This window comes from Mus musculus, chromosome 5 (assembly GCF_000001635.26).
Source record: "Mus musculus strain C57BL/6J chromosome 5, GRCm38.p6 C57BL/6J".
In the NCBI taxonomy this organism is placed as follows: Eukaryota; Metazoa; Chordata; class Mammalia; order Rodentia; family Muridae; genus Mus; species Mus musculus.
Window position 1 is genome coordinate 13,032,483 of NC_000071.6, and position 72,089 is coordinate 13,104,571.

The 72,089-nt window shown below is 37.7% G+C and overlaps 2 pseudogenes; one reads left to right on the forward strand and one right to left on the reverse strand.

Moving 5' to 3' along the window:
- Positions 9,760–10,970, reverse strand: Gm10481 (predicted gene 10481; annotated as a pseudogene).
- On the forward strand, positions 34,537–49,451 carry Gm6641 (annotated as a pseudogene).
- Positions 49,452–72,089: the final 22,638 nt, after the last annotated feature.

Consider the following 72,089-nt stretch of genomic DNA (forward strand, 5'->3'; position numbering starts at 1 on the left):
CAGAGCTGTGTCAAGCCTGTGGAATGAGAGCCTTCACATTGGTGAGTCTGTTATATTCTTTTTCACAAAAGTAATCGTACATTCAGGATTTTCAGTTTAAGAAGATAGAGACAAAGTAGAAGATATACTGTCTAGAGAACTAATGTGAGTGAAAAGCAACTCATCAGCCCAACAAAACACAGCAGTAAATTATATACAATGCACGGTCTATCAACTTTCAATACTCACTAACCAAATAAGTTTTTAACCATTAGTGCATATATGTTAGATATTTATTTGAGGTGAAAGAAAATAATTTTCCCAAATTTTCCCCAACATTCCCTTCTCCTGAATTCCCAAATAACCTACATCTTATGGAAAATCACCAAGAATCTACAAGAAAGTATTTCTTTACAAAGAAATTATGTCTTTACAAAGAATTGTTTCTCTATGTGCTCAGCTGTGCTGCATGAAAACAACTGTTGTTATAAATATGTGAAACTGAGAAGTGCTGTGCTTATAGATTCTATATATATATATATATATATATATATATATATATATATATATATATATATATGTAGTTGATGTAAGGAAGCTGTTCATGCCTGTAGTAGGGTACCCTGGGAACACATCTTCTTAGGTAAGATGCGGGGCCTCTCACAGAACATCTGGGGATAGAGGTTGCAATTCTATGCCCCCACACTGACACACACTGCTATGCCTTGAGAATCTGTTTGTAGGTTAAGACCCAGAGTCAGAAAAATAAAACTGAATTATCTATCAGGAGCAGGGTCAAATTACTCATTTGTGCTTCACAGAACAGCGATCCAGGTTATACAATGAAACAGATGCAGCAAAAAGAAGGCAAAATTAGACCCTGGTAGCTTGTGTCAGGCTGCATAACACAGACAAGAGCCAATGGAGGTCAAAGATAAGAGGAGAAGGAGCAGCATTGGGCTCAGACTCAGAGGCAGAAAAATTTATAGGCAGATCATCAAAAGACAAGGACTATCTGGATGAGGAGTACCTGGCAGGGTACAGCGGTGAAAGCCGCACAGAGTCTGGTTTACATTAAGACACATGTTTCAGCTTGTGTATTTCCATTCCTGCCAGGCAGCATGATCTGGGCCTAGAATGCAGGCTAACACATGGCAATATTTTTATACTCTCTTGCATCTCTTGGTTCTGAGAAACAGACAACAAAAAAGAAACTACAAATAGAAATCCAGTTCAGAGGCCGAGGACTGTCTTCTGTCTTTCTCTCTTACTTTTTAGTTCACTTTATTATCAGTATAGTTGATCCTCTATAGGCTTTTTAAAAAGATAATATATTGCTCTTTAAAAAGCTAATATATCTCATTTTTACTTATCTCACGTAGGAAAGAAAGTCAGGGTCCACCCTATTGAATATATCACATGTCTTAGATAGGAACCAATAACTATTTAAATAAAAATCTTGCTTGATGGATAATCTGTGTAAAATCTTAAAATGCCATGGCAGATTGTGTTCATGATGCTTTGAAGATACTTCATGAGCATGTGTATTGTGCCATGTACCATTGTAAGGTTCTGAGGTAAGGAAGGTACAAATAGCTACAATCTTCCTAGATCTCATCGCAGTGCATGACTCAAGCCTGAAGACAAATGAGAAAGCACAATTGGCAGGGAAATGGAACAAGTATTGCAGGGATCAAACAGAGCAAACTGATTGTTAACTAATAACTGTGCAAAACTGAATTCCACAAACCTAAAAGAATAGTCCCTAGAAAGCTGTATCTTCTTCCTTCTATATTTTTCTGACTCATTATGTGTTATTTATAAACAACATTGTATTTTACTGCATCCATCATCTGACAAGAATATAACAAATAACTATAAGGAGCCTCAATGATTTATGTACTGAATTGAAATGTTTTGTTTCACTATTATGGAAGCTGGTATTCTAAGGCAAAGCTCTCCAGAGGGCTCTATTCACTCTGAAGGTAACTGGAAATAAAATATGTCCCAATCCTCTCATCCAGTTTCTTATTATTCCTTTCCTGTTGCAGCCAAATTACAATACTCACTCTGTGTACCTCTGACTCCCAAATATAACACGACCAGCTATATTGGACTTGCACTGGTGACTCCTTAACTTACATTGCAAATCCTTCTTTTGTCAACTGTTCTGTTCTTGTTCTGGCACACTGAGGATAGGATTTGTACACATGAAGAACATTGTCTAAATCGTGCTTATCTCGAAAAGGCTGGAGTTTCCAAGGAATTTAGGTGTAGATATTATCAGCTGTACACAAAGCTAGGTGTGTTTCTGTGAGCCATGAGCCACTGGAAACTATTGATAATGAAACCTATAAGGATAAAGAAGTCAGAGTGGCCCTTGCAAGAGAAATAGAAACTGGTAAGGTGTTATCAGAACAATTTCACACATAATTTCCCTAATAACAACAAAGAATGTTCTGGATTCCTGGTTTCCTTTGAGAAAGTCTCATGTTTTAGAGCCATTTGATATGTTGGTCAGTTATACTAGAAATCTAGTGCTTCTCCATGGTTGCTTGCAAAGGAGGTCTGTGGTAAAATAAAATAACTTGGTCATATTTATTCAATCTGTAAGGAGTAAATATATCTCACCACTGCACAGTTTGGTTTGTTCAATACCAGACACTATTTTTGATCTGTTTGGAAAAGTAAAAGCTACAGGTTTTATTTACATTACATGGGTAAACTACAATTCCTATACATAAGTGTTGGTAGATGACCACAAAGTGATTGGCACATGTTAATAAGAAACCCATGTTTCATTGTGATTGATCCATCACACTGAAATATAGGGCATAAGCTTTCCATTACAGCACAGATAGATTGCAGAATACACAGGGTTAAGAGTGAAAGTCAGGGAGCAAAGGATTTCTGGATGACTATTTTGAGATGAATGGCATATTTAAAGAGATGGCATACTCATAGTGCCATTTGTACATTGTTAAATGCTATAGAATTTGTCTTGCAGTTTGGCAAATATTTTGTTGCTTTTACAATGTTCTTAGAGTTGGTTAGTATGGATTCTCTCACTGCTGACTCATTACTTTGAGAGCAAAAATGATAAATTACAAGATAGCAATAGCAATGATGTGATCTGTTGACATTTTAACAGAAAATTACACAAAATAATACCTTTTAATTGCTAGAATCACCTTTTTTTTCTGAGACTAAGAGGCTTGAACAGGGAGAGATGCAGAAAAGGCCAATGAAGCTTGGAATCTTTAGTATGGAAGTCTATACCTTGCCTCCTTCCTATTATAGTGAAAACATGTTTGAATCCTGAACTGTTTCAACAGAAATGTAAAGAAAAACCTCACAATATTATCTAGAAAGATTCCCAAAGAGAGAGGTAGGAAATTAAAGCACATAGAAGTGAATAGAAGCTTACTAACAGTTTGTGATGTCAGGCTTCTGAACACTGAAGTAAGAAAATAAAACGAAGGTCAGATGTTGGAGGCTGGGGCAGATATAAGAGAAGTAAGGATAGAATATAATACAGATCTTTATGGGTTTTCCTTTTTTTAAATCGCCATGAGTATAATAAAACAAACCCTTGGAGATAAGATAGTGTATCAAGAATGTGAAGCCCACCAAAGATAGTCCTGATCTATTAGACTATGCCAAGAATGAAGCAGTATGTAAAGTTTGAAGAATTCATAGGGACTGTGTGGGGCTTTGTGCCTGACCTTGTCTTTATAACCATAAAGAATTCTCTACCCTGGAGTTACTTTGTCCAGAGAAGGAAGGTAAAAACTGTCAGAGAAATCAAAACAAAGAACTGATTGAAAAAATATGGGAAATTAAGTGGCCATAAATCACAAAGTTCAAATAGGCTTCATCTAAAACTTCTGAGGGAGTTAGAGAACAATGTATCTAAGCTACCACCAAAAATGTATCAACACCTTCCATCAAAGCCGGAGTGATGAATGCCCATCCACTCTTAAAATAGTCCGATGTTGCTTGTAAAGGTAAAGGATAATAAAAAACATGGTCATGTTGAGAATTAGCCAGGCCTTTAAAAGCTGATTATTTTCTGTTGTGGAAAATGTGAACTTTCACACTTAGTTATTGTTTCTGCAGATTATTTTCCACCTATAGGTTGGCTTTCTAATATTGTTTTATATCTAAATGCAATTTTTCTTTGCTTCCCTAAACACAGCTGAACACTTATTAGACACACACTAATGGGTTACCAAGGAGAAGATTGCAATTTTCCTGAAATAACTCAGGCAGCAGTTGTTGGTTGTCAATTTGGGCTGGTCCATAAAAAGTGACTATTGTTATAATCTACAGTGGGGCTTTGGGTTCTGAGCACCATGCTGAGACACTGTAAAACCTGCTTGGCAAATCAGATTTCCCGAAACAAAGCATGAATCTGTGCTGCCTGAGAAGTTTTGACTTGCCAGGTGTCTTTTTTTTTTTTTTTTCATACAAAATTTTTTGAGCATGGATTTCCCCTTCTTCAACTTCTGCCAGAACTTTCTCACTTTTCTACCAATGCCTCTCAGTCAAAACACAGGACAAACAAGCACAAGGTGATGGTGTCCCTTCCCTTCCCTTCCCTTCCCTCCCCTCCCCTCCCCTCCCCTCCCCTCCCCTCCCCTCCCCTCCCCTCCCCTCCCCTCCCCTCCCCTTCCTTTCCCTCCCCTCCCCTCCCCTCCCCTCCCCTTCCCTTCCCTTCCCTCCGATTCCCTTTTTTCCCTTCCTTTTTCCTTTCTTTTTCTTTCTTTCTTTTTTTATTTTTTTCTTTTAAGTTACGGAAATTCTCTAAACTCTCACAAATTAATACTTGGCTGTGCGCTTGTTTGAGTTTTTGATAATGAGTTCCAGACTGCACATGAAGACCTAGCTAATAACTGTACAGAAGTTGGCAATTCTGTTTAGACTATGAGGAGATACAGGTCAGACCTTCTCATCTTTTCTGGCATTGCTGATGAGCTTCAAATGTGACCCCTTTCAAGGGAAGACAAGCAGCTCAGTTGCAGAGTGCTTCTTTGGTAAGCTGAGGTGCAGAGTAGAGGCTCCATAATTACAGGAGAGAAAGAGGGAGAAGGTAAAGACCGAGAAGGTAAACGTGGAGATGCTTCTGTATGTGAGTAGGGCATTTGAGAAGTGTACATGCTTTCAATATTTAGAGAACTAAAATACAGACTCCCTCATAACAAAAGGCAAATTATACAATGGTGTATACAATTTCAGTTATTCACAAACAGACCAATAGCCATGGCCTAATTAAGAATCTGATTACATGAAATAAAAGTACTGATTTTAAAGTTTGAGTAAAACTACTGCTTTAAACACGTGTTAGTGGCTTTGATCTTGAACACTGATTATTTTGGATGCCTGTCTTTTCACCAAATTAATGTCTTTGAACAGAGTTGAAAAGAAATTATTGCTGAATTGGTAATTAGCAGAACTAAATAGCTAGTTATACTAACTCACTGCAACATATAGTTTTCAAAATTCTTTAACCAATAATTTATCAACAATTTAGATGTTATATTAATTTTTCTCCAAGGCCATGTGTAGGCTGCAAAATATATGACTACGTATATTGTGCAAGAAAGTTTTCTTGCCCATGTCTACTAACTATAAATGTATAGGTTGAAAAAAGTATAAAAATGGTTGGGACACTAGCCTATATTTGGCTACATTTTAAAAATGTCAATATTTTAAAACATTTCCTAATTTGTAGCCTTATCAGTTTTATGACTATAGGATATTTTGTCCATTTTTTATAGATTTTCTGAACATAGCTAATATGTTTCATTTTCCTATAGCTCACTTTAAACATATATTGATTTTTCATGCCTATTTTTCAGAATATGTCAAATGTATCTTGGAAAACAAGAGTAAATTTATTGATTTTCCTAATTTGCTTAAAAAAAAAACTAACTTATTTGCCATTTCTTTCCATACAGAGTTAAATCCATGACACATGCTTTTTGTCCAAATCCGGACTTCTTTCTTCACTTACTCTATGGTCCTCCGTCTTCCCCTGAAGTTTGGAACTGATTATGATACTGCATAGTTATAGAGCATTGAGCAACATAGCACTGAGGGTGTACATAGCTGGCAGAGTGTCATGCTGCCAAAAGTGGCCTATAAATCTTTAACTATTATCTCTATTTATTTTCTTACAAAATGTCAAATAATCTGCTTAAAAAGGTCTTGTTAACATAAAGCTGTATGTTTGGCTCAAAATGGACAAAAGAAAATTTCCGAATGTGTGCATCTTTCTCTCTCTCCAGTAAAAGATCAGGTTAGCTAGACTGTCCCTGTGTTCAAGGTCTTGAGCAACTTTCTTGCTTTGATCCACCATGTTCAATTTGTACATTTCACTGAATTGTCCCAGAGGATTCTTGATACCTGTCCAACATAGCCATATTGCGGTATCTAAGGTGGAAAGGAAGGAGGACATACACTTGCTCTTGGAAAGCACTGAGTCTATTGCTGTGCTCTGCAAAAGCTAAACTCCGGCCATTCTTAGCAGCACACGGTATCAGATCTTCGACCAAACTGAGCTCAGAGTGTTCCTGCTAAGAAAAAATATGTACATTCAGGCTCAACTAGCAGTCTTGCCACAGAAACTAATTAGATAGAGGTTGATAATTTCATATTTATTATTTATTTTTATGTATTATTTGTGTGTTTCTCTGTGAATGTGCGTGTGAGCACTGTAGTATGTATGTGGAGGTTAGAAGACAACTTGCAGGAATGGTTTCTCTCCTTCCACCTTATAGTTTCTAAAAACAACTCAGGTTCAGACTTGGTAAAAGGTACCTTTACCCGCAAAGACATCTTACCATCCTAGATGGACCCACTTATAATGACCAAGACTAGCAAAATCTACATAAAGTAAAATATGAATATTTCATGATTTAGTGATACATGGAAAAGAACGTTCATCTGTTTCTATTGTGGTCTTAACCCCCTGTGAACTTTATGTCTTCTGTGTTATTAGCATCATTTACTATGTTCTCTTGAAATACTTAAGTCCTTCAGGAAATTCTCATTTATTTAGATATTCCCGCTTCTCTGTAACTCAATATCTCTCATATCATATTCTAATCACAGCACTATGACACTACACTCATTAATTAAATGTCTGGATCCTTTATTAGGCTATTCCTAGAGGACTAACACATGTGACATGTTTTTGTAACCTCAGACTCAAGCATATTTCTGACACACAGTGCATTCAATCACAACTTGTCTGGGAGAGAAAGTAAATGAATAGACTGCATGAGGTCATTTTCTGTGAGGTAAAACGTAGAACACTTATGCATTTGTTGGATGCATGCAAATGAGAACTCAGAAGCAGGGTGTAACACATAAATTTAAGTTGTCTAGATATGTAACAAGTTTGAATTATTATCCTAATCTCATGTACTCCCCCAAATAAGTTGATTAAAAAATATGGTGTTTCCTCTTTTCTCCTCAGCTCAGGTCAGAAAGTGAGAAAGATATGAGCCCAGAAACATAATTTTTATTTAATCTGTATAAAGAATGATTCCCTAATTTCATGGTATGTCCTCAAAGTTAGGGTGCATACTATAAACTTCATGGCAGGCAGATCCATTCTTACTCCACAGTCTGTTCACTATAGACTCATTGATGAAGTCCTGGGACTGATAGCCTTCTAACCTGACTGACATAATACAGTAGTAGCCCAGAGCTCCATCACCGTGTAAGTTAACGGTAATTTAAAATACATTGGTCGTCCATCTATAATCATATGTCTGTCTGTCTATCTATCTATCTATCTATCTATCTATCTATCTATCTATCTATCTATCTATCTATCTATCTATCTGCAATAACACAACTAAGCTTTCTTTCCTCCTTGAAATTTAATTCACACCATACATTGTCAAGTTCAGGGCCAAAGATTATACACCACATCCCTCACAGGGATTACCTTACATCTCTAAAGCTTTATTCACATTGGTTTGCACATTCCCTTTTCAGTCCCCTCTTAGACCTAGGCCACCATTATTTTATTTATTGTGGGTAAATTTAAGTATTTTGAATAAGAGGAATCCTATGATCTTGTCTTTCTCTGGATGGCTTATGTCACTTAGGATATGTTTGAGGTTCAATGACATCATTGTACAAGGCAACATTTCCTTTTCTAAGGGTGAATACTCTGTTGCATTTACAAATAGTTTTGTGTTGTTGTTGCTCTTGTTTTTGTTGTTGTTTGTTTATTTGTTTTCTTCTAAAAAGTGGGCATGTAGCCTGCTTCCTCTATATTCTAGATCATGTGAATTAAGTTCTAAGTCTCATATGAGTTCAGAATTTTAATATCACATAATTTGGATAAATACCCTGAAGTAAGGTCCATGAGTCATATTAAACTTCGATTTTTAAGTCTGGGAGGACTCTGTATGCTGCTTAGCTTGAGAGCTTCATAGTTGCACATCTGCACATGAAGGGTGCAGGCATTCTATTACTCTAAACCATTGCCAATAATGTGTAGTATTTTGCAAGTCACTATTATAATTATAAAAGTAATCTTTACATGCACGGTTTGATAGCTCACTGTGGTTTGGATTTGTAGTTCTTTGATCATTAGTGCTGGTAAACTTTTCTAAATACCTTCTGGCTATTTGTATGATTTCACTTATTAGTTCCACAAGATTTTCCCTGTTCATTGTTTGGGTTTGTTTTTATTCATTTATTTCTGGACTCCTTAAGATTTTTTTTATCTATGCAATCATATCTATCAACAGAGAAAATTATACTTCTTTCCCAATCTGGATATTTTAAAATTAACATTGTCAAACTCTTTTGTTCTGAGCCTCCATATTTTATCAGACATGGTATGTGTGTTTATCTTTTCCACAATCTTGAGTTTAGACTGTCAGTTTTTCACCCTTATCCCAGACAGGAGCTGTGGAGTTTTTGTTTTGTTTTGTGTTGTTGTTGTTGTTGCTATTGAGAAAACATTCTTCTAGTCTTCATTTGTTATTACCATGTAAATATTATTAAATATCTCAAATAATTTTTGTACAAAGATTAAGGTTATCCTGTTTTTTTTTAAACTGTTTTATTTTGTAAACTCCTTATATCAAATTCATTGATCTTTCTCTCCCCTTTTCTTTATATTTTTGTGGTGGTATAAACAGGGTCTCATTTAATATCTTGATATGTTTTTTTTTTTTAAGTTTCATCTTACTTGAGTTCTCTAAGGGTTCCTGTACATGGATGTTCATTGTGTTAGCAGATTTTAGGAATCTGAGACAATGTTCCTCCAGGTGAGCTTTTCTGTCCTTCAGTTCATGCCCTGCTTTGATGGGACTACATGCATGGCATAGCTTTCACCTCACAGCTCAACTCATTCCCATATGCATATAAGTATTCATAAGCTTGTGTATGGGAAATCTTTGCAATTTACCCACTTATTATATAATTTTAATTTCATTATTATTTTAAATTAAAATATTTTCTGTGTTTTCAATGTTACAGATTTTCAAGGTTTCTGAATCTTTCACTTTCTCTGTAGTCTGTGGTTGAAACATGTCTACTGAATTATTGTTTTAGTTGTATATTTTTTCATTCGACAGTTTCAGCTTGGTAAATTCTATTTCTTTCCTCTTTCTTTCTTTCTTTCTTTCTTTCTTTCTTTCTTTCTTTCTTTCTTTCTTTCTTTCTTTCTTTCTTCCTTCCTTCCTTCCTTCCTTCCTTCCTTTCTTTCTTTCTTTCTTTCTTTTGTTTGCTTCTTGTTGTTTGTAGAAATTTTTTTTTGTGGGTGCAGCGAACTTTATTGATGGTATTCAAGAGAGTAGGGAGGGCTCCCTAGGCCCCTCCTGTTATTATGGGGGTCTGGGATGGAAATTGTGAGGGAGATGCTCAGTGTTGGGGGCCGAGTTGGGATAGGGCCTCTCTCTTGCTCAGTGTCCTTGCTGGGGTGGGTGGTCCAGGGTTTCTTACTCCTTGGAGGCCATGTAGGCCATGAGGTCCACCACCCTGTTGCTGTAGCCGTATTCATTGTCATACCAGGAAATGAGCTTGACAAAGTTGTCATTGAGAGCAATGCCAGCCCCGGCATCGAAGGTGGAAGAGTGGGAGTTGCTGTTGAAGTCGCAGGAGACAACCTGGTCCTCAGTGTAGCCCAAGATGCCCTTCAGTGGGCCCTCAGATGCCTGCTTCACCACCTTCTTGATGTCATCATACTTGGCAGGTTTCTCCAGGCGGCACGTCAGATCCACGACGGACACATTGGGAGTAGGAACACGGAAGGCCATGCCAGTGAGCTTCCCGTTCAGCTCTGGGATGACCTTGCCCACAGCATTGGCAGCACTAGTGGATGCAGGGATGATGTTCTGGGCAGCCCCACGACCATCACGCCACAGCTTTCCAGAGGGGCCATCCACAGTCTTCTGGGTGGCAGTGATGGCATGGACTGTGGTCATGAGCCCTTCCACAATGCCAAAGTTGTCATGGATGACCTTGGCCAGGGGGGCTAAGCAGTTGGTGGTGCAGGATGCATTGCTGACAATCTTGAGTGAGTTGTCATATTTCTCGTGGTTCACACCCATCACAAACATGGGGGCATCGGCAGAAGGGGCGGAGATGATGACCCTTTTGGCTCCACCCTTCAAGTGGGCCCCAGCCTTCTCCATGGTGGTGAAGACACCAGTAGACTCCACGACATACTCAGCACCGGCCTCACCCCATTTGATGTTAGTGGGGTCTCGCTCCTGGAAGATCGTGATGGGCTTCCCGTTGATGACAAGCTTCCCATTCTCGGCCTTGACTGTGCCATTGAATTTGCCGTGGGTGGAGTCATACTGGAACATGTAGACCATGTAGTTGAGGTCAATGAAGGGGTCGTTGATGGCAACAATCTCCACTTTGCCACTGCAGATGGCAGCCCTGGTGACCAGGCGCCCAATACGGCCAAATCCGTTCACACCGACCTTCACCATTTTGTCTACGGGACGAGGCTGGCACTGCACAAGAAGATGCGGCTGTCTCTGGAACAGGGAGGAGCAGAGAGCCTGTAGAAATTTTTTATGTTCAAATTTTTTTCTCTAACACTCATTGGCTGATTTTCTTAGGGCTATCTCAACTTTTATTTCGGATAATTCATATATCTGTTTTCTTTGTTTCTGTTTATTCATTTTTTTAAACAGGATTTAATTAAGCCCAGCTGACTCTGATCATGCTTTGTAGCTAATGATGTAGAGCTCTTGGTCTTCCTGTCCACACCTTATGTATGTAGACATTTCAAGATTTTGTTTTGTTTGGTTTGGTTTGGTTATTGCTTGAGTTTTGTTTGCTTGAGTTGGCTTCTGCTTGTTGTGGATTTGGTTTATTGCATATATTAGGTTAATTGGGCTCCCAAACTACACAGGAACTTCCACATCTGCACGTGAGATGCTGATGTTCCCTTCCACCAGTTGGTTCTAATTGGTACATAAGTTGCCAGTAGCCAATGGCTGAGAAAGGAGATAGAGGAGGGACTTTGAAGTTCCCAGGCAAGGAACTTGAGGGAGGAGAGGTCTTGGCTTGAGAAGTATAGGACAGAAAGGCAGAGAGACAGAAATACTGCAAGATGTAAGTGTTGGGGGTCATGGCCCATGAAGGCTGCAATCCTTGGTCCCATGGATCACCTGGGTCCATCGGGGCCAGGATGGAAAATAGGTTCTATAAATAATTCAAGAAAATTGGAGGGGAGAGTGTGTAGCCTCAGGGAGATTTGAAAGTGCCTAGCCATTGCATTGTTTATGGCATATTAAAATAGAAGGCCCTCTCTTCTCTCCTCTCCCCTCTCTCCTCTCCCCTCCCCTTGCCCACCTCCCTTTCCCATCTCTTCCCTCCCCCTCCCCTCACCCCATTCTCTCTCACCCTTTCTCCCTCCTCCTCCCTCCCCTCTCCCATCCTCCTCCTCTTTCCCCTCCCTTCTCCTCTCTCCTCTCTCCCCTCTCCCCCCACGCTGTTACATTCCTGAATCCAAAACATTTGTATGGGTAGCAAGGAGCGAGTGCACACCTGCAGTAGAATTTAGAGCAGATTAACTTATTACCACTTCATGTGGCTGTACCTTGATGCATTAATTGAATTGGATTTTTTGGTCTATTTCTTTGACTCTCTGATCAAACCTATATATAAGAAGAACTATTCTCTAGTCTGCACAAATTACCCTTGTATGGGGAGAATCTCCACCAATCAGTGTTCAGTTAAATCAGATTATATAATGAACTTAAACATTTTCTGGTAGTCCATATCACAATTTTTTGTCCCGCCTCACCTTTTAATATCCCAAGTAAATAGAATATGTATTCTGATACTGCTGTAAAATACGCAAGACAAATGCCAGTTTCAAAACTCACTGAAAGTAACAATTTTATAACCTTTGGGGATAAATCTTTTCTTCTCTAGAGAGCTCATATAGAGATAGTCTTCAGCCCTATGAGTCTACCATTCTGAAATGAGTGGGGCTGAAGAAAACTTTGGAGAATACAGATGTACTGAGCCTTGTCAGAATTACAGGGAAGACAGAAGCCAGATCTTTGAATAACTCCTAGACATTTTAAACCTCAGATGTATGACCAATGCTTTTGCTCCATAGGGAGAATCTGTGAGTTGTGTGCTTTGATGCATTGCAAAGTGAAAAGTGGAATCTATGGGAAATACTTTACCATGATTCTTGTTTCCTTCAGCCCTTAGTGGTTTTAGGTTGTACTGGAGACTGTCAATATTCTTGCAGAGGTGAGGTGAGGTGATAGGACTTTTAGTTCCATAGGCAGTTTATAGATTGGTCAAATTGTTTCATGGACAGTTAATATTTACAGGGTGTACTGGCTAGTTTTGTGTCAACTTGACACAACTGGAGTTAGCACTGAGAAAGGAGCTTCAGATGAGGAAATGCCTCCATGAGAGCCAACTGTAAGGCATTTTCTCAATTAGTGATTAAGGGGGAAAGGCCACTTGTGGGTGGGACCATCTCTGGTCTGGCAGTCTTGGGTTTTATAAGAGAGCAGGCTGAGCAAGCCAGGGGAAGCAAGCCAGTAAGGAACATCCCTCCATGGCTTCTGCATCAGCTCCTGCTTTCTGACCTGTTTGAGTTCCAGTCCTGACTTCCTTGGTGATGAACAGCAATGTGGAAGTGTAAGCTGAATAAACCCTTTCTTCCCCAACTTGTTTCTTGGTCATGATGTTTGTGCAGGAATAGAAACCCTGACTAAGACACAGGGATAAAATGAGAGAAGAAACATTTTCCTTGAGTTACATTATACTATGCTACAGATAACTATTGTGATGGAAACAGCATCATTTATTCTGTGAGGATGAATTTAGCTGTGACTTGAACATGACAAATAGGGTAAATACCCAGGACATTGACTGAGGTCATTAAGTTGATTTTTATCAAAAAATGATATTTACAGTATCATCTGTCAATATTCATTTCACTTTTTTTGTCTATACATATTTTTGTTCTACTCTCTTAGAGGATTTTGCCTCACTTCTCACTGAGATCATGCTCTGAGCTTCCCCCATTCCTCTTGTTCTTATAAAAAAAAAAGCAGTAGGAAAGGTTTAGACACTGCAAGTAGAGCATCATGTAGAAAATAGAGTTTATGGCAAGAACAGTGATATACTCTCAGAGTATATAAAGTTTATATACTCTAGAGTATATAAACAATACACTCTATTGTTGGTGACAATAGGCAATAGCTGCAAAAAAAGTCATGCAGGTCTATATTTGAGATAGGCCATGGACTATTATTAAAGTCTAGAAGAGGCAGCTTTCCCAGAGTAAAATCTTGCTGTCCAGGTTATTGCCAGGACCATTTGGATAAACTCTAAACTGTATCTTAACATAGTATGTTTTTGTGCTTTATAAAAATCCTCCTAATAGATAATAATCCTATTTAGTTACAGAATCCTAGTTTAAGAATTAGATGATAATTAGTAATTTGTCAAACACCCCAGAATAACAAAACCCTTCCTAGAGGAAGAGCTCTGACTATGACCACATTGCTAAGATAAGTATAGTCCTTGAGTCGCTGGCTGTCTGTTTACAAGCTGTCTACCAATGTCCTGCAACACTGCTATCATCTAACTAGCTGCACACCAAAATTGGACCCAGTTTCCAACTCTTTATCAGCCCAGAGGAAACCTAATTCAATCTTCTTACTCATTTCCCATAGAGCTTATGCAATTGGATTTTATTTGTTTCTTTCTTTGTGCTTTTTTTTTCAATTATTTTTGACAAATTCTCCCTATATAAACCAAGCAGGCTTCAAACTCACAACCCTTCTGCCTCAGCCTCCAGATGGTACAATTAGAGACTTGTGTCACACATCCTCATCAGGTGTCAACTCCTATTTGAACAATTTGCAAAAAACATGAAACTCAAGAAGAACAAAGACCAAAGTGTGGACACTGCTCCTTCTTAGAATTGGGAACAAAACACCCATGGAAGGAGTTACAGAGACAAAGTTTGGAGCTGAAACGAAAGGATGGACCATTTAGAAACTGCCATATCCGGGAATCCATCCCATAATCAGCCTCCACACGCTGACACCATTGCATACACTAGCAAGATTTTGCTGAAAGGACCCTGATATAGCTGTCTCTTGTGAGACTATGCTGGGGCCTAGCAAACACAGAAGTGGATGCTCACAGTCAGCTATTGGATGGATCACAGGGCCCCCAATGGAGGACCTAGAGAAAGTAACCAAGGAGCTAAAGGGAACTGCAACCCTATAGGTGGAACAACAATATGAACTAACCAGTAACCCCGGAGCTCATGTCTCTAGCTGTATATATATCAGAAGATGGCCTAGTAGGCCATCAGTGGAAAGAGAGGCCCATTGGTTGTGCAAACTTTATCTGCCTCAGTACAGGTGAACGCCAGGGCCAAGAAGTGGGAGTGGGAGGGTGGGGGAACTTTTCAGATAGCATTGGAAATGTAAATGAAATAAATATCTCATAAAAAAAGATAGAAAATTTCTCCCTGAACTACTATAGAGTTACTAATGTTCCAGACCTATGATTTCCCTGTCACACTTAGCTAATAAAGTTATTTTGTTATTCCTTTTCTATCCTCCTCTTCAAGTCTCTCCTCTCTCCTCTCCCTGTTCCTGTCCCTCTCCCTTCCTCCCTCTGTCTGCCCCCCTTGACTAGGTCTCTCTATGTAGTCCTGACTGTCTTGAAGCATATTATGTAGTCCAGTCCAGATTCACAAAGATACCCTTGTCTGTGCCTCCCAACCTCCCAAGTGCTGGGATTACAGGTATGTGCTGTAATGCCTAGAGACCTTTCCGCTTAACTCCATAAATCCTTCTTGCCTTGCAGCATTCTTTGCTTACAAATTTTTCATTCTTATGTATAATTTAACCTTAGATGCCAAAATATATCTAGAACATGCACTTAAAAGTTGCTTTGGATTAAAAAAAATATTTTAACTCTTCCTTTGGGTCCATAAGGTATCTAAAACCTGTGATCTCTTTGTTCATTTTGAATTACTAATTTAATTAAGAGAATAGAGGCAAGACAATGGCCTAGGCCTTTACTCTAAGTTCTCTAGAATTCTTATAACTTTCTATTGGTGAGAAGAAACTCTATGAATAAGTCAACTTATAAAATGGAGTTTATTGAAGTATCACTATCCCAGGGGACAGGGAGGGAGAAAGAGATGGAGGGAGATAGAGAGGAAGGGAGGTGGAGAGGGGGGAGGGAGGGAGGGAGAGAGGGAGAGAGAGAGAGAGAGAGAGAGAGAGAGAGAGAGAGAGAGAGAGAGAGAGAGAGAAAGAGAGAGAGAGAGAGGGAGGGAGAGAGGGAGGGAGAGAGAGAGAGATGCGGGGGAGAGCTGCAAACGTCCTAAACTATTGGAACATCAAAGTTTATCTCTAGTGATACACCTTCAACAAGGCCATACTTCCTATTTTTTTCCAATAATTCAATTAACTGTGGAGCAAAAATTCAAATATACAAAATGATATGGGACATTGTCATTCAAACTACCACAACTTCTATTCCCAAACTGAGTAGAAGGTCAGGGACCATAATTTGTCCCCATCGATAAGAGTAATTATCCACAAATGGCTGATTGCACCCTAGTACTGAAGTACTCCTCTTGTAAGCACAGCTTTGTTCCTTTGAACTAAGACAGTAAATAAGAAGTTATTGGACTACCTTAGATGACCTCGTAGAAATAAAGAAGATAAAATAATGCATGGATATATGTTATCAGACCAGGACTACTTAATTATGAATATATTTTATCCTTTGTTTATTGTTAAATCTCATATAAGTACTCTAATGGCAGAGTGCAGGTGACTTATTTCTTCTTACTGATGTGGCCAAATTGAGCAAATCTCTTCTTTTTTTTTTTAACCATCACACACCTCTTTAATCAACACATTTGGGGGACAGATAGCTGAACCTCATCTATTGGAGCTTCTAGATTACAAGTTTTTACACTAAAACTCTAGGAGCAAATAATAATAACAATAATAATAATAATTCTTTTCCTTATCCTTATATGAAACTCAGTACTTACCCCCAATGCTTAAGATAGATTTCCAGGAAATTGAGTGTAGTCAAGGGAAAAAACAGAGTTCTAGGCATTACTGGACTATAAAGAGCCTGTTTCAAAGAAACAAAACAAGCAAATCAAACAGCATGCTAGATAGTGAATAAGGAAAGCTGAGCAGTAAACTGAGAGAGGGCCTAACTCCCTAAGAAGCCAGGCATTGATGAAAAGCAAGTGCAAAGTAGGAAACACCGTGTAGCACCCATCAGACTTGTTGATTTTACCAAGATTATCGTGATGCAAAATGCCTTTGTATTTGGTGTATTTGGAGAGGGTATAAAAGCAAATGCACCATCTAGAAAAGACAACACTGGCAATATTTTTTCTTTGGAAACATGTTCACAAATATGGACCAAATATTCAAGACTCATTAAATCTTTGGCATATACATAGTTGAGTATCTCAATATTTCTTGTATTTTTGTTTAATAGGAAAAACAAATGCATAGAGAACAAAAGATAAAAAGGGTAGCGAATGAGAGAGAGTAATATTGATTTCATAAATTAGAATTATGGCTATAAGGAAAAATAAGGAAAAGTAAAATTTTTAATTATTTAGTTAGGAAAGTCTTTTCTATAGCCATGACTTTACATTGAGATATTAATTGCCATGATAGCAGTTCCCTTGGGCAAAGTTGAAAGAACCTCACAGGTAAAGAGAAAGCTGTGATGAATGTCTAAAAAGAGTTCAAGAATTTCTTGAATTAGAAAGAAAGTCAGCTGTGCTTGAGTAGAGGGAGTATGATGTGGGTTGGTTCAATGAGACTGTGGTTTAAGCAGGGAGATACTACTTCTGCTATAAGATGATTGGATTAAAGAGGCAAGGTAAGATCAGCAGATATAAATAGAAGACTGTCCCTATTCAGGCAAGAAATGACAGCAGTGTAGACAAACAGAGTGTGCAGGTTTTTAAGAAATTGCTTAAATTAGTGGAATCATTAGGACTTTGTGACAAACTCTCTCTCTCTATACACACACACACACACACACACACACACACACACACACATATGGGGGGATTCTATCTTGAGCAAGTCCTCTTAGACTAGAGAAATGGAGTCTCAAAGAAAGAAGAGGGTTAAAGAGACCCATAGAAAACTAAAATCAAGCATTTAGACACTGACATTGAAGGATAATTTTATGTTCAAAATCAAGGTATAAAATCAAGTAAAGTTCAGTCCATATTCACCACTATGTCATAGTGTATCCTTTCATCTTTTAGTAATCGTCAAAATTTATAATGTTCACGTACTTTCCAAAATATCTCCTTCCTTCCTTCCTTCCTTCTTTCCTTCCTTCTCCTCCTCCTCCTCCTCCTCCTCCTCCTCCTCCTCCTCCTCCTCCTCCTCCTCCTCCTCCTCTTCTTCTTCTTCTTCCTCTTCTTCTTCTTCTTCTTCTTCTTCTTCTTCTTCTTCTTCTTCTTCTTCTTCTTCTTCTTCTTCTTCTTCTCCTTCTTCTTCTTCTTCTTCTCCTCCTCCTCCTCCTCCTCCTTCTTCTTTTTCTTTCTTTCTTTTTTCTTTCTTGCTTTCTTGCTTTCTCTCTGTCTTTTTTCTCTTCCTTTTTATTTCTTTTTTTAATTTTGAACATTTTTTGTGTTTTTTATTAGGTATTTATTTCATTTACATTTCCAATGCTATCCCAAAAGTCCCCCACCAACTCCCCCACCCACCCACTCCCACTTCTTGGCCCTGGAGTTCCCCTGTAGTGAGGCAGATAAAGTTTGCAAGACCAATGGGCCTCTCTTTCCACTGATGGCCTACTAGGCCATCTTCAGATAGAGATGCAGCTAGAGACATGAGCTCTGGGGGGTACTGGGTAGTTCATATTGTTGTTCCACCTATAGGGTTGCAGACACCTTCAGCTCCTTGGTTACTTTCTCTAGCTCCTCCATTGGGGTCCCTGTGATCCATCCAATAGCTGACTGTGAGCATCTACTTCTGTGTTTGCTAGGCCCCAGCATAGTCTCACAAAAGTTATATCAGGGTCCTTTCTCTTTCTCTTTCTTTTTTCTTTTTCTTTCTTTCTCTTTCTTCCTCTACTTTCTTTTTTTATCTTACTCTTCTCTTCTTTTCCTCCTCCTCTTCCACTCCTCTTCTTTCTTCTTCTTGTTTTTTGTTTATGTTTTTTTTTTTTTGTTAATTAGTACATGCCATTGCCAGGAGAGAGCAGTTTTGGACAAGGAGGTGATCCTATTAAGTAGTATTATGAAAATAGATTTGAATTTTATTCATATGGAATAATTAATAATCATTTTAGATTCATGGAATTGCATGTATTGATTTAAGTGTCAAGATATCAATTGTAGCTCATAGTATATTTATTTTTTGAAACTAGATCATTAATAATAACCAAAAGGAATAACAGCTACATTACAAGAGTTTACAGTTATTTCAGAAGTTTTCTTAGAGGTGCTGTTAGGAAGAAAGGCATTGAGTCAATAAATTTGTTTCCAAGCAAGGTAGCTTTTTTTGTTGTAGAAAATGCTTAATTTAGAAACAGCAGAAAACTATAGAACTATACATTTTAAACTAATATAATAAATAATATAAAATTCAATATATTATGGCATTCTTTTCTTATTGTTCTTGCTGTCTTTACAGTCTTACTTTGTGGAACTACAATATGATCCTCCTACCGCATCATTCTGTTGTTTAATACATCAATTCTAGTCCATCCACCACAGACGACCAGTGCAAGGATAACCAAGCAGCAAATTGAATTTATTTATTTATTTTTTTTTTTTAGGTTGTAGCTTCTTTTTTTTTTTCCATTTTTTATTAGGTATTTAGCTCATTTACATTTCCAATGCTATACTAAAAGTCCCCCATACCCACCCACCCCCACTCCCCTACCCATCCACTCCCACTTTTTGGCCCTGGCGTTCCCCTGTACTGGGGCATATAAAGTTTGCGTGTCCAATGGGCCTCTCTTTCCAGTGATGGCCGACTAGGCCATCTTTTGATACATATGCAGCTAGAGTCAAGAACTCCGGGGTACTGGTTAGTTCATAATGTTGTTCCACCTATAGGGTTGTAGATCCCTTTAGCTCCTTGGGTTCTTTCTCTAGCTCCTCCATTGGGAGCCCTGTGATCCATCCATTAGCTGACTGTGAGCATCCACTTCTGTGTTTGCTAGGCCCCGGCAAAGTCTCACAAGAGACAGCTACATCTGGGTCCTTTCGATAAAATCTTGCTAGAGTATGTAATGGTGTCAGCGTTTGGATGCTGATTATGGGGTGGATCCCTGGATATGGCAGTCTCTACATGGCCAATCCTTTCATCTCAGCTCCAAACTTTGTCTCTGTAACTCCTTCCAAGGGTGTTTTGTTCCCAATTCTAAGGAGGGGCATAGTGTCCACACTTCAGTCTTCATTCTTCTTGAGTTTCATGTGTTTAGCAAATTGTATCTTATATCTTGGGAATCCTAGGTTTGGGGCTAATATCCACTTATCAGTGAGTACATATTGTGTGAGTTCCTTTGTGAATGTGGTACCTCACTCAGGATGATGCCCTCCAGGTCCATCCATTTGGCTAGGAATTTCATAAATTCATTCTTTTTAATAGCTGAGTAGTACTCCATTGTGTAGATGTACCACATTTTCTGTATCCATTCCTCTGTTGAGGGGCATCTGGGTTCTTTCCAGCTTCTGGCTATTATAAATAAGGCTGCTATGAAGATAGTGGAGCATGTGTCCTTCTTACCAGTTGGGGCATCTTCTGGATATATGCCCAGGAGAGGTATTGCTGGATCCTCTGGTAGTACTATGCCCAATTTTCTGAGGACCCACCAGACTGATTTCCAGAGTGGTTGTACAAGCCTGCAATCCCACCAACAATGGAGGAGTGTTCCTCTTTCTCCACATCCACGCCAGCATCTGCTGTCACCTGAATTTTTGATCTTAGCATTTCTGACTGGTGTGAGGTGGAATCTCAGGGTTGTTTTGATTTGCATTTCCCTGATGATTAAGGATGTTGAACATTTTTTCAGGTGCTTCTCTGCCATTCGGTATTCCTCAGGTGAGAATTCTTTGTTCAGTTCTGAGCCCCATTTTTTAATGGGGTTATTCGATTTTCTGAAGTCCACCTTCTTGAGTTCTTAATATATGTTGGATATTAGTCCCCTATCTGATTTAGGATAGGTAAAGATCCTTTCCCAATCTGTTGGTGGTCTTTTTGTCTTATTGATGGTGTCTTTTGCCTTGCAGAAACTTTGGAGTTTCATTAGGTCCCATTTGTCAATTCTCGATCTTACAGCACAAGCCATTGCTGTTCTGTTCAGGAATTTTTCCCCTGTGCCCATATCTTCAAGGCTTTTCCCCACTTTCTCCTCTATAAGTTTCAGTGTCTCTGGTTTTATGTGAAGTTCCTTGATCCACTTAGATTTGACCTTAGTACAAGGAGATAAGTATGGATCTATTCGCATTCTTCTACATGATAACAACCAGTTGTGCCAGCACCAATTGTTGAAAATGCTGTCTTTCTTCCACTGGATGGTTTTAGCTCCCTTGTCGAAGATCAAGTGACCATAGGTGTGTGGGTTCATTTCTGGATCTTCAATTCTATTCCATTGGTCTACTTGTCTGTCTCTATACCAGTACCATGCAGTTTTTATCACAATTGCTTTGTAGTAAAGCTTTAGGTCAGGCATGGTGATTCCACCAGAGGTTCTTTTATCCTTGAGAAGACTTTTTGCAATCCTAGGTTTTTTGTTATTCCAGATGAATTTGCAAATAGCTCCTTCTAATTCTTTGAAGAATTGAGTTGGAATTTTGATGGGGATTGCATTGAATCTGTAGATTGCTTTTGGCAAGATAGCCATTTTTACAATGTTCATCCTGCCAATCCATGAGCATGGGAGATCTTTCCATCTTCTGAGATCTTCTTTAATTTCTTTCTTCAGAGATTTGAAATTTTTATCATACAGATCTTTCACCTCCTTAGTTAGAGTAACGCCAAGATATTTTATATTATTTGTGACTATTGAGAAGGGTGTTGTTGCCTAATTTCTTTCTCAGCCTATTTATTCTTTGTATAAAGAAAGGCCATTGACTTGTTTGAGTTAATTTTATATTCAGCTACTTCACCGAAGCTGTTTATCAGGTTTAGGAGTTCTCTGGTAGAATTTTTAGGGTCACTTATATATACTATCATATCATCTGCAAAAAGTGATATTTTGACTTCCTCTTTTCCAATTTGTATCCCCTTGATCTCCTTTTGTTGTCGAATTGCTCTGGCTAATACTTCAAGTACTATGTTGAAAAGGTAGGGAGAAAGTGGGCAGCCTTGTCTAGTCCCTGATTTTAGTGGGATTGCTTCCAGCTTCTCTCCATTTACTTTGATGTTGGCTACTGGTTTGCTATAGATTGCTTTTATCATGTTTAGGTATGGGCCTTGAATTCCTGATCTTTCCAAAACTTTTATCATGAATGGGTGTTGAATCTTGTCAAATGCTTTTTCTGCATCTAATGAGATGATCATGTGGTTTTTTTCTTTGAGTTTGTTTATATAATGGATTACATTGATGGATTTTCGTATATTAAACCATCCCTGCATTCCTGGAATAAAACCTACTTGGTCAGGATGGATGATTGCTTTAATGTGTTCTTGGATTCGGTTAGCAAGAATTTTATTGAGGATTTTTGCATCGATATTCATAAGAGAAATTGGTCTGATGTTCTCTATCTTTGTTGGGTCTTTCTGTGGTTTAGGTATCAGAGTAATAGTGGCTTCATAAAATGAGTTGGGTAGAGTACCTTCTACTTCTATTTTGTGAAATAGTTTGTGCAGAACTGGAATTAGATCTTCTTTGAAGGTCTGATAGAACTCTGCACTAAACCTGTCTGGTCCTGGGCTTTTTTTGGCTGGGAGACTATTAATAACTGCTTCTATTTCTTTAGGTGATATGGGACTGTTTAGATGGTCAACTTGATCCTGACTCAACTTTGGTACCTGGTATCTGTCCAGAAATTTGTCCATTTCGCCCAGGCTTTCCAGTTTTGTTGAGTATAACCTTTTGTAGAAGGATCTGATGGTGTTTTGGATTTCTTCAGGATCTGTTGTTATGTCTCCCTTGTCATTTCTGATTTTGTTAATTAGGATTTTGTCCCTGTGCCCTTTAGTGAGTCTAGCTAAGGGTTTATCTATCTTGTTGATTTTCTCAAAGAACCAACTCCTTGTTTGATTAATTCTTTGAATAGTTCTTCTTGTTTCCACTTGGTTGATTTCACCCCTGAGTTTGATTATTTCCTGCCATCTACTCCTCTTGGGTGAATTTGCTTCCTTTTTTTCTAGAGCTTTTAGATGTGTTGTCAAGCTGCTAGTATGTGCTCTCTCCCGTTTCTTCATGGAGGCACTCAGAGCTATGAGTTTCCCTCTTAGAAATGCTTTCATTGTGTCCCATAGGTTTGGGTACGTTGTGGCTTCATTTTCATTAAACTCTAAAAAGTCTTTAATTTCTTTCTTTATTCCTTCCTTGACCAAGGTATCATTGAGAAGAGTGTTGTTCAGTTTCCACGTGAATGTTGGCTTTCCATTATTTATGTTGTTATTGAAGATCAGTCTTAGGCCATGGTGGTCTGATAGGATACATGGGACAATTTCAATATTTTTGTATCTGTTGAGGCCTGTTTTGTGACCAATTATATGGTCAATTTTGGAGAAGGTCCCATGAGGTGCTGAGAAGAAGGTATATCCTTTTGTTTTAGGATAAAATGTTCTGTAGATATTTGTCAGGTCCATTTGTTTCATAACTTCTGTTAGTTTCACTGTGTCCCTGTTTAGTTTCTGTTTCCACGATCTGTCCATTGATGAAAGTGGTGTGTTGAAGTCTCCCACTATTATTGTGTGAGGTGCAATGTGTGCTTTGAGCTTTACTAAAGTGTCTTTAATGAATGTGGCTGCCCTTGAATTTGGAGCGTAGATATTCAGAATTGAGAGTTCCTCTTGGAGGATTTTACCTTTGATGAGTATGAAGTGTCCCTCCTTGTCTTTTTTGATATCTTTGGGTTGGAAGTCGATTTTATCCGATATTAGAATGGCTACTCCAGCTTGTTTCTTCAGACCATTTGCTTGGAAAATTGTTTTCCAGCCTTTCACTCTGAGGTAGTGTCTGTCTTTTTCCTTGAGATGGGTTTCCTGTAAGCAGCAGAATGTTGGGTCCTGTTGGTGTAGCCAGTCTGTTAGTCTATGTCTTTTTATTGGGGAATTGAGTCCATTGATATTAAGAGATATTAAGGAAAAGTAATTGTTGCTTCCTTTTATTTTTGTTGTTAGAGTTGGCATTCTGTTCTTGTGGCTGTCTTCTTTTTGGTTTGTTGAGGGATTACTTTCTTGCTTGTTCTAGGGCGTGATTTCCGTCCTTGTATTGCTTCTTTTCTGTTATTATCCTTTGAAGTGCTGGATTCGTGGAAAGATATTGTGTGAATTTGGATTTGTTGTGGAATACTTGGGTTTCTCCATCTATGGTAATTGAGAGTTTGGCCGGGTATAGTAGCCTGGGCTGGCATTTGTGTTCTCTTAGTGTCTGTATAACATCTGTCCAGGCTCTTCTGGCTTTCATAGTCTCTGGTGAAAAGTCTGGTGTAATTCTGATAGGCCTTCCTTTATATGTTACTTGACCTTTCTCCCTTACTGCTTTTAATATTCTATCTTTATTTAGTGCATTTTTTGTTCTGATTATTATGTGTCGGGAGGAATTTCTTTTCTGGTCCAGTCTATTTGGAGTTCTGTAGGCTTCTTGTATGATCATGGGCATCTCTTTCTTTATGTTTGGGAAGTTTTCTTCTATTATTTTGTTGAAGATATTAGCTGGCCCTTTAAGTTGAGAATCTTCATTCTCATCAATTCCTATTATCCGTAGGTTTGGTCTTCTCATTGTGTCCTGGATTTCCTGAATGTTTTGAGTTAGGATCCTTTTGCATTTTGTATTCTCTTTGACTGTTGTGTTGATGTTCTCTATGGAATCTTCTGCACCTGAGATTCTCTCTTCCATCTCTTGTATTCTGTTGCTGATGCTCGCATCTATGGTTCCAGATCTCTTTCCTAGGTTTTCTATCTCCAGCGTTGCCTCGCTTTGGGTTTTCTTTACTGTGTCTACTTCCCTTTTTAGTTCTAGTATGGTTTTGTTCATTTCCATTACCTGTTTGGATGTGTTTTCCTGTTTTTCTTTAAGGACTTCTACCTGTTTGGCTGTGTTTTCCTGCTTTTCTTTAAGGGCCTGTAACTCTTTAGCAGTGCTCTCCTGTAATTCTTTAAGTGACTTGTGAAAGTCCTTCTTGATGTCCTCTATCATCATCATGAGAAATGTTTTTAAATCTGGGTCTAGATTTTCGGTTGTGTTGGGGTGCCCAGGACTAGGTGGGGTGGGAGTGCTGCGTTCTGATGATGGTGAGTGGTCTTGATTTCTGTTAGTAGGATTCTTATGTTTGCCTTTCACCATCTGGTAATCTCTGTTATAGTTGTCTCTGTTAAGAGCTTGTTCTTCAGGTGAGTCTGTTAGCCTCTATAAGCAGACCTGGGAATGTAGCACTCTCCTTAGTTTCAGTGGGTAGAGTATTCTCTGCAGGAAAGCTCTCTTCTTGCAGGGAAGGTACCCAGATATCTGGTGTTCGAACCGGACTCCTGGCAGAAGTTGTGTTCCTCTCACTAGAGGTCTTAGGATCCCTTGTGGAATCCTGTGTGGGCCCTTGCGGATGTCAGGCGACTCCGCTGGGGCTCGAGTGGAGCATAAGGGGCTTGTGCCCCAGTTCAGGCCCGGGTAGTCTGCTTCCCTATGTACCGCAGTCTCAGGTTCCGCGTGATTGGATTGGGGCCGGCGCTGTGTTCCACTCACCAGAGGTCTTAGGATCCCGTGGGGAATCCTGTGTGGGCCCTTGCGGGTGTCAGGCAACCCTGCTGGCAAGGTAGCCTGGGGCTCGAGTCACAAATTGAATTTATATGCAACTAAAACAAAAATAATTAGTGAATCTCTGAAGCTTTATGTAAGAAGTATACATTTCCATTTCTGAGGATATCTATATCATTTTATTAGAAATATGACTTGAAGATTACTCACTACATGGAGCAAATTCCTAAGAATCTCAACAACAAATAAATTAACATTTTTGTCTGTGTTCTGTAAAATTCACTTTAGAAATTCACTTTAGTATCCAAGTAAAATTCTTTTCTGGGTAAGGAAAAGATGGTTTAGTATTTGATTGTGTGTGTGTGTGTGTGTGTGTGTGTGTGTGTGTGTGTGTGTGTGTTGTGTGTGTGTGTGAGTCCTAAATTTGTCATAGTTTTTTTTTTTTTCTTATCCATTTTTCCAATTACTGAATTCTAGGTTTAGTTTCTGTTTAGCAGCGACCCAAACAGAAACTCTCAGGCTATTTTATTATCTGACAGCATTTGTTGACCCACATGACAGCTCTTTTTAAAAGTGTTGAATCACTGTGTATTAAACAGCTTAAGATTACATGATGAATAAGCAAAGCAATACATTTTCAAAAACAGAAATAACTTGCAACCTTCTATCATCAGCAGAGTCTGTTGTTCACTATTTGTCTTAAAATAATTCCTTGGAATTATATCTGTGGCATGAATTTTCCTCAATTCTTCTCAAAAGATCCGCTGTAGATTTTTCACTCTGTTAAAAACCTGGAAAGTTTGAGACACTTTTCTCTTTTTCTTTTTCTTTTTTTCTTTTTCTTTTTTCTTCTTTTCTCTTCTTTTCTTTTCTTTTCTTTTCTTTTCTTTCTTTTCTTTCTTTCTTTCTTTCTTTCTTTCTTTCTTTCTTTCTCTCTCTTTCTCTGTCTCTCTCTCTTTCTTTCTTTTCTTTATTTTTTGTTAGTTGTTATATCTATAATTCTTTTGCCTAAGGAGGATCTAGAGACCACCAAGAGCCAACATATTTTCCTACATTGGTATTCTTTTTAATCTTTACTTCATAGTTCATATCAAAGCTATAATTGTTTGCCAGCCTGCAAAGTCTAATGGCTCCCTCTGGTCAAAGCTGTCAACAGCAATCTATCCAACAGTGAAGGCATTGCCTGAAATAGAAAAGTGCTGCATATGGCTGTATTCCTTGGTGAGCTACAAACGAGGGAAGATTAACATTTTCAAACACAAACCATTGCTAACCTCACATAATAAGATGGAGGCACTAACATATCATTAATGGAGTGTAACATATTATTACTGAAGAATACAGCTTCCTGGCTCATTACTGTCCTGTGCTCAGAACTTAGCAAAGCAGGCTCACCATCCAGGAGTTTTTTTTTTTCCCCTTGATTTAGCAATGTGGCAATAAGTCTCTTTCTCAGATGTTAGATCGTGATTTATTAGGTGTCTGAAAGTGAACCCCCTACTCCACAATCTAAAAGGAAAACAGACTTTAAATGATCAATCCAGATTTTCTACTAAGCATAAAAACTGCTAAATTCATTAAGGAGTCCAACAAAGTGGAACACTACAATATATATCTATATTTTTACATCTCTCTATAAACTGTAAAGTGCTGTTTAGGAAATTCTGAGGTGGGTAATATGTTTAACAGTTGTTTTATCACAATGGTGCTATGCAATCTTAATGATACAGTTCAGTATAACCACTCTTAGCATCAAACCAATGATTTAGCCTCATGCTGTGATTCCCATCCCAGCTAATTAGAATTCTTGTCTTCTCAAAACATTTGCACTCTTGGCATTATGATGGTTTTTCCACTTGTAGCTGGGCCATTTTCAGTATTTTTAAGTCCAAATGTACTGCATGCTGTTAGTTTTCCGTGACTGGTGATTTATTCTATCTTCTCAATTGAATGCCAGAATTCTTTTAGTCAGTCACCAGAATTAAACCAAGGAAAGATTTCCAACTACCTCACTTTTAAACCATCCCAAATTAAGCTGAAAGTATGATATTCACCGGGTAACTATTGTATGCACTCTAGAATTTCCTATCTCTCAACCAACCTTACAGTTCTTCATATATGCATCAGAAATACTGAATTATGTGTAGTGCATAATATGTGTCTAACTGTAATTTATCTGAAGGAATGATTATGTGAAAGAAGGCTTGAAGGAACACATTTAGAACTAAGTGTCTTAGGATGAAAAGATAAGCAGTTGATTTTGGTCACACAGGGTACAGTGGAAAATGGAGGATTTTCTTAGCCAGTATCTATGAAAAGAGACATGATAACACAACTATGAAAGTTTCTACAAAAATTGCTTTTCTATTTATGTGTACTAATTTCTTTCTAACAAGAAGTCTCACATATTGTAGGTAAGAAATTTATCCCCTTAGATAAATTTGAATCATCCCATTAACTGCTAATAGAGCAAAAAGAAAAATTAATATGCAACTTTACTTCACGGATATTGAAAGCAACTGTTGACAATACTTCTGAAATCTGCCAATGTTTCATCATACTAACTCATCCTACAGCTGAATGAATAATGGAAGAAGCCATCAGGCTAATCTCAAACTCATGTGAATAGCTCTGTTTAAGTGAAGGCTTGACAACACATTTGGTATTTGGTATATTTTCCTGACACACCACCCTAAGGCTCAGTAAGTATGATTTGTTCATTCCAGCATCTTCAGACCTTTTGAAGAGGCCTGTGCTTGGCAGATGCTACAGGTATCTGACAACCACATTATTAGCATCTACACTCATATGTACTGTCAAGGAACTCTCTGAGTGTTTCTGATTAAATAGAGCCATTAAATGTACAAATGGCTACTGGAATAAACTAAGAAAGTCATTTATAGGAAAAAATAAAAAATAATCCACTCTTGCCAATTACAACAGCTTCCAAGTTTTGAACTATATCTTAATCTGGTGGCATTTTCTATGTGTCTCACCCTTTCTAACTCACTGACACTCGTACACTGCTGTCCTATGATGTCCTATGATGTCAGCAGCACCCACTGCATTTATCAAATGACAAATTATTTTATTTATTTGGAAATGGGTATGTGCATTTATACTACATGCATTTGTCTGATAACCTTTTAGATAATGTCATTTAGTAGCAATAATAACTTCTTTCAGAGAAGTCACAGTTTAACTTGCCATCTCTCTCAGTTTCTTTCCTCAATAGTTTGATAAAATACTCTGGCAAAAACTACTTGAAAGATAAAGGGTATATTTTAGTGCACAGGTCAAAGTATAGTCCATTATGTCAAGAATATCAAGGTGGTAGCAAATTGAAGCAGTCTTATAACATCTATAATAAGAAATAGAAAGCAATGAGCACCCACACATATTGGTACTCAAATCATTTTCATCATTTTGTACAGTTCAGGATCCTAGTGTAGGGAATAACAGCACCAAAAATAGACAGGCCTTTCCCCCTCAATTACACCAGAAAACCCTTCACAGATGTGCCAAGGGACAGTCTCTCAGGGGATTCAAGATGTCTTCAAGTAGACGATTTAAATGAACCACTACACTCTTCGATGTAACAATGCTGGATGATCTGCTTAATTGTCACACTTATATATGATCTATAGTGTGATAAGATAAATACAATGCTTAACTATGCATAAAATTATAGATATGGTATCTTAGGCATCACTATGAGAACTGGATCCCAACCGTATGATGACAGCAATGCACACTGGACTCATGCTGAAGTTTATTACATTAATTTCACATGAGGTCGTCTTACCACTATGCAAATAGGCTAAGTAACAGGTTTAAGTGATGGATCATGGCCTTTACATTTTATATCTTTTCATAAAGAAAGCCTTTTTGTGATCAAACGACAATCATCCAAGAAATAGGCCATTTGAGGAAATTTATATTAAAGCATAAAAGGGAATTTGGCATAAGAGCTTCCAGATGATCAACCAGAGAAATGATAGAAACAGTGTTGAAATCATGGCTGCTAAGATAGTTTCTTAATTCTTTTCTTCATTTGTTAGGCTAATGTTACCTTCATTTTGGGAGGCCCTGATACATGACTTTGTTATGACCTCAGCTGTGAAACTTGTGACTCTGGACATTTTCCAGAAGGAAAAACAGGCATAGATGATAGTTGCAGGAACCTTTCCAGATATCAATTATCAACACTGCTAAAATGTATGTGCCCAGCAAGTACTGTCGGTTAAGATAGGCTGGTTTCCTTTTCCCCACTCCCTGACATCATTGTGTCCAATTGTTTTCACACACCATGAGCCTCACTGTGTAATGCATTTGATTTTGCTGAAAACAAAAACAAAAACAAAAAGAAAGGATGCCAAGCAAAGCATCCAACATACTGTGAACTGAGAGGACACCTTTAAAATCAAACAGTGATAAGAAACCTTAGACACATAGTAGATCTTAATGTGAAAAAAATAAAATGTATGTTTCTGATCAGGACTATATCTCAAGTGGTTTTCAATACTTGTTTGTAGAAACTAGAAGAGGGATCTAACTGAGTTGTTAGGCTAAATTGATGAAGTAATTTTTAAGTCTATTGATGTTTTTGTTCCTATCGTTCTGTATTATAATTTAAAATGATGCTTTGTGACCCCTCCAGCACTGCTATTTTGACTCAAGCATTATTTATTTATTTATTCTACTAGGCTCCTTTATGTTTGCAAATAGTTTTAGGTTTTTTTCCACCTCTTTCAATGAATAAGGCTATTTGAATATATAGCCATCACATTGACTATGTTGGTTACCTTTTGTAGCTGTTTGGACATTATATACTTCTCTAATTTAAGACATAATTTAAAATTGTGTTTAATTTTAGAATTGAGCATGACATAATTTTGACATGTATCTCAAAATTTATATAAACTGATAAATTTATGCTAAAATTCTTCTAATTGCTATATATTTGTTGAAAGTATGACAGTTATTCCTGTTTGCTGACATTTGTGGCAATAGAAAAGAAATCAAGTTCAGAAAATATATAAAATGATGATTATAGATACAAGTTATGAATTGAATATAAACAAAATAAACAGAAAAAAAATAAATGTTTCCCATGAATAGAAATTTGAGAATTATCAAAATATGTACTATATTTGTGATGGCTTATTTGCATTGTAAACTTGACTGGATTTGTAAGCACCTGGGAGACTCAAAACTAGGCATATACCTAAAAATGTTGACTCACTCTGAAGGCCTACAGTTTGCTATGCTCCAGACCCCCTTCCGCTAGAGTTCTGGGGTGAATAGTTAAAGAAAAGAAAGTCGTCAGCAGCATGTCAGCATTTATCTCTATCTGCTACCACACTCGTGATACAGTGGGACTAGCTGTCTGCTGTTTCCACCACCACAGCTTCTCACCAAAACAGACTATGCTCACTTAAAGCATGAGCCAAGGGAAATGATCTTTTCTTTAAGTGTTATTAGTCATAGCAACAAAAGTAGTTAAAGAAATCATTCTATTGGGTTTGTATGTTGGATGTTTGTCTAGGTGTTCTGGAACTTTGTCATGTTACTATATAACAAATCAGTTTGTACCTCACCCTACACCCTGGTCTCTGAAGAATCTCCCCGGTGATCATGGCCTTGGGTATTTGAGGCTGAGAACAGTGAGCAAATTCACAGAGAAATTTCAATGGGTGACAACAGAAAATGATATTGGAACAGTAAGAACCAATCAGCTCTCATAGGATGCTTTGGGAGACATTTACTGCAGTCTTATGTTAGACAAAGAAGGATGCCTTGGCCCCCTTCGGAAATTTGAAAGCTGTCAATGAACACTATTGTATCAGGAGAGTAACTGCAATCAATGAAGCACTTGTAGATGATCCAGGTTCATCAACTAATATTGTTTTGAAGATGGGTGATCAAGACGACACTAAAATCAGATGAAGTAGCAAATAGAGACTATTAGAAATATGAGTAAAATCTATCGAGACATTTGCCAATGATACAGAATAGGTGTCTTAAATTACTGACAGTTAGAAGACTTCAAGACTGATGGAAAAGAAACGATTCTCAGCTATAAAACTGAATGTCCCAATGGTTGGCAACAACATATATCTTCTTAAGATATGACCATAGACTAGGTGTTAAAACTACGAACTAAGTTCTGATCCTCAAACTTTGCAAAGTGATTGTAAATTTCTTAAAAGGATAATAACATATATATATAGTGTAATTACATTTGTTTTTCTGAATATATTATCTTTATAAGTCATCTTAAATTAGTAAAAACCTTTTGAATAAGTGAGATTTTTACAGTGAGGTAGCTGTGGTGAAAAACAAATTTAGAATCTGTCTCCAGAGTTTACCTAGAATAAATTATAAAAATGTAAAAAGCCCTAAAAAAAAAAAGAGTCTAGAGCTTGAGGGCTTAGTAGCAGCTAAGGCTCCTCTGGAGAACTTCAGTTTGATTTCCAGCATCCACAGTGGAAGCTCACACTCGTCTGTGACTCTGGTTCCAGCAGACGTAATGCCCTCTCCTGACTTCCTGTGTCCAGACTTGCATGCAGGCAAAATGCTCAGGCATGTGGTATGATCTAAAAAGGACAAATTTGACAAGTGCTAAGAAAATATACATGGATCTTTGCCTATGAATTCTACATCTAGAGTGGTAGTATTCACAGAAACTGGCTTGATTTAATGAAAAAAAAGATGGCAAATGTTCATACTCCGTGGCTATGTAAAAGCATTTTCACCAACAAGCAATATTGCAAATAATATTTGTAAAAAAAGGTAAAGGGGAGCCTGGAATATAAATTTCTAGTTTTCACAATGAATAAAGAATAATATAGGTAATGCACTAATACTTTCTAAAAAACAATGAGGGTCTACAATATTGAAAAATTACGTAAAATACACAAATATCACACAAAAACCTGAAAATATAAATGTATTTCAAATAGGAAAGTATGTTCTGCTTCGCTCCTAATAATAAACCTGCAGATTAAATGTAGCTTGAGATGCACTTTCTCACATATTACCTTGAATAAAGACCAAAAGTTCAGCAGCAACCCTTGTTGGTGAGGATAGAACATTCATACATTAACAATGGAAATGTTCCATCGCAGAAACAATTTATAGAAAAATGTAGTAGTATCCAGCAACATAAATACTACACCCTGTATTCTGACAATGTCTTTCTTAGACCTTATCTCAAAAGGTCCACTGATTGAATAAAACCTATTTTAAACTTTATATATATATATATATATATATATATATATATATGCATTAATATCTAAGTAGGAAATACAGACAAAACATCTTCAGTGTCCTAGTGAAATTAGTGTAATACATGGTAGAGTATATAAAATACTAGGAAATATTGAAATTGCTAAAAGAAGCACTCTGAAAATTATTGATGCATTTTCTCTAGTTATATATTACTAGATTTATTAGATTTGAGAATGGGCATAGTACTAAAACTTGTTCATATTCATGTATGTGTATATATTATATGCACATTATGCATATTTATGTTATATATGCATGTATCTATGTGTTTACATATTTCTGTGTTTGTGTGTGTGTTGTATGTGCATGAAAGTGGACATGAAGGTAGACATTAAAGATCTGCACTCTGTGCCATGCTCGGTTGCCCAACACATTATGTTTTGAAATAGGGCTTCTCACTTCTCATATATTAATTTGGGAGAATGCCATTATTTTGTTGAATTTATTTTCAAAATTTCTTTTTTGAACTGCTACTTACACCTTCAAAAAAGAAGCCTACTTAATAAAAATATACACATTTATTTTGTCATTTTCATGTACATGAATGCAGGAACACTGCCCCAATCTTCAAAATTAACCCCTGATTTTCTTAGTTGTATCTGACATATATCAATTCTATGTTTTACAAGGGATACTGTTGAAAAGAATACTGATATATTGAATCAAAGCTGAAATAATTATCACTTATTTACTGTTATAGTTTTTTATATTATTTTATAATTTTTATTTTACTCTGATGTGTACATGCTTGGTGTGTGTATTTGTGTGTGTGCAGGTGTGTGTGTGTGTGGGGGGTCTGTGTGCATCTGTGTGTGATATCCATGGAGCAGTGAGAGGGGACCAGAGGACAACTTTAAGAAGTTTGTTTCACCATCCAACACAAGGTCAGGGATCAAATTTAGGTCATTAAGTTCATGTGGCAAGTGGGTTTATGTGAGGCCGGATCTTTTATAGTTTTTAATATTTAAAACTTCTCAAACCGTTTATCACTCAAAGACCTTTGTTTATAAGCTTGGTTATATCCTACCGGTTATGATCTAAAAGAATTAGTGACAAAACTGAAATGCTGTGTACATTTTTCTGTGAAGAATATGAAAACACGTTTTGCCTTTTATGTGAACAGTGAAAAGGTCCTGTTAATTATTATTTGACTGCTTTTATAATAACCATTTTATTTTTAGAAACATAATTATGTTAATGCCACCCTCCCTCTCCTCCAAACCCCCTCTCATGAATCCACTTTACTCTGTCTCAAAATTTATGGACTTTTTTCTTTGATTGTATACACACACACACACACACACACACACACACACACACACACACACACACCCCTAAATATATAAAGTAAAAACTGCTCAGTTGACTTGTTTTAACCGGGCTTTTCATATAATCCCTACCCTGAAAATGAGTTTAGTGACCCAACCAATGACTTCTCTTACCAAACCAACTCAACCTATGACATAGAACTTTCATGCTATAAATGAAGTTTAAATGATGGTGCAGGAATCCATGTGACATGGACCATGAAAGAGAAGATGCTTAGACATTGAGCATGTGCCTGGGCTTCCTCTTCCTAAGCTTTTCCTCTTTGCTGTCTCTCTAGTAGTACTTCACTTTTTATCACTAGCTGGGTGTACACTTACCAGGAGTGATCCTTAATTCACTGCATTTTTCTGAGTGCCTCCATTTAGATTATAATAAGAATTGCAAGAAAATAAAGATACATGTGTGACGGCTGATCCCAAAGAATATTCCCAGCAGCACACATCTAAAAGTAGCTTTAAGTACCAGTTCTTTGATAGATTGACAATATAATTCTTAGTCAAAATGACGGGCAATGCTTTTACCTCCTCTGTCACCTTGGTACACAAGAGTGCTTGGTTCTTTTGTTACAGGCAGCCTTCGTCCTCAGCATCTGCAACCACAGCACGGGCCTTTGGAATTTCATTCTCTGAAGGCCTCTGTGTGTCTGGAAAGCTATTAGGTTTGGGGACTGTGATTAAGGTGAAGGTCATTTAGACTATAACTTTTTATAGAGACTTTGAGAGGCCAGGTTTACTGCTTACTACCCTGTTCTGAAGTGAAGTGTGTATCCTTTATAGGAAAACACATCTTAGGAAAAAAAAAGTGTGATCTTTATAAAAATGATACAAGTTACTTTAATAAAAAGGCTACAAAAAAGGGAAGCCTTAATCTGCCCCCCTTTTCACTCTGACCCCATCTGTTGTAAATGAATAAAAGCACAAATTGGGTTTTATGCTGAAGACTTTAAAGTCAGTAGTGGTTTAAGGCCATAAACAAATGAAAACCAGACCGAGACTCAGGAGTGCTGTGAACCTCTTTGCTCTGAGATGAGCATCCAGAAAGAGACATCAGTGAGGAAAACATTGAGAAATTAGCCTGGGAAGCTAGCAAGCTGGCCTGCTCTCTGGAGCTGTCTGGAGATATCTTCCTGCATCTGGAGCAAGTGCAACTTCTCTGAAACTTCACAAAGATAAACTAATTTCATAATATATTTGTTTTTTTAAAAGATTTTCTACATTTTCTTGTGCCCAAACCCTTTGTTTCTTGAGATAAACTTCTCAGGCTTCTTTTGACTACATTTGCTCCATTTTAAACTATTATTTGCCCCAATATTATTTTAACCTTACATGGAAATACATCAGACACGAAGTCTAACTCTGTGTGCTTGTGTGTATGTGTATGTCTCTCTGTCTAAGTGTGTCTGTGTTTGTGTGTTGGTGAATGTCTTTGTATGCCTTCTGTGTGTATGTGTGTGTGTGTGCATGTTTGTGTGTATGTGTGTGTGTTTATGTGTATGTGTGTGAGTGTGTGTGTGTGTGCATGTTTGTGTATGTGTGTATGTGTCTATGTGTATGTGTGTGTATGTGTGTGTATTGTGTGAGAGTTTGTGTATGGTTGTGTGTTTCTGAGTGTATGTGTGTGTGTGTGTGTGTGTGCATGTGCATGCTTGTCTGTGTTTGTGCAGCTCTATGTGTTTGTGTGCCTTAGCTGTGATGAGATTCCCTTAAGGCACATAGCTTTTTCTCATTAAGAAGGCATTGTGGAATTTTGTGAGGCTCATCTTCAGGGCCCTTCCAAAGAATGTCTAACTGGCAGCGACTTTTCAATGTGTCACTCAGGCTTATTTCTTCCATGTGTACATGAGTGCACAGGTGTGTAAACTATGACAAGGAACAGAGCCCTTGTATATGCCAAGCAAATACTTTATTATTAAGCTGCGTACCTAGTCCAAAAGTTGGTAACTCTAATCAAAATTATTTTTTAAATTTTACTAAGAAGTCAAATTGAACTACCACAGAATGCAGTTTTCTTAACCCTAAGAGGTTTAGCTCATGATCCCACTGGCTTCTTGTGTATAACTGGATGGGGGTGAGTAAACTAAGATTTTTGAAACAAGACAGAGGGTCAAGCACAGGAACATATAAGGCTTATGAAGGCACCGTTCTTTTTTCTTTTTTATTAGATATTTTCTTTATTTATATTTCAAATGACATCCCCTTTCCTAGTTTCCCCTCTGAAAATTCCCTTGCCCTCCCTTCTCCCATTGCTATACAACCCACCCACCACCACTTCCTGGCTCTGCCAGGCCCCTATACTGGGGCATAAAACCTTCCCAGGACCAAGGGCCTCTCCTCCCATTGATGACCAACTAGGCCTTCCTTACCAACATATGTGGCTAGAGCCATGAGTTCCACCATGCATTTTATTTAATCGGTGGTTTAGTACCAGGGATCTCTGGGGGTACTGGTTAGTTCATATGGTTGTTCCTCCTATGGGGCTACAAACCCCTTCAGCAACTTTGGTACTTTCTCTAGCTCCTTCATTGGGAACCCTATGCTCTGTCCCATGGATGGCTGTGAACATCCACTTCTGTATTTGCCAGGCACTGGCAGAGCCTCTCAGGAGACAGTATATCAGGCTCCTGTCAGCAAATCTTATTGTCATCTGCAATAGTGTCTGGGTTTGGTGTTTGTTTATGGTATGAATCCCCAGGTGGGAAAGTCTCTAGATGGTCATTCTGTCAGTCTCTGCTCCAAACTTTGTCTCCTTAACTCCTTCCATGGGTATTTTGTTCCCCCTTCTAAGAAGGATGAAAGTATTCACATTTTGATCTTCCCTCTCCTTGAATTTCATGTGTTTTGCAAATTGCATCTTGTGTATTCTGAGCTTCTGGTCTGATATCTACTTATCATGAGTGGATATCATGTACATATCATGTGTGTTCTTTTGTGACTGGGTTACCTCACTTAGGATGATATCCTCATTTGTCTAAAAATTTCATGTATTCATTGTTTTAATAGCTGTGTAGTACCCCATTCTCTAAATGTACCACATTTTCTGTATCCCTTCCTCTTTTGAGGGACATCTGGGTTCTTTCCAGCTTCTGGCTATTATAAATAAGGCTGCTATGAACATAGTGGAGCATGTGTCCTTATTACAAGTTGGAGCATCTTCTGGTTATATACCCAGGAGTGGTATTGCTGAATCTTTCGGTAGTTTTATGTCCAATTTTCTGAGGAACCGCCAAACTGATTTCCAGAGTACCAGCTTGCAATCCCTCCAGCAATGGAGGAGTGTTCCTCTTTCTCCACATCCTTGCCAGCATCTGCTGACACCTTAATTTTTGATCTTAGCCATTCTGACTGCTGTGAGGTGGAATCTCAGAGATGTTTTGGTTTGCATTTCCCTGATGATTTAGGATGTTGAACATTTTTTTAAAGGTGTTTCTCGGCCATTCAGTATTCTTCAGTTGAGAATTATTTGTTTTGTTCTGTACCCCATTTTTAATGGGGTTATTTTGATTTCTGGAGTGTAACTTTAACTTCTTGAGTTCTTTGCATATATTGGACATTAGCCCCCTATAGAATTTAGGACTGGAAAAGATCTTTTCCCAATCTGTTGGTTGCCATTTTGTCCTATTGACACTGTTCTTTGCATTACAGAAGCTTTGCAATTTTGTGAGGTCCCATTTGTTGATTTTTTTTTTGTTTTATCATCTGCAAATAGTGATATTTTTACCTCTTTCTTTCTAATGTGTATCCCTTTGATCTCCTTTTGCTGTCTAATTATTCTGACTAGCAGTTTAAGTACTATACTGACTAGGTAGGGAGAGAGTGGGCAGCATTGTCTAGTCCCTGATTTTAGTGGCATTGCTTCAAGTTTCTCTCCATTTAGTTTGTTGTTGGCTACTTGATTGCTATATATTGCTTTTATTATGTTTAGGTATGGGCCTTGAATTCCTGATCTTTTCCAAGACTTTTATCATGAATGAGAGCTGGATTTTGTCAAATGCTTTCTCAGCATCTAATGAAATGATCATGTATTTTTTGTCTTTGAGTTTGTTCATATAGTGGGTTACCTTGATGGATTTCTGAATATTAAACCATCCTTGCATCCCTTTGATGAAGCTTACTTGATTATGATGGATAATCATTTTGATGTGTTCTTGTATTCAGTTGTGAGAATTTTATTGAGTATTTTTGCATCGATATTCATAAGGGAAATTGGCCTGAAGTTTTCAAAAGTTGTTGGGTCTTTGTGTGGTTTAGGTATCACAGTAATTATGGCTTCATAGAATGAATTGGACAGAGTACCTTCTGTTACTCTTTTTTTGTGCAATAGTTTGAGGAGTATTGGATTTAGGTTTTCTTTAAAGGGCTGATAGAGCTCTGCACTAAATCCGTCTGGTCCTGGGCTTTCTTTTTTTGGTAGGGAGACTATTAATGACTGTTTCTACTTCTTTAGGGAAAATGGGACTGTTTAGATAATTAATCTGATCCTTATTTAACTTTGGTACCTGGATATCTGTCTAGAAAATTGTTCGTTTCATCCAGGTTTTCCAGTTTTGTTGAGTATAGCCTTTTGTGGTTGGATCTGATGATTTTTTGATTTCCTCAGGTTCTTTTGTTATGTCTCCCTTTTCATTTCTGTTGTTGTTATTTGGAATACTGTACCTGTGCCCTCTAGTGAGTCTGGCTAGGGGTTTATATATTTTGTTAATTTTCTCAAAGAATCAGCTCCTGGTTTGGTTGATTCTTTGTATAGTTCTTTTTGTTTCCACTTGGTTGATTTCGGCCCTAAGTTTGATTATTTTCTGACATCTACTCATCTTGGATGAATTTGCTTCCTTTTATTCTAGATTTTTTAGGTGTGCTGTCAGGCTGCTAGTGTAAGCTCTCTCCGGTTTCTTTATGGATGGACTCAAAGATATGAGTTTTCCTCTTAGGATTGCTTTCATTGTGTCCCTTAAGTTTGGGTATGTTGTGTCTTCATTTTCATTAAACTCTAAAATGTTTTTAATTTCTTTCTTTATTTCTTCCTTGACCAAGTTATCATTGAGTAGTGTTGTTCAGCTTCCACGTATGTGGGTTTTCTATTATTTATATTGTTTTTGAAGATCAGTCTTAGTCCATGGTGATCTGATAAGATGCATTTCAATATTTTTTATCTGTTGAGGCCTGTTTTGTGACCGATTATATGGTCAAATTTGAGAAGGAACCATGAGGTGCTGAGAAAAAGGTATATCCTTTTGTTTTAGGATAAAATGTTCTATGGATATCTGTTAAACACATTGTTTCAAAACTTCTGTTTGTTAGTTTCGCTGTGTCTCTGATTAGTTCCTTTTTCCAGAATCTGTACATTGATGAGAGTGGGGTGTTGAAGTCTCCTACAATTATTGTGTGCAGTGCAGTGTGTGCTTTGAGCTTTACTAAAGATTCTTTAATGGATGTGGATGCCCTTGCATTTGGAGCATAGATGTTCAGAATTGAGAGTTTATCCTGGTATATTTTACCTTTGTTGAGTATGAAGTGCCTCTCCTCGTCCTTTTTGAAACTTTTGGTTGAAAGTTGATTTTATTTGATATTAGAATTACTACTCCAGCTTGTTTCTTGGGATTATTTGCTTGGAAAATTGTTTTCTAGCCTTTTACTCTGAGGTAGTATCCGCTTTTGTCCCTCAAGTGGGTTTCCTATATGCAGCAAAATGTTGGGTCCTGTTTACGTAGCCAGTCTGTTAACCTATGTCTTTTTATTGGGGAATTGAGTCCATTGATATTAAGAGATATTAAGGAAAAGTAATTGTTGCTTTCTGTTATTTTTGTTGTTAGAGTTGGAATTCTGTTCTAGTGGCTGTCTTCTTTTTGGTTTGTTGAAAGATTACTTTCTTCCTGTTTCTAGTGCTAAATTTTCCTCCTTGTTTTGGAGTTTTCCCTTTGTTATCCTTTGAAGGGCTTGATTTGTAGAAAGATACCGTGTGAATTTGGTTTTGTCATGGAATACTTTGGTGTCTCTATCTATTGTAATTGAGTGTTTTGTTGGGTGTTGTAGCCTGGGCTGGCATTTGTGTTCTCTTAGGGTCTGTATGACATCTGTCCATGATGTTATGGCTTTCATAGTCTCTGGTGAGAAGTCTGGTGTAATTCTAATAGGTCCGCCTTTATATGTTACTTGACTTTTTCCCTTACTGTTTTTAATATTCTATTTTTGTTTAGTGCACTTGGTGTTTTGATTATTATGTGTCGGCAGGAATTTGCTTTCTGGTCCAGTCTATTTGGAGTTTTGTAAGCTTCTTGTATGATCATGGGCACCACTTTTTTTTTATGGTAGGGAAGTTTTCTTCTATTATTTTGTTGAAGATATATACTGGCCATTTTGGTTGAAAATCTTCATACTCATCTATACCTATTAACCTTAGGTTTGGTCTTCTCATTGTGTCCTCGATTTCCTGGATGTTTTGAGTTAGGATATTTTTGCATTTTCTTTGATTATTGTGTCCATGTTTTCTATGGAATCTTCTGCATCTGAAATTCTTTCTTCCATCTCTTGTATTCTGTTAGAGATGCTTGCATCTGTGGCTCCTGATTTCTTTCCTAGGATTTCTATCTCCAGAGTTGTCTCCCATTGTGATTTCTTTATTGTTTTTACTTCCATATTTAGATCCCGGATGGCTTTGTTCAGTTCCTTCACCTGTTTCATTGTGTTTTCCTGTAATTCTTTAAGGGATTTTTTGTTTCCTCTTTAAGGACTCCTATGTCCTTAAAGATGTTTAGCTGTGTTCTCCTTTATTTTTTAAGGGTTTTATTAATGTTCTTCTTAAAATCATCTACCAGAATCATGAGATATGATTTTAAATCAGAATCTTGCTTTTCCAGTGTGCTGGGGTAGCCAAGGACTTGCTGTGGTAGGAGTACTGGGTTTGGTGATGCCAAGTAGTTTTGGTTTCTGTTGGGACAATTCTTATGTTACCCTTTTGCCATCTGGTAATCTCTGGTATTACATTTTCTATCTGTCTCTGGCTGGAGCTTGATCCTCCTGTGAGTCTGTAAGCCTCTGTTAGCACTCCTGAGAGACCAGCTCTCTCCTGGCAAGACTAGTGCACAGAGTACTTCCAAACAGCCCCTCCTGCCTGCAGATATAGGCCTGTAGGACCCTGTCCCAGAAGCTCTGTTGCCTGTGCTCTCCTGAGTGGACCCCTCTTAGAGAGACACCAGAGAGAAAATGGTGAACTTGTGTGAGTCCTGGTGTCAGAGCACTTCCTGGAGGCAAGCTCTCCTCAGGCAGGGAAGGTGCACAGAGGACTGAGAATCAACCCCACCTCCTGGATGAGGATGTAGGCACGTAGGACCATGCCCCACAATCTCTGTTGATTCTGCAGCCCAGGCTCTCCTGAGCAGATCTGCCTTAGAGCTAGCTTTCATTTCTACAGTTAAGATGCTTCCAGTATTTCTGGCTCTACATGTTCTTAGAGAAAATAGTGCTCTCACATGCTATAGGTTTTGTCTGTGGGCCTGACAAAGTGATCATTAAGAGCACACTATAGTATAGTACATACAACACTACAGCACAGCAGAAATAAAAGGTATCCTATTTCAGGTGTTAGCATGTGATACATTAGCTAGAGAATCCCTATACGTCAAGGATCCCTTTGGAATTCCTGTTTCATTAGGAAAAGGCAAACCAAACCAAGGTCAAATTTTCTTAACTCTGATTTTTGGTTATATGTATGTGGATTTGCCTGTGTGTAGATATGTGCATATAAGTGCAGGTAATTGCGGAGGCGCAAAGAAGGGATCTGATGCCCTGGAACTAAATTGCAAGGGGTGTTAGCTGCCCAACATGGGTACTGGGATAAAAACTTCAGTCTTCTCAAAACTAGTAACTAACATGTGCTGACTTAATCCTTCAGGTTGATAGTTTAGTGAATAGAAAAGCATAGGTAAATATTCATTAGAAGTTCTGCCAAAAGTAAGGAGTCCAAACAAAGATTTTGCTGAAGGAATGAAAAATAAAATAAAATAAAATAAAATAAATAAATAAAGTAAAATAATAGTTTCCAAGGAGATACTATTGCAACCAATGAAGTAAATGATTTCTTTAACTAAATTATCAAACCACTAACAAAAAATAAAGGGTCATACATCTTAACCAATGATGATGCTCATATTTATTTGGAGATAGTTGTTAAGTTATCTAGCTTCACTGTACACTTGTTTTATCTTTAAAGTGGATGTGTTCTCTTCTCTGGGGCAGAGCAAGCACGCAACATACATAGAACAGAGTCTAGAATGTTAGAAACATGTGACATAAGTCATAGTGAATCTTAACTCTATCATTTTTTTGTCTTCCTTTGCTTCACTTCATCCTCCAACTCCTCTATGTAGTATTTCTGCTTCCATCATATTTGCTATCAGTTTCACACACATAATGATGAAATTAGTTGTGAAATGAAAACCAAGCAAGGAAAGCATATTCATACTATCACAGAACTATTAAAAGGGCTTAGACTCTGTTACAGAAATGACTGAAATGACAAAATTCTTAGCAAGTGATTTCGATTTTAGTAATGAAGCTGTCAAGTCCATGCTTCCGAGGAGCCTGTGGTACATGTGTAACAAATAATATTACGGCGTCTGCTGAAAACTCTACTTTTCTGCCATAAACACTTAAGAAGAAAGCACTTCTCTTCCCCCAAGGCCCAGTAAATAATACATGTCTGTAAAAAGAGTTATCTAAATTCCTAGAATACCACAGAAGGAATGATCACTGAAGAGAGAAGAGGGTAATTTTGTTTGGTTTTGACATTTTTTTCCAAGTCTTTGATCTATGTCCTGGAATCATCATTCCAGGCAGTGGAAAATGCATCAAAAGAGAAGGAGAATGAAAAAAAATATTTAAAGAAGATGACCATTTTCTAGTTTAGATGAAGAATTTTTTAGTATTTGATATTATCTGTCATATAAATTGTAACCTATTAGAAATGACCTAGTTTTCTATATTTCCCCTCAATTTTCTGCTTCATCACTTCACACTTGGCCTTTCACTACTCTTAAAGCTCTTATATGCAGCTTGGACAGGTACTTATTTTCTGAATTTGAACATCAATAATTTCCATTAATAAACAGTTTTAATACTTCCAGTAGATTTCATGCTGTTCAATGTGTGTTAACTTTCTGAGCTTTCTCAATTTCATATGATGCACATGTGCAAATTGTTCATTCATGGATCCCGTTTTACTAAATCCAGACGTTATTCTTAACCTAAAATTGGAACAGAAACTTGGGATGCAAAATAATGAAACGTAATTTTTTGTATTGTTATAATGTGAAAATTCAATTTAATTCTAATTTCAGTTTCAGCCATCACAATTCCATCATATAATTTGGATTTTCTTTTTCATGTTTTGAGTAAAATATGTTAAATATGTCCTGTGACATTTTACTCACTTAGGTACTTAGAGCAAACAGGTAATGTTGTCTAAGAAAACCTTTTCTCGTATCCTACTCAATTTAGAGATTGTCATACTAGTAGCTACTTTTACATTCCTTATTTTATTTTATTTTCACAGCAATTCCACTCAAAAAGTAGGAGTGTTAGTAAACACTTATTAAGGAAAAGGAGAATTCACTTTGTTCTAAGATTAGTTCATTCTTCCAAGATTCTCCCATCATAGATCAGGAAGGAGATGCTGTAATTCAAGCCAGATGTGATGGTGTGTGCACTCAGGAGCCTGGACCAGGAGTATCTCTCTAACTTAGAGCACCATTTAGTCTAGATGTAAAATCACCCAGATTTTGCATCCTTGTAAGAAGCTCTGGAAGACATATATTAAAATGGGAAAGATTGATTTTTGACTCATATTTTCCAAAGCTACACCAGGTGAGTCCATTGTACGGAATCTGAGGTAACATAGAATATCATGGCATCATGATCTTATGACAGGAGAGGTGAGTCATGTATTGGTGAACAACATGCAGAAAGATTGACAGAAACTAGGGATGACATATGGCTTTCAAAAGAATGGCCCCAGAGAATTGTCTCCTCCAACAAGAGTCTCCCTTCTAAGTACTTCATCTTGAAACAATATTGTAACTCCAGGAATAGATTAATCCCTTCATGAATTCACAACTGTCAAAAACAACAACAAAATACTCCTTAAAATGCTACCAGCTGCCCATCAGTCCTTGAATGCATGAAATTTTTAGGCACACTTTACATGTAAACCTAGATTATATGATAAAAGTGCCAAGACAGGAAACCATCCATTACTATAGTACAGTACTTGATTGGCAATGGCATGTGTTATCTATGAAACATAATAATATTATATTTCAAAAACACCAGAGAGCATGTTCATTGAAATTCCTTCTTTCTCACCATTCTTTCTGAATCATAAGTGATTTTTTAAAAAATCATTTTCAAAGTGTCCTTTAACCAGAGCTTGCCCGGCACTCTGTGCATTGGAGTATTGAGGGTATTGAAGTTCTTATTCTGTGCACAGATTACTTATGTAAGTGTTCTCTTTAGAACTTCCTCCACAGATCTGAAAGTTGGATAACCCCATGTTGACGGGTTTCCCAGTTCTTGTAAACAGTGCTGGAAAAAAGAATGGATGTGTAAGACAAAGTATAAAAGCAAATTATGTCACAGTCAAACATGGTTTTGCTGTTTTACTTTTGGGTTTGTGAGGACTTCTCTTCTTTAGATCAAAGCCAGTGGTTTGTTCAAAGTGTCAGGTTACAAGGCAAAACACGGCATGTTTTAAAATGAAAATCCTGTAAAAATATGAGTGTACCTTTTAAAATTAACTAATAGCTATAGGTGACATCTTCTTTGTGTCTCTGCATTCTTTTTTCCTTTAGAGCATCATATTGGAAATTTTCAATTATTGCTGTTTAAATAAATCATGATCCGGATCCATGGACTATACTCTTTGGGTGGTGGTTTCATTCCTGGAAGCTCTGAGGGGTCCAGGTAATTGCTATTATTGTTCTTCCAATGTGGTTGTAATCCCCTTCAGCTCCTTCAGCCCATCCCCTAACTCTTCCATTGGGGTCCCCGTGCTCAGTCCAATGGCTGGCTGTGAGTTTATGTATCTGTCATAATCAGAGCTGGCAAAGCCTCTTTCATACAAGGCTCCTGTCTGCACATCTTGGCATGAACAATAGTGTCAGGGTTTGCTGTCTGAGGATGGAATGGATCACACAGTGGGGTGGTCCTAGGTGATCTTTCCTTCAGCCTCTGTTTCACTGTTGTCCCTGCATTCCCTTTAGACGGCGACAATTCTGGGTTAAGAGTGTTTAGATTTGGAGGGGAGACCGCAAAGGGGGATAACAATCAAAATATATACTAATAAAATGATTAATTTAAAAAAAGAAAAAAGAAAGGAAGAAAGAAAGAAAAGAAGATATCAAAAAGGAAGAAAGGAAGGAAGGAACAAGGAAAGAAGGAAGGGAGGGAGGGAATGAGGGAGGGACGGAGAGAGAGAAGAAGGGAGGTAGGGAAGGAGGGAGGGAGGAAAAAAGAAAGCGAGAGAGAAAGAAAGAAAGAAAAAAAGGAAGGAAGGAAGAGAGAGAGAGAAAGAAAGAAAGAAAGAAAGAAAGAAAGAAAGAAAGAAAGAAAGAAAGAAAGAAAGAAAGAAAGAAAGAAAGAAAGAAAGGAAGGAAGGAAGGAAGGAAGAGAGAAAGAAAGAAAGAAAGAAAGAATGAAAGAAAAAAGAAAGAAAGAAAAAAACGAAAGAAAGAAAGAAAAAATGAAAGAAAGAAAGAAAGAAAGAAAGAAAGAAAGAAAGAAAGAAAGAAAGAAAGAAAGAAAGAAAGAAAGAAAGAAATCAGAATCACACAAATTGCATTGAATCATGGGCTGAGATCACAACTCCTAACTTTCTTGAATTTTTCCAGGACATTGCACAGTTCCATAGAAGCAAATAATCAGTGCATGATATTGCCACATCCTTTTATTCTTGATAGTGTTAATAGTATACTAGGAACAACAACAACAAAAAAAAAAAATCAAAGCAAAGACAGCATTTTCCTGACTTAGGAGTATAGAGAAGTTAGGATGATTTTATTAGTTGTAATCAGGAAGACAAAATGCTACACTATAAATTTATACAATTTTATGATATTCATTCATTCTTTGTTCTCTTTAGTATTCTATCCATCATCACAGATACACCATATATCCACCAAGGCAATTAAATATTTACTAACTTTTTAAGTCTGAGGCTTACAATATATTATGAAAGATTGGACAGTAAATAAATAAATAGTTCTTGTCATTATAAATATACTACTGAACACTGAAGATCTTCTCAGTGAAAAAAAATTACATAGTACAGTCTTCCACTTTTTTTTTTAGTAAAGTACGGATGAACTCTTTTTTAATTTTTATTAGATATTTTTCTATTTATATCTCCAATGTTATCCCCTTTCCTAGTTTCCCCTCTGAAAATCCCCTGTCCACTCCCCCCTCCCCTTGCACTACCACATGCTGGCCCTGGCATTTCCCTATATTGGGGCACAAAACCTTCACAGGACCAAAGGCCTCTCCTCCCATTGATGACTGACTAGGCCATCCTCTACTACATATGTAGCTAGAGCCATGAGTTGCTCCATGTGTTTTCTTTGATTGGTGGTTTAGTCCCAGGGAGCTCTGGGGGTACTGGTTAGTTCATATTGTTGTTCCTCCTATGCAGCTGCAAACCCCTTCAGAGCCTTGAGTACTTTCTCTGGCTCCTTCATTGTGGACCCTGTGCTCCATCCAATGGATGACTGTGAGCATCTGTATTTGCTAGGCACTGGCAGAGCCTCTCAGGAACAGCTATAGCAGGCTCCTATCAGCAAGCTCTTATTGGTATCTACAGAAGTATTTGGGTTTGGTGGTTTTTTATGGGAAGGATTCCCAGGTGAGGCAGTCTCTGGATGGTCATTCCTTCAGTCTCTGCTCCAAACTTTGTCTCCTTAACTCCTTACATGGGTATTTTTTTTCCCATTCTGAGAAAGATCAAAGTATCCACACTTTGGTCTTCCTTTTTCTTGAGTTTCATATGTTTTGCCAATTGATCTTGGATATTCTGAGCTTCTGGGCTAATATCCACTTATCAGTGAGTGCATATCATGTGTGTTCTTTTGTGATTGGGTTACCTCACTTAGGATGATATCCTCTAGATCCATCCATTTGTCTAAGAATTTCATAAATTCATGGTTTTTAATAGCTGCATAGTACTACATTGTGTAAATGTACCACATTTTCTGTATCCCTTCCTTTGTTGAGGGACATCTGGGTTCTTTCCAGCTTCTGACTATTAAAAATAAGGCTGCTATGAACATAATGCAGCATGTGACCTTATTACAAGTTGGGGCATCTTCTGGTTATATGCCCAGGAGTGGTATTGCTGAATCTTCAGGTAGTACTATATCCAATTTTCTGGGGAACTGCAAACTGATTTCCAGAGTGCTTGTACCACCTTGCAATCCCACCAACAATGGGGGAGTGTTCCTCTTTCTCCACATCCCTGCCAGCATCTGCTGACACCTTAATTTCTGATCTTAGCCATTCTGACTGGTGTGAGGTACAATCTCAGGGCTTTTTTGTTTGTTTTTTTGTTTGTTTGTTTTGTTTTGTTTTGTTTTGCATTTCCCTGATGATTGAGGATGTTGAACATTTTTTTAGGTGCTTCTCAGCCATTCGGTATTCAGTTGAAAATTCTTTGTTTAGCTCTGTACCCCATTTTTAGTAGGGTTCTTTGGATTTCTGGAGTCTTACTTCTTGAGTTCTTTGTATATATTGGATATTAGCCCTATATCATATTTAGGATTGGTAAAGATCATTTCCCAATCTGTTAGTTGCTATTTTATCTTATTGACAGTGTCCTTTGCCTTACAGAAGCTTTGCAATTTTATGAGGTCCCATTTCTTGATTCCTGATCTTACAGCACAAGTTATTGTTGTTCTGGTTAGGATTTTTTCCCCTGTGCAGTCTTTTACTTTTGCTCTGTTTTATTATTGTGATGGTACTTTATAATTGAAACAATAAAATATAGACATCAGCATTTAATAACTTTATGTTAATTAAAGCTATAATTCAGCAATGATTTTTCATTTGGTAAATAGAAATTTATAAATGAACTGGTTTTTAAAGGACAACTTGGTCCCATACTGAACTCGAGTTGGAAGAGGCAAGTCCAGTCTCAAATTGGAGGGCCATGATCCACAGGAAGCAGAGCAGCTTGAGGAAGCTGTTTATTGGTGGTCTGAGCTTGGAACCCACAGAAGGTAGCTTGAGAGAACATTCTGAGAAATGGGGCACACTTACAGCCTGTGTGGTAATGTTTCAGAGGCTTTGGTTTTGTTGCCTACTCTTGTGTTGAAGAGGTGGATGCTGCAATGTGTGCTCGTGTGGAAAGCCGGTACGTGCTGCGAGCAATCGCATGTGTGCCGCCAGTAATCTCTGAGGAGATCCGTGTGTGCCGCGAGCAATCGCCATATAAGATGGCGCGGGCCTCCGCTGTGCCTAACTAGTAAACACGCCTTGTACGCAGGTGCAAGAGTGAATTCACTCCTAGTCACTCCCATTCTCGGGGTGTAATAGTGGGGTGATGGGCAAGCAACGAATCGGGAGCTGTCACGCCATATCAGGTGCTGAAACGTCACGTCACGCTGCGGGTTATAAAAGCAGCGCCATTTTCCCGGTTCGGGATCTTCCTGAGAAACAAGCAATAAAGCTCTTGCCGCGGAAGATTCTGGTTTGTTGCGTCTTTCTTGCCGGTCGAGCGGGACGCAATATGCTCGGCCACACAAGGTTGATGGGCGTATGGTGCAACCAAAGAGAGCTGTTTCTAGAGAGGATTCTGTAAAGCCTGGGGCCCATTTAATGGTGAAGAAAATTTTTGTTGGTGGTATTAAAGAGGATACGGAAGAATATAACCTGAAAGACTACTTTGAAAAGTGTGGCAAGATTGAAACCATAGAGGTTATGGAAGACAGGCAGAGTGGGAAAAAGAGAGGATTTGCTTTTGTAACTTTTGATGATCATGACACAGCTGATAAAATTGTTGTTCAGAAATACCACACTACTAATGGGCATAATTGTGAAGTGTAAGAGGCCCTTTCTAAATAAGAGATGCAGTCTGCTGGATCCCAGAGAGGTCGTGGAGGTGGATCTGGCAACTTTATGGGTCGTGGAGGACACTTTGGAGGTGGTGGAGGAAACTTTGGTCGTGGAGGAAACTTTGGTGGAAGAGGAGGCTATGGTGGTGGAGGTGGTAGCAGCAGAGGTAGTTATTGATGTGGTGATGGTGGATATAATGGATTTGGAGGTGATGGTGGCAACTATGGTGGTGGTCCTGGCTACAGTAATAGAGGAGGTTATGGAGGTGGTGGACCAGGATATGAAAACCAAGGTGGTGGATATGGTGGTGGAGGAGGAGGATATATATGATGGTTACAATGAAGGAGGAAATTCTGATGGAGGTAACTATGGTGATGGTGGGAACTATAATGACTTTGGAAATTATAGTGGACAGCAACAATCAAATTATGGACCCATGAAGGGGGGGCAGTTTTGGTGGAAGAAGCTCAGGCAGTCCCTATGGTGGTGGCTATGGATCTGGAGGTGGAAGTGGTAGATATGGTAGCAGAAGGTTTTAAAATAAAACAGAACTGGCTACAGTTCTTAGCAGGAGAGAGAGAGCGAGGAGTTGTCAGGAAAGCTGCAGGTTACTTTGAGACAGTCATCCCAAATGCATTAGAGGGACTGTAAAAGTCTGCCACAGAAGGAACGATGATCCACAGTCAGAAAAGTTACTGCAGCTTAAACAGGAAACCCTTCTTGTTCAGGACTGTCATAGCCACAGTTTGCAAAAAGTACAGCTATTGATTAATGCAATGTAGTGTCAATTAGATGTCCATTCCCAAGGTCTTTTATCTCCTGTAGCTTTGTCTTTTTCTTTTCATTACATCAGGCACATTGCCCTGTAAATTGTGATAGTGGTACCAGGAATAAAAAATTAAGGAATTTTTAATTTTTCAATATTTGTGTAGTCCAGTTTTTTTACATTTTGGTACAGAAACTTTAACAAAATGCAGTTTTGAAGGTCTTTCCTTGTGAGTTAACAAGTAAAGAAGCTCATTGTTAATTACTATCTTGGATGGATTTTGCTAAACTTAACTGTAAAGAAACACCTACTGACTTGCAATTTAAGGGGAATCTATTCTCCCCATTTCCAAAACTTTGGTGCTGACATGTGGAGAGAATAGATATTTGTATGTTTGCAATATGTGTTTTAGATAATTAGAATTGGGAAATAAAAAATAGCATATTTGTCAATTTAATAGCATTAAGATTACTTTCAAATGAAAAAGATCTCAAAAGTTAAAAAAAGGAGAACTTGTGCTATAGTTTGTGAGTTTTATATGACATTGATTTAATCTCTGGAATATCAACATAATTTTCCAGTGGATAATGCTATTTGTGACATTGGGTATCTAATCAGATAATTTGGTGGTGCTACTGGAGAAGAAAGTATTGACTTGATAGAATAGGTATGGCCTTGTTGAAAAAATTGTCACTGAGGGAAGATTTTGATGTTTCAGAAGCTGAAGCCATGCCCAGTAGCTTTCTCTTCCTTCCTACTGCTGACCTAAATGCAGAGCTCTCAGCTAGATCCCCAGCCAATTGCTTGCCTGTGAGCTCCCATGCTCCCCTCCATGATGATGATGGAGTAAATCTATGAAACTGTAAGCAAACTCCAATTAAATGCTTTATTTTATAAGAGTTGCTGAGGTCACGGTGTCTACTCATAGCAACAGAGCACTGACAAATACTGTGTCATTTTTAACTAATTTTAATTTAGTATCTTCATAATCTCATTCATTTATTCACTTGGTCATTCACTTGATATGTAAATATAGTGAGTCCTTAGGTGTTGTCTATCTAATCACTGGAAAATATTCAATGTAATCTTTGTTCCTTTTATTCACAGAAGACATTTCTACTTGTAAGACAGGATGTATCCATTAAATTTCTCCCCTTAGAGCTCAAGGAACGCCATGTAAGAGGTTGCAAAAAGAATGTGAGGGATGGAGGACAGCCAGGGAATAGTGCCTAGAAACAAAAGGATCAGCAGACAGATGAACACACAGGAAACTGTGGCAACATGCACATTCCAAGCATGAACCAGTACCTCATGAAATCCTAGAACAGAAAATAGAAATGGAAGCATACCCTTATCCCTAACCCAGAAGTTATCTTCAATTGATAACCCCTTACAAATTTAAAATATAAACTGCTTATCTTTTTTTTCTCTCTTTTTTTTTCCCCCAAGGGAGTCTCACTGGGGAAATGAACTGCTTTTAAGGATAGTAGGCCCAATGCCCAGCAGGAGACATCCTATAGAAAGAGAACGCAGTGACATCTTTGGAGTCTCTTTGTTTTGAAATGTTCTACCAGGATATCGATTGTTGGATGATTCTTATAGGTATGAATGTGTGACTCTCTGTCTATATGTGTTTCTTCCGCATTTTTTTTTGTTCTCTTCTGTTTTCTGTTTGTTTGTTTAGACGTTTCCTAAATGTTTTGTTTTTATTGTATTTTATTTTATGATTATCCTTTAGATACTTGTTTGTTTTCTAAAGAGAGACAGAAGTGGATCAAGATGGGAGAGGAGATGAGGTGAAATTGTGTGGAGTCTGAGGAGAGTAAAATGTAATTAGAAATTATATTATAAAATCTATTTTTGATAAAATAAAAATAAAAACTGCCTAAGAAATAAAAATCATCTCTAGAAAGATAGGAGATTATTTTTAATGTTCAAGTAACAAAATCTTATGGCTTATGAAATATATATTGATGAATGTTGTTCAGAGCTCCATGTAGAATGTGGTTATGTCAAATTAATCTATAAATGTATTATATCACAGAGTTGTCATTTTGGTGATGAAAACATTAATATACATCTTGACTTTCAATCATATGAAGAGACAGGTTCTCACAGAGCAGGTTTTGTGTTGCACCAATGGATAACTGTGCAGTGGCAAACATAAAATAAACAGCAGTGATCACATATCTAAGCAAACATCACTTAAAGTTAAAAAAAATGACAGACCTGAGAAAATGCATGAGGGTAAGAGCAATGTAGTTGTATTTATCAGTTTATTTCAAGGGGTAGAAATGTTTATATACAATACTGTGGATATGTACGTGTGTTTTAATTTGTTTATTTTTCTCAGAGAAATCCATAAACAGATTCAATGGGTGAGTTTCCGTCAATGATGTTCATGAGCCTATCTTCTGAATTTCCAAAGAAAGTGATTTAAATAATTTGGTCAAATGCCAAGGAACTTAAAGTATCTGGTTTGAACTCATCTATCACGTATAATATCATGAATAAATAGAGACATTTGTCACTATGCGCACAACAGAAATTGTGTTCTCTTATTGATATAATTAAATACTCATAGAAGCCTAAATGTGTAACAGCTTCCAGATGCTTTGTTTAATGCCAAAAATCAATGGCTCCGCTTCCAGTGAACTCGATAGGCATATGTTCTTAGTCAGAACCATCGTGAACTCTCTCCAGTTTCTAAACATTTATTGCTGGTACTATAATAATAAACATCTTGCATTTATAAAATGTAATGTTGCCTAGAATTTTTCATTTTTCAAGAATGCATAGCACACGATCTAATGGCTCTCATATGGCTAGTATGCCCATGAACAATTTGTCTTCAGAGTGGAGTGTTAATCTGACACCTCAAGGACAGACCTGTTTTCAGAGGGACTTTAGGAAAAGCTCACAACATTCATGGACTTCAATAACTACTGGAAATCCTAGTGAACTGTGGCAGGGTTTACTCAGAGTTCTGGATTGCATTACTTCTTCATGCTGTGCTTTTCTTAAATAAGAGTTATTAAAGATGCTAGTAGATTATTTGTGACTCATTGCCAAATACGAACATACCAAATACATATTTAATATAGGTGTACATGTTTAAAATCAGCCTAATGATGACATTTATAGTCCAACAGTTTTGTTTCTTATCTGGATTCAGAGGTGGGTGAATGACAGATGTGCACTTTCCACTTCTTGAACCCAGTTGCACATGACAACTCTACAGTAGTAACCAGTATATTGTTTGGTCATAAATATTGTAGAGAAGAACAAACTATTGTTCTCTAAGGATAAATGTAAGATTTTCATTTCAGATAAAGAAAAACATGTTATATGTTTGCTTTTAAAAAGAAGCTGTCTGGAAAGGCAAATATGATCAATGGCTTGATGAGCCATTATCAGAGAAGAAATATAGAATCCCACAGGTGAACAATGTGTAGAGAGTGAAAGGCCTTGCAACAGCACTCCTAAATGAGATGTGGAAGAGGAGAAGGAAAGATTGTAAGAGCCAGAGGGGATAGAGGACTCCAGGGAAACAATGCCCTCTAGACAGCAGGGCTGATGAACATATGAGCTCACAGAGTTTGTTGTGCATTATCAATCTTCCTTTTCCCAGATGGCTTGACTAAAGTTTCAGTATTCACACCAGCACTGTGACCTAAAACAATCTCTTGTACAGGTGTGAGGATAAAATAAAATGAAAGAAATATGCATCTGGCACACACACAAATCTTGCTCATTTCTTTAAGGCATGTTTCATATTTAAGAATAAGGGAATTGGGAGCTGGGGAGATGGCTCAGTGGTTAGGAGCACTGACTACTCTTCTAGAGGTCTGGAGTTCAGGTTCCAAATGGTGGCTCACAACCATCTGTAATGGGATCCGATGGCCTCTTCTGCTGTGTCTAAAGACAGCTACAGTGTACTCACATATATAAATAAATAAATCTTTAAAAAAATGATTGTCCAATTATTTCCAATATTTTCTTTTGTAACTCCAGTAAATATTTAATTTCTACTTTAAGTGACTTTTCAGATTGAAAAACAACAGATGCTTCTCATGTTTGTTGATTACAATTATAATGTCCAATACTACTATAATTATTATTATTATGTTATTTTACTTCTAAACACAAATAAGAAATTATGCTTAACTCTGTCTGATTCCAAAGAAGTATTTAAGATAGAAATCTTTCATAATTTGTGTCTTTTAATTATTTATATTTTACTTACTAACATTTTAACATAAGAAAACTGATTCACTGGAGGTCAAATGTTCCTTTACTCTTTCAAAATCTGCAATGTGCACACTCAGTATCCACAAACACTGGATGAACAAATTACTTGGAGAACATAGAGCAATATTTGGCACCATTGTCACAAGAAATTATGCATTAAGCACTGAGGAAGACAGTCATTATGGATTCATTTGTATATGATATATATATAATTTTGAAATTATATATATATATATATATATATATAATTTTGAAATTAAAATCAATTTGGGATTGTATTTTATCCCAAATTCAAGAACAGATTTCTTTCTTTCATTTCCCCCCTCACATCTTTGCATATGACTCTTCCTGCTCTGCTTCAAATTGATGACCTCAGTTTTCATTGTTTTTGTAGAGAGTCAATTGGTGTGCTTTTCTGTGAGGATGACCATATTTCCCAATCCAAACTTTTCACCTTTTCTTACAGTTTTTGTCTAAGGTTGAGCCATCATGGCATATCCCCCTTACTTTTGTATGTTCATTGGAGTTATCCTTGCTTACTTCACATTTGGAAGGTCCTATTGGTAAGAGTTTACAGGTATAGCTTCTGATGTTACTAGGAGACATAGTTTCATACCAAATTTCTTGGTCCTCTGGCTCTTGTACCTCCACCATTTTCCCCCAGAAAAGTTCTCTGAGCCTTAGATGGGAGAGTGTTTTGTAGACTCATCCATTGGGACTGGGCTATAGAACTAGCTTTTGGTTGTAACAGTTTTCTGTAGTCATCTCAGTCAGTGTTATAGACATAAAGAAGTTCTCTTGATGAGGAATGAGGACTACACTTTTATGTGGGTGTAAGGACAAATGTTTAATATCATTGTTAGAGATGGCCTAGCTTAGTAATGAAGTAACTGTAGATTCTTATCCAATGACTATGGTTTTAGAAGCACCATATTAGCTATATATCCAATACCCAGCAAGTATACCTCTTTTCAATTGGACTGTAAGGCCATTTAAAGAGTCGATGGTTATTGGCAAGGTTTTGTGTGTCACTATGGAATGCTTAGGGTTATTGTCTCAAGCTGGTCATGGATGCAGTTAAGAGGCATCATAGCAGAGTGTGACTTTTGGTTGGTTCTCACCTTTGGAATGTTGCATAGCACCTTCTGCTATCTTGGAAGCTAACTATGAGGGAGGAAACATTCTGACCAGTTATAGCTCAAGGATCTTTAAGCCCTGTTTCTAAAAAGCATGATAGTCTGTGTGTTTTGAAACTGTCTGAGACAATTCTACCAACAACTCAAAAGATGGCTTCTTGTGTCTGGCTTGAGGGTTCTGTAAGGTGGTCTTTGATTCTTGGAGGGAACACCATCAGTCTATGTGAGAAAAGCTAATCAAACTCTATATGTGGTGGTGGCACATGCCTTTAATCCCAGTACTTGGGAGGCAGAGGCAGGTGGATTTTTGAGTTCCAGCCCAGCCTGGTCTACAGAGTGAGTTCCAGGAAAGCAAGGGCTACACAGAGAAACCCTGTCTCAAAAACCCAAAAAAAAAAAAAAAAAAAAAAAAAAAAAACAAAAAACAAAAACCCCACCCCAAACAAACAAAAACAAAAACAACAACAACAACAAAAACTGTATGTGTGTGTGTGTGTTTGTATATTTATATGTGTATGTGTATATTTATACACTGAAATTCAGGTAATATAGGCTTTTCCCCTTAGGCAAATGGTTAATAGTATGACCCTCTGTGGATTCTTCTATATTGTTATTTTACCTACCTTTCTCCTTCTCCTGTAGGTACCTCCTTCTCCCTTTCCCAAAAATGTCCCTCCCTTTCTCAATTCCACTATGAGATCACATTTATCTTGCTATGTCCCTTGATCCTCTTCTCTCTTTCTTCTATATATACACATTTATGTCATAATATATAACACAATGATTTTCCAAGGAAATGAACAAATCTAGAATGTTGTAAAAAGAACTTATATAAATAAACATTTATTCTGGAAATACTTGCAGTGCTTCATATAATTTTCCATTATACAATCTACAAAGAACCATTATTTAAAGCCACATTTTTCTTCTTGAGTTTGTAGTCCTTTCCATGATAGATGTGATTATTAGGGTTAAAAGTCTTAAGTTGGAAAGTTATATAAATGCTTTATTTACACCTAATAAAAGATGAAGTATTTTAGAACTACCAATAATTTTCCCCCTCCACCAGGTAAAGAAACAATAATACTGTAGAAAGCCATGGAAATAATATAAAATATCTTACAACTAAGTTGTAAGATATTTTATATTATTTGGAAGAGATTTTATTTCCACAATGCAATGTCATAGTGTCAAAATTATTTTCAAAAATATTTTATATCTTTCAAAATAATTTAAACACACATGATTTATCAAAAATCTCAAGATTATCCTCCATATATTGCTTTGCAAAGGTTTGTTTATTGATACAACTTTAGCATTTTTAATCGTAAGTGTGGATGTACTATAACTTCTTAGTGATCCAGAATTGTTTTATTATTTAACTATTGTTGATGTTTAAGCCTCTCACATCATTTTCATATGAGAAGGGGAGTCACTGAACCTATTTATGACTGGCAATCTGAATACTGCACACTCACTTCACTCATTTCTCTTTTATACTAATGCTTGGGCATAGAAATTCTGAATCAAGCAAAATTTCATATTCTGTCTTTTATGGAGCCCTGCTCTTTATTAATTCCACAGTAAGTTACATACCTACAAGCAGTGTGAATTATTTTGGAGGTATTCATTTCACTAGAAACGGTAAGAATAACCTTTAACAACCCGTTATGATAAACTATATCAAACTACTACATGTTGAATCTTTCTACAATTAATTTTTATATATTAAAAGATGTTTTATTTACAATTAAATTATACTATTGTTTATGTTCAGACTATAAGTTCTTGTAGTTAGAAAAAGGTAACAAAACTTTGGAAAATCCAAAGATATCAAATGTAGATAAGATGCAGTCCTTTTTTAAAGATTTGCTGACAGGAGCCTGATACAGCTGTCTCCTGAGAAGCTCTGCCAGATCCTGACCAATATAGATGTGGATGCTCACAGCCAACCATCGGATCTCAATAGAGGAGTTAGCAGAAGGACTGAAAGAGCTAAAGGGCCTTTATCAATGGGAGGGGGGCCCTTGATCCTGTGAAGGCTTGATGCCTCAGTCTAGAGGAATACTAAAGTGGTGAGGCTGGGGTGGGTGAATGGGCAGATGGAATAGCATCCTCATAGAAGTTGGGTAAGGGGGGATAGGATAGGGGATTTTCAGGAGGGAGACCAAGAAAGGGGATAACATTTGAAATGTAAATAACCTACACAGTTTTAAAAAATGACTTGCTTTAAATCTTTGTTTTTATTTATGTGTGTGTGTGTGTGTCTGTGTGTCTGTGTCTGTGTGTGTCTCTGTGTCTCTGTGTGTGTCTGTGTGTGTGTCTGTGTGTTTGTGTCTGTGTCTGTGTCTGTGTCTGTGTGTCTGTGTCTGTGTCTGTGTCTGTGTGTGTCTCTGTGTCTGTGTGTGTGTCTGTGTGTCTGTGTCTGTGTGTGTGTCTGTGTGTTTGTGTCTGTGTCTGTGTCTGTGTCTGTCTGTGTCTGTGTCTGTGTGTCTGTGTCTGTGTGTGTCTCTGTGTCTGTGTGTGTGTTTGTGTGTCTGTGTCTGTGTCTGTGTGTGTGTCTGTGTGTTTGTGTCTGTGTCTGTCTGTGTCTGTGTGTCTGTGTCTGTGTGTGTGTCTGTGTCTGTGTGTGTGTCTGTGTGTGTGTCTGTGTGTGTGTCTGTGTGTCTGTGTGTGTGTGTGTGTGTGTGTGTGTGTGTCTGTGTCTGTGTCTGTGTCTGTCTGTGTCTGTGTGTCTGTGTGTCTGTGTCTGTGTCTGTGTCTGTGTGTCTGTGTGTCTGTGTGTCTGTGTGTACCTAAAGAGGCCAGATGAGAATGATGAATCTCCTGGAACTAGAATTACAGGAGGTTGTGAAATACATGAAATGGGTGCCAAAAACCACAAACTTGGATCCTACAGAAGAATAGTAAACACTGTTAACCTCAGAGCCATATCTCCAGCCCCCAAATGCAGTTTATTGAAGAGGAGATGTTGCCTGCTACATTTTCAGGCATCAGTGAGCCGCAACTGTGTGTAACTATAGAGAGTAATTTCCAACCTCCAATTCCAATAAGGCTATATAGTTCCTTAAATTTTTATGCTTTGCAAAAGAAAAAAATGCTTCTTTTTTTAAGTCTGATATATAGTTTACTGTTAACTTTTAAGATTTTAGTATTTCTTGTATAAGGCAATACACCGAGTATAAGGCAATGAAAAACATCCTATGTTACATTAGATTATGGTATATAGAGAAGACAAAATTGTAAAATGTCATTGTAAATCATTGTATTGTTTGAATAAATTGGATTGGAAACATTTACTCCATCAAAATTTCAAGTTGTGCTGAGATATGTCAAAAAATGTAAATTAAGAAAGATCTCATAAATTACAAACACTAAGCACTGGACATTAGAATCAAAGTATAATTTTGGATTGTTTTCACTGGCTTTAAACATCTAATAGTGATAGGATGTAAATGGAAGTAAAAATCACATCAACAGTATAATACTTTAAAATATACAATGTTATTCATTGAGTGTGAGGAGAAACAGAAAAGATAATAATTGCATATGTACATAGTGACAAAATTAATGTATTTCTGGCTGTCTGGGAATCCAGGGATTCTTTGCATCACCTAAAATATAGAGGTGTTATCTCAATTCACATATACACTTTTGCAAAGACTAGGAGAAATGTCCATTCTTATGGCCTCGCAAGCTTTGGGTAAGCAGATTAAGGTAGTGATACAAGGATAACAGATCCAAAACTCTGCCCAGGGAGAGTGGCATATTTTATATTAACTTTAACAAGAATTTTTATCTTAAATGAAGATCAGTATTCAAAAACACTGATGTTTCTACTCATGAATTTGTCCTAGTATGAAAGAGAGATGAATTGCTAGTAATTGTTGATTACTACAGAGACATCACTGTTCTTACACTGCCATTTGAGCCAACAGGATGTCAAAACTAACACTGAACATTACTCAGTGAATGACAGTTTCCAAAAATTTCTATATTCATTATACCCATTAATACTGCCAACAATGTGATATAACATCATTGCCACTGAGGAAGAGGTAGAAATTGTTGTTCATTTGCAGTGGAGTAATGCACTTGGCAGTGTCTGATTAAGTGAACATGTTTTTAATTAGAGCACCAAAACAAATAAAAATACTGTAAACCACTAATGAAATCATGCTTTAAGAGAAATTTGCATTGTTCAGTTTCTTTTGCAAAATATGCAGCATTAATTAGTGGTTTAACCCCATAAAAATGATAATAAATAAACAGACTAACAAAGTAATAATTATCAGTTCACAAGTACTTTAATAGCATTTTTTAAAACTTTTACAGCCCCCCCCCCTTTTTTTTTGGTGTTTGGAGACAGAGTTTCTCTACATAGTCTTTACTGTCTTGAAAAACACAATGTAGTTGGGTGCGGTGGTGCACACCTTTAATCCCAGCACTCAGGAGGCAGAGTCTTTTTTTTTCTTCATTTACATTTCAAATGCTATCTCAAAAGTCCCTATACCTTCCTCCTGCCCTGCTCCCCAACCTACTCACTCATGTTCCCTGGCCCTGGCATTCTTCTGTACTTGGGCATATGATCATCACAAGACCAAGGACCTCTCCTCCCATTGATGGCCAACTAGGCCATCCTCTGCTACATATGCAACTAGAGACACAGCTCTAGGAGATACTTTTTTAGTTCATATTGTTGTTCTTCCTATAGTGTTGCAGAACCCTTTAGCCTCTTGGGTACTTTCTCTGTATCCTTCATTAGGGTCCCTGTGTTCCATCCAATAGATGACTGAGCATCCACTTCTGTATTTGCCAGGCACTGGCATAGCTTCATATGAAATAGTTATATCAGGGTCCTGTCAACAAAATCTTTCTGGCATTTCCCTGGTTATTAAGGATGTTGACCATTTCTTTATTTGCTTCTGGGCCATTCAGTATTCCTCAGTTGAAAATTTTTAATAGGGTTATTTGATTCTCTGGATTCTAACTCGTTGAGTTCTTTGTATATATTGGATATTAGCCCTCTATCAGACGTAGGGTTGGTAAAGATCTTTCCCAATCTTCTGATTGCTGTTTTGTTCTATTGCATTGAAATTTTATGAAGTTCCATTTGTTGATTCTTGATCCTAGAGCATAAGCCATTGGTGTTCTGTTCAGGAAAATTTCCCCTGTGCCCATGTGTTCAAGGCTCTTACTGACTTTGTCCTCAATAAGTTTCAGTGTATTTGGTTTTGTTTGGAGGTCCTTGATCCACTTGGACTTGAGCTTTGTACAGGAGATAAAAATGGGACAATTTGCATTTTTCCACATGCATTGAGTCTGTAGATTGCTTTTGGCAAGATGGCTATTTTTACTACTATTTTTTTTATCACTTCAACCTCCTTTTGTTGTCTAATTGCTCTATCTAGAACTTCAGGTACTATATTCAGTAGATATCGAGAGAGTGGGCAGCTTTGTCTACTCCCTGATTTTAGTGGGATTACTTCAAATTTCTCTCTATTTAGTTTAATGTTGGCTACTGGTTTGATGTATATCACTTTTTTTTTTATGTTTAAGTATGGGCCTTGAATTTCTGATCATTCCAAGACTTTTACCATGAAGGTCTGTAGAATTTATTCAAATGATTTCTGAGCATTTACTAAGATGATCATGTGGTTTTTTACCTTTGATTTTGTTTATATAGTGTATTACATTAATGGATTTGTATATATTGAAGCATCCTTGCATCTGTAGGATGAAGTCTACCTGACCGTGGTGAATGATCATTTTGGTGTGTTTTTGGATTCTCTTATCAAAATTTAATTGAATAGTTTTGCATCAATGTTCATAAGGGAAATTGGTCAGAAGTTCTCTTTCTTTGTTTGTTCTTTGTGTGGTTTAGTTATAAGCATAATTGTGGTTTCATAGAATGAATTCAGTAGTGCTCTTTCTTTTTCTATTTTGTGGAATATTTTGAAGAGTATTGGTATGTGGTCTTCTTTGATGGTCTGATAGAATTCCACACTAAACCCATCTGGTCCTGAGCTTTTTTTGGTTGGGAGACTATTAGTAACTACTGCTATTTCTTACGGGGTTATTGGACTGTTTAGATTGTTTATCTGATCCTGTTTGGCACCTGATATCTTCTAGAAAATTGTCCATCTCATCGAGATTCTCCAATTTTGTTGTATATAAGCTTTTACAGCAGGATCTGATGATTTTTTTTAATATTTCGATGGTTTCTGTTGCTATCTCTCCCTTTTCATTTCTGATTTTATTAATTTGGATACTGTCTTGTACCCTAAGGTTAGTCTGACTAAGGGTTTATCTATCTTGTTGATTTTCTCAAAGAATTAGCTTCTGGTTTTACTGATGATTTATATAATTCTTTTTGTTTCTGTTTCATTGATTTCAGCCCTGAGTTTGATTATTTCCTGCCATCTATTCCTCTTGGATGTATTTGCTTCTTTTTGTTCTAGAGCTTTCAGGTGTGTGGTTAAGCTGCTAGTGTAAGGTCCCTCCCGTTTCTTTATGGAGGCACATAGAACTCTTACCACTGCTTTCATTGTGTGCTGTAAGTTTTAGTATGATGTGTCTTCATTTTCATTAAATTCTAAAAAGTCTTTCATTCTTCTCTTTTTTTTCCTCAACCAAGATATCATTGAGTAGAGCATTGTTCTGTTTTTTTTTTTTTTTTTTTTTTTGTGTGTATGTGTGCTCTCCATTGTTTTTGTTGGTATTTAAGACCAGCCTTAGCCTGGTGTGGTGGTGCACACCTTTAATCCCAGCACTTGGGAGGCAGAGGTGGGCAAATTTCTGAGTTCCAGGCCAGCCTGGTCTTTAGAGTGAGTTCCAGGACAGCCAGGGCTACACAGAGAAACCCTGTCTCAAAAAAACAACAACAAACAAAAAACAAAAAAAAACAAAAAAACAAAAAAAAAACAAAAAAACCAAACAAACAAACAAACAAAAAAAGACCAGTCTTAATCCATGTTGATCTGATAGGTTGCATAGGACGATTTTAATATTCTTGTATCTGTGGAGGCCTGTTTTGTTAACAATTATATGGTTAGTTTAGAAAAATGTACAATGAACTGCTGAAAAGAGAGTATTTGCTTTTTGCTTTAGTGTGAAATGTTCTATAAATATCTGATAGATACTTTTGGTTCATAACTTCTGTTAGTTTCACTGCATCTCTATTTAGTTTCAATTTCAATGATCTGTCCATTGCTGAGAGTGGGGTGTTGTTTGAGCTATTATTGTGTGGGGTTGAGTGTGTGGTGTGTGGTTTGAGCTTTAGTATAGATTCTTTTATGAATGTGGGTGCCCATTCATTTGGAGCATAGATGTTAAGAATTGAGATTTTTGAGGGAAGCAAAAAACCTGGCCTGACCAGAGTCACAAGTCCCTTCCGGTCGGCACCAGCACCAGAGAACCTTGGGCGGGATCTTAGGACCTCTGGTGAGTGGAACACAACTTCTGCCAAGAGGCAGGTTCGAACGCCAGATATCCGGACACCTTCCTTGTAAGAGGAGAGCTTGCCTGCAGAGAGTACTCTGACCACTGAAACTCAGGAGAGATATAGTCTCCCAGGTCTGCTGATAGAGGTTAACAGAATCACCTGAGGAACAAGGTCTAACCAAAGACAACTATAACAACTAACTCCAGAGATTACCTGATGGCGAAAGGCAAACTTAAGAATCTTACTAACAGAAACCAAGACCACTCACCATCATCAGAATGCAGAACTCCCACCCCACCCAGTCCTGGGCACCCCAACACACCCAAAAAGATAGACCAGGATTTAAAAGCATATCTCATGGTGATGGTAGAGGACATCAAGAAGGACTTTAATAACTCACTTAAAGAAATAGAGGAGAACACTGCTAAATGGGTAGAAGACCTTAAAGAGGAAGCACAAAAGTCCCTTAAAGAATTGCAGGACAACACGAACAAACAGGTGATGGCATTTCATAAAACCATCCAAGACCTAAAAAGGGAAGTAGACACAATAAAGAAAACCCAAAGTGAGGCAACGCTGGAGATAGAAACCCTAGGAAAGAAAGCTGGAACCATAGATGCAAGCATCAGCAAGAGAATACAAGAGATGGAAGAGAGAATCTCAGGTGCAGAAGATTCCATAGAGAACATCTGCACAACAATCAAAGATAATACAAAACACAAAAATATCCTAACTCAAAACATCCAGGAAATCCAGGACACAATGAGAAGACCAAACCTACGGATAATAGGAGTTGATGAGAATGAAGATTTTCAACTTAAAGGGCCAGCAAATATATTCAACAAAATTATAGAAGAAAACTTCCCAAACCTAAAGAAAGAGATGCCCATGAATATACAGAGAAGCCTACAGAACTCCAAATAGACTGGACCAAAAAGAAATTCCTCCCGACACATAATAATCAGAACAACAAATGCACTAAATAAAGATAGAATATTAAAAGCAGTAAGGGAGAAAGGTCAAGTAACATATAAAGGCAGGCCTGTCCGAATTACACCACACTTTTCACCAGAGACTATGAAAGCCAGAAGAGCCTGGACAGATGTTATACAGACACTAAGAGAACACAAATGTCAGCCCAGGCTACTATACCCAACCAAACTCTCAATTACCATAGATGGAGAAACCAAAATATTCCAAGACAAAACCAAATTCATACATTATTTTTCCACAAATCCAGCCCTTCAAAGGATAATAACAGAAAAAAAAAAACAATACAAGGACAGAAACCACGCACTAGAAAAAGCAAGAACGTAATCCTTCAACTAACTGAAAAGAAGAGAGCCACAAGAACAGAATGCCAACTCTAACAACAAAAATAATAGGAAGCAACAATTACTTTTCCTTAATACCTCTTAATATCAATGGACTCAATTCCCCAATAAAAAGACATAGACTAACAGACTGGCTCCACAAACAGGACCCAACATTTTGCTGCTTACAGGAAACCCACCTCAGGGAAAAAGACAGATACTACCTCAGAGTGAAAGGATGGAAAACAATTTTCCAAGCAAATGTTCTGAAGAAACAAGCTGGAGTAGCCATTCTAATATCGGATAAAATCAACTTCCAAGCCAAAGTCATCAAAAAAGACAAGGATGGACACTTCATACTCATCAAAGTTTAAATCCTCCAAGAGGAACTCTCAATTCTGAATACCTATGCTCCAAATGCAAGGACAGCCACAATCACTAAAGAAACTTTAGTAAAGCTCAAAGAACACATTGCACCTCACAAAATAATAGTAGGAGACTTCAACACACCACTTTCACCAATGGACAAATCATGGAAACAAAAACTAAACAGGGACACAGTGAAACTAACAGAAGTTATTAAACAAATGGACTTAACAGATATCTACAGAACATTTCATCCTAAAACAAAAGGATATACCGTCTTCTCATTGGACCTTCTCCAAAATTGACCATATAATTTGTCACAAAATAGGCCTCAACAGATACAAAAATATTGAAATTGTCCCATGCATCCTATCAGACCACCATGGACTAAGGCTGATCTTCAGTAACAACATAAATAATGAAAAGCCAACATTCACAGGGAAGCTGAACAACACTCTTCTCAGTGATACCTTGGTCAAGGAAGGAATACAAAAAGAAATTAAGGACTTTTTGGAGTTAAATGAAAATGAAGCCACAACATACCCAAACTTATGGGACACAATGAAAACATTTTTAAGAGGAAAACTCATAGCTCTGAGTGCTTCCCAAAAGAAACTAGAGAAAGCACACATTAGCAGCTTGACAACACAGCTAAAAGCTCTAGAACAAAAGGGCTATACTCAACAAAACTGGAAAACCTGGACAAAATGGACAAATTTCTGGACAGATACCAGGTACCAAACTTGAATCAGGATCAAGTTTACCATCTAAACAGTCCCATATCCCCTAAAGAAATAGAAGCAGTCATTAATAGTCTCCCAGCCAAAAAAAGCCCAGGACCAGATGGGTTTAGTGCAGAGTTCTATCAGACCTTCAAAGAAGATATAATTCCAGTTCTCCACAAACTATTCCACAAAATAGAAGTAGAAGGTACTATACCCAACTCATCCTATGAAGCCACAATTACTCTTATACCTAAACCACAGAAAGATCCAACAAAGATAGAGAACTTCAGACCAATTTCCCTTATGAATATCGATGCAAAAATATTCAATAAAATTCTCGCTAACCGAATCCAAGGACACATTAAAACAATCATCCATCCTGACCAAGTAGGTTTTATTCCAGGGATGTAGGAATGGTTTAATATATGGAAATCCATCAATGTAATCCATTATATAAACAAACTCAAAAAGAAAACCCACATGATCATCTCATTAGATGCGGAGAAAGCATTTGACAAAATCCAACACCCATTCATGATAAAAGTCTTGGAAAGATCAGGAATTCAAGGCCCATACCTAAACATGATAAAAGGAATCTTTTTTTTTTTTACTATATTGATCCTACCAATCCATGAGCATGGGAGATCTTTCCATCTTCTGAGATCTTCTTTAATTTCTTTCTTCAGAGACTTGAAGTTCTCATCATACAGATCTTTCAATTCCTTAGTTAGAGTCATGCCAAGGTCTTTTATATTATTTGTAACTATTGAAAAAAAAAAAAAGCAAACCAGTAGACAACATCAAAGTAAATGGTGAGAAGCTGGAAGCAATCCCTCTAAAATCAGGGACTAGACAAGGCTGCCCACTTTCTTCCTACCTGTTCAACATTGTACTTGAAGTCCTAGTCAGAGCAATTTGACAACAAAATGAGATCTAGGAGGTACATACTGGAAAGGAAGAAGTCAAAATGTCACTTTTTGCAGATGATATGATAGTATATATAAGTGACCCTAAAAATTCCACCAGAGAACTCCTAAACCTGATAAACAGCTTCGATGAAGTAGCTGGATATAAAATTAACTCAAACAAGTCAATGGCCTTTCTTTATACAAAGAATAAACAGGCTGAGAAAGAAATTAGGGAAACAACACCCTTTTCAATAGTTACAAATAATATAAAAGACCTTGGCATGACTCTAACTAATGAATTGAAAGATCTGTATCATAAGAACTTCAAGTCTCTGAAGAAAGAAATTAAAGAAGATCTCAGAAGATGGAAAGATCTCCCATGCTCATGGATTGGTAGGATCAGTATAGTAAAAATGGCTATCTTGCCAAAAGCAATCTACAGATTCAATGCAATCCCCATCAAAATTTCAACTCAATTCTTCAACGAATTAGAAAGAGCAATCTGCAAATTCATCTGGAATAACAAAAAACCTAGGATAGCAAAAACTCTTCTCAAGGATAAAAGAACCTCTGGTGGAATCACCATGCCTGACCTAAAGCTTTACTACAGAGCCATTGTGATAAAAACTGCATGGTACTGGTACCGTGACAGACAAGTAGACCAATGGAATAGAATTGAAGACCCAGAAATGAACCCACATACCTATGGACACTTGATCTTCGACAAGGGAGCTAAATCCATCCAGTGGAAGAAAGACAGCATTTTCAACAAATGGTGCTGGCACAACTGGTGGTTATCATGTAGAAGAATGCGATTCGATCCATTCCTATCTCCTTGTACTAAGGTCAAATCTAAGTGGATCAAGGAACTTCACTTAAAACCAGAGACACTGAAACTTATAGAGGAAAAAGTGGGGAAAAGCCTTGAAGATATGGGCACAGGGGAAAAATTCCTGAGTAGAACGGTGGTGGCTTGTACTGTAAGATTGAGAATTGAAAAATGGGACCTCATGAAACTGCAAAGCTTCTGCAAGGCAAAAGACACCGTCAATAAGACAAAAAAAACCACCAACAGATTGGGAAAGGATCTTTACCTATCCTGGATCAGATAGGGGACTAATATCCAATATATATAAAGAACTTAAGAAGGTGGACTCCAGAAAATCAAATAACCCTATTAACAAATGGGGCTCAGAGCTAAACAAAATATTCTCTCCTGAGGAATACCGAATTGCTGAGAAGCACCTGAAAAAATGTTCAGCATCCTTAATCATCAGGAAAATGCAAATCAAAACAACCCCGAGATTCCATCTCACACCAGTCAGAATGGCTAAGATCAAAAATTCAGGTGACAGAAGACGCTGGCAAGGATGTAGAGAAAGAGGAACACTCCTCCATTGTTGGTGGGATTGCAAGCTTGTACAACCACTCTGGAAATCAGTCTGGCAGTTCCTCAGAAAATTGGATATAGTACTACTGGAGGATCTCGTAATACCTCTCCTGGGCATATATCCAGAAGATATTCCAAATTGTAAGAAAGACACATGCTCCACTATGTTCATAGCAGCCTTATTTATAATAGCCAGAAACTGGAAAGAACCCAGATGCCCCTCAACAGAGGAATGGATACAAAAATGTTGTATATTTACACAATGGAGTACTACTCAGCTATTAAAAAGAATGAATTTATGAAATTCCTTGGCAAATGGTTGTACCTGGAGGGCATCATTCTGAGTGAGGTAACCCAATCACAAAAGAACTCAAATAATATATACTCACTGATAAGTGGATATTAGCCCAGAAACTTAGAATACTCAAGATATAAGATACAATTTGCTAAACACATGAAACTCAAGAAGAATGAAGACCAAAGTGTGGACACTTTGCCCCTTCTTAGAATTAGAAACAAAACACCCATGGAAGGAGTTACAGAGACAAAGTTTAGAGCAGAGACAAAAGGATGGGCTATCTAGAGACTGCCATATCCAGGGATTCATCCCATAATCAGCCTCCAAATGCTGACACCATTGCATACACTAGCAAGAATTTGCTGAAAGGACCCTGATATAGCTGTCTCTTGTGAGACTATGCTGGGGCCTAGCAAACACAGAAGTGGATGCTCACAGTCAGCTATTGGATGGATCACAGGGTCCCCAATGGAGGAGCTAGAGAAAGTACCCAAGGAGCTAAAGGGATCTGCAACCCTATAGGTGGAACAACAATATGAACTAACCAATACCCTGGAGCCCATGTCTCTAGCTGCATATGTATCAAAAGATTGCCTAGTTGGCCATCAGTGGAAAGAGAGGCCCATTGGTCATGCAAACTTTATATGCCTCAGTACAGGGGAACACCAGGGCCAAAAAGTGGGAATGGGTGGGTAGGGGAGTAGGGGGACTGTATGGGTGACTTTTGGGATAGCATTGGAAATGTAAATGAGGAAAATACCTAATTAAAAAAAAAAGAATTGAGAGTTTATCCTGGTAGAGTTTTTCCTTTGATGAGTATGAAGTGTCCTTCATTATCTTTTTTGATAACTTTTGGTTGAAAGTTGATTTTATTCAATATTAGAATGGCTACTCCAGCTTATTTCTTGGGAGCATTTCCTTGGAAGATTGTTTTACAACCTTTCACTCTGAGGTAATATCTCTTTCTAACTGAGGTGGGTTTCCTATATACAGCAAGATTCTGGGTTCTGTTTATATATCCAGTCTGTTAGCCTATGTCTTTTTGTTTGGGAATTGAGTTCATTGATGTTAAGAGATATTAAAAAAAAGTTATTGTTTCTTCCTGTTATTTTTGTTGTTAGAGGTGGTATTATGTTTGTGTAGCTATCTACTTTTTGATTTGTTGAAAGGTTACATTCTTGCTTTTTCTAGGGTGTCGTCTCTCTCCTTGTGTTGACATTTTCCATCTATTATCCTTGTGAGGGCTGGATTTGTGGCAAGATCCTATATAAATTTGATTTTGTCATGGAATATCTCGTTTTATCCATGTATGGTAATTGAGTATTTTGCTGGGTATAGTAGCCTAGGCTGGCATTTGTGTTATCTTCGGGTCTGTATGACATCTGCCCAGAATCTTGTACCTTTCATAGTCTCTGGTGATAAATCTGGTGATAGCTCTGCCTTTATATCTTACTTGATTTTTTTCCCTTAATGCTTTTAATATTTTCTTTTTTAGTGCATTTGTTCTTTTGATTCTTATGTGATGGAGGAATTTCTTTTCTGGTCCAGTCTATTTGGAGTTATGTATGCTTCTTGTATGCCCATTGGGCATCTCTTTCTTTAGGTTAGGGTAGTTTTCTTCTATAATTTTGTTGAAGATATTTACTGGCCTTTGAAGTTGGAAATCTTCCTCCTCCTCAATTCCTATTATCTTTAGGTTTTGTCTTCTCATTGTGTCCTGGATTTTCTGGATGTTTCAGGTTAGGAACTTTTGGTGTTTTGCATTTTCTTTGACTGATCTGTCAATGTTTTCTATTGTATCTTCTGCACCTGAGATTCTCTCTTCTTTTTTTTTATATTGTTTGTGATGCTTGCATCTATTACTCCTAAGTTTTCTAACTCCAGAATTGTCTCCTTTGTGATTTCTTTATTGTTTCTACTTCCAATTTTATATCCTGGATAGTTTTGTTCATTTCCTTCATCTGTTTGATTGTGTTTTCCTGTAATTCTTTAAGGGATTTTTGTGTTTCTTCTTTAAGGGTTTCTCTCTGTTTACCTGTTTTCTCCTGTATTTCTTTAAGGGAGTTATCTATGTCTTTGTTAAAGTCCTCTATCATCGTTATGAGAAGTGACTTTAGATCCAAATCTTGCTTTTAAGGCGATAGTGTATCCAAAACTTGCTATGGCTGGAGAACTGGGTTCTGATGAAGTCAAGTAACCTTGGGTTTTGTTGCTCATGTTGTTGTGCTTGCCTCTTGCCATCTAGTTCTAGCTAGTGTTACCTACCCTAGGTATATCTGACTGGAGCCTGTCCCTTCCATTATTCTGATTTTGTCAAAACTTCTCAGAGTCCAGCTGTCTTTGTGACCCTGTGATTCTGGGATCCTGGGATCCTGAGATCCTGGGTGTGTCAGAGATTCTAGGACTCAAGATTCCTCTGAGTTCCTGAGATGCTGGTATGACTGACCTCCTGAGACCCTATGGTTCTTAGATCCTGGGCATGTTACAGTGCCTGGTACTCAAGCTTCCTCTGGGTTGTGTAGGACTGGCTGTAGATTTAGCGCCCAAGATCGGCTCATGGAACCTGCTCAGACCGGAAGGAACCTGTGCCACTGGTTGGATGGGGTTCCTGTGTCTCTGGATCCTGCTGATCCCAGTTACTCCAGGTGTTGGGATGGATGTTTTATCCTCCTCAACTCTGATCCTATGATCCTGGGTGTGTTAGAGCGCCTGGGAGTGGAGCTTCTTCTGGGTGTTATCCTCAGGCCTATTTCTTAAGTACACAATTATCCGTATAGTGTCTTCCAAGATTGCAATTGCACCCCTCACCGCTCCTTGGAGAGTTACAGAACCACCTGCCCATGGTTCAGAACAGAGCCTGTAGCATGGAACTTCTTCACTGAATTTTCAATAGTTGATAAATATCACAATGTCCAGTGAAGTAGTTTGGGAAGTTGACTTCTAGTTGTTTTAGTCTATATTTTTAATTACAATTGCAAATCCATTCATGGGGAGTGGCACTATCAGGAGGCATGGTCTTACTGGAAGAGGATAACCTTGCTGTAGGAAGTGTGTCATTGTGGAGAGTGGGCTTTGAGGTCTCACATACATGTTCAAGTCTGCCCATTGTGATCTACACCATACAGGCTGCATTTGGACCAAGATGTAGAAATCCTTGCTCCTCTGCCCCTAATCTACCTGCAAGCTGCCATAGTTCCTGTTGTGATGATAACAGACTGAACATCTTAGACTGTAAACCAGCCACAATGAAATGTTTTCTCTTTTTTTTTTAAATTTTTAATATTTTTATTACATATTTTCCTCAATTACATTTCCATTTGCTATCCCAAAAGTCCCCCATAACCCCCCCCCACTTCCCTACCCACCCATTCCCAATTTTTTGGCCCTGGAGTTCCCCTGTACTGGAGCATATACAGTTTGTGTGTCCAATGGGCCTCTCTTTCCAGTGATGGCCGACTAGGCCATCTTTTGATACATATGCACCTAGAGTCAAGAGCCCCGGGGTACTGGTTAGTTCATAATGTTGTTCCACCTATAGGGTTGCAGATCTCTTTAGCTCCTTGGGTACTTTCTCTAGCTCCTCCATTGGGGACCCTGTGTTCCATCCAATAGCTGACTGTGAGCATCCACTTCTGTGTTTGCTAGGCCCCAGCATAGTCTCACAAGAGACAGCTATATCAGGGTCCTATCAGCAAAATCTTGCTAGTGTATGCAATGATGTCAGCATTTGGAAGCTGATTATGGGGTGGATCCCTGGATATGGCAGTCTCTAGATGGTCCATCCTTTCGTCACAGCTCCAAACTTTGTCTCTGTAACTCCTTCCATGGGTGTTTTGTTCCCAATTCTAAGAAGGACCACAGTGTCCACACTTTGGTCTTCATTCTTCTTGAGTTTCATGCGTTTAGCAAATTGTATCTTATATCTCAGGTATCCTAAGTTTTGGGCTAATATCCACTTATCAGTAAGTAGACATTGTGTGAGTTCCTTTGTGATTGTGTTACCTCACTCAGGATGATGCCCTCCAGGTCCATCCATTTGGCTAGGAATTTCATAAATTCATTCTTTTTAATAGCTGAGTAGTACTCCATTGTGTAAATGTACCACATTTTTTGTATCCATTCCTCTGTTGAGGGGCATCTGGGTTCTTTCCAGTTTCTGGCTATTATAAATAAGGCTGCTATGAACATAGTGGAGCATGTGTCCTTCTTACCGGTTGGGACATTTTCTTGATATATGCCCAGGAGAGGTATTGCTGGATCCTCTGGTAGTACTATGTCTAATTTTCTAAGGAACCGCCAGACTGATTTCCAGAGTTGTTGTATGGTGCTGGCACAACTGGTTGTTATCATGTAGAAGAATGCGAATCGATC